This window comes from Miscanthus floridulus, chromosome 2, assembly GCF_019320115.1.
Source record: "Miscanthus floridulus cultivar M001 chromosome 2, ASM1932011v1, whole genome shotgun sequence".
In the NCBI taxonomy this organism is placed as follows: Eukaryota; Viridiplantae; Streptophyta; class Magnoliopsida; order Poales; family Poaceae; genus Miscanthus; species Miscanthus floridulus.
Window position 1 is genome coordinate 56,211,696 of NC_089581.1, and position 72,089 is coordinate 56,283,784.

At 45.1% G+C, this 72,089-nt stretch overlaps 4 protein-coding genes and 2 pseudogenes across 4 annotated transcripts; 2 read left to right on the top strand and 4 right to left on the bottom strand.

The window, feature by feature from the left end:
• Positions 1–4,956: 4,956 nt before the first annotated feature.
• On the bottom strand, positions 4,957–7,795 carry LOC136538868 (probable inactive receptor kinase At3g02880; annotated as a pseudogene).
• A 17,024-nt stretch (positions 7,796–24,819) lies between these two features.
• On the top strand, positions 24,820–36,775 carry LOC136524402 (protein TIC110, chloroplastic-like). Its single transcript, XM_066517798.1, is given in 16 exon segments — positions 24,820–25,608; positions 26,156–26,215; positions 27,518–27,641; positions 27,778–27,846; positions 27,929–28,027; positions 29,749–29,815; positions 29,977–30,041; positions 30,302–30,390; positions 31,570–31,694; positions 31,779–31,879; positions 32,368–32,581; positions 34,516–34,670; positions 34,802–34,924; positions 35,061–35,175; positions 35,178–36,037; positions 36,170–36,775. Coding segments are annotated over 16 exon segments (3,048 nt in total). The 5' UTR covers positions 24,820–25,078; the 3' UTR covers positions 36,422–36,775.
• A 145-nt stretch (positions 36,776–36,920) lies between these two features.
• On the bottom strand, positions 36,921–37,620 carry LOC136524409 (ubiquitin-ribosomal protein eS31 fusion protein-like). Its single transcript, XM_066517804.1, has one exon. The coding sequence runs from the start codon at positions 37,505–37,507 to the stop codon at positions 37,028–37,030; it is 480 nt and encodes a 159-aa protein (XP_066373901.1). The 5' UTR covers positions 37,508–37,620; the 3' UTR covers positions 36,921–37,027.
• Positions 37,621–37,802: 182 nt separating this feature from the next.
• On the top strand, positions 37,803–39,639 carry LOC136524421 (uncharacterized; annotated as a pseudogene).
• Positions 39,640–40,506: 867 nt separating this feature from the next.
• Positions 40,507–41,273, bottom strand: LOC136536575 (uncharacterized). The gene is made up of 2 exons (XM_066528821.1): positions 40,932–41,273; positions 40,507–40,851 (listed from the first exon to the last, which is right to left on the bottom strand). The coding sequence occupies exons 1-2, from the start codon at positions 41,271–41,273 to the stop codon at positions 40,507–40,509; spliced, it is 687 nt and encodes a 228-aa protein (XP_066384918.1).
• Positions 41,274–45,888: 4,615 nt separating this feature from the next.
• On the bottom strand, positions 45,889–46,704 carry LOC136536576 (uncharacterized). Its single transcript, XM_066528822.1, has 2 exons — positions 46,440–46,704; positions 45,889–46,286 (listed from the first exon to the last, which is right to left on the bottom strand). Exons 1-2 carry the CDS (start codon positions 46,702–46,704, stop codon positions 45,889–45,891), a joined length of 663 nt encoding a protein of 220 aa, XP_066384919.1.
• Between the last annotated feature and the right edge of the window lie 25,385 nt (positions 46,705–72,089).

The window sequence follows — 72,089 nt, forward strand, 5'->3', positions numbered from 1 at the left end:
CACTATGAAAACAAGATCCGAACTTTCCTTATTTTTAATCTAGAATTCAAATTCTATATCCATTGTCTAGTCAAAAATTTCATTATGAGAATGAGATCTAAACAGAACATTAAAGTAAATTAGTCAAAAAGATGACACTCGATTTCGATCCCTACAACTTCGTTGGAAATGAAAGTGCCCTATTTTTTAATGAAAACAATAGAGAAAGAATCTTTCCCTAGGAAGGATATTTGAGCCCTAGGAAAACATGTTCAGCTGGCAAAGCTATCCTACTTATAGAATGTTTATTTCCCTAGAAATCTCGTTCCTATCATCCTATGACAGTCTGCAGAATTTATTACTATTGCGTAATTTTATTTTGGTCTACATTTTACTTTTCGGTAGTGTGCCAGTGCGTTGCTACGGGACAACTAAACTTTTATACTAAAAACGCAGAGATCGCACGATAAGATAACAATACTGTGAAATTAAATACCAACGTTGAAGTGATTTTTAATCCAAAAAGCAGAGTTTGTAAAATTAACACAGTCACGGAGAGCGTGGCGTTGCGGGTTCACCAACTCTACTATATAGATCTTTCTAAATAATGCACTAATAATTTAAACATGAACATGTTGTATTGTTAAAAAACGATACTGCGAGCGTGATGTTCAGAATGTCAATATTACGAATTGAATTTTGTGCATGGCTAAAATTCTCATTGATGATTTGCAATCATCAAGATATGTATTTATAGTATTGTTGGTATATTCCTAATAAAAGCAAATAGAAAGAATGGACACTAAAGAAGGAAGCCAACACCCAAGATTAGTTATATGGTCTTACTGATTAAAAGTACAATTAACTTAAAAAACTAACATAATATATTAAGCATGTTTGACATACTTGAAGAGTGATGTTTTATGAGTGATGTGTCCAAATATTTTTAATACAATAGATATTTTTCTCTGTTAAATGAACTTAGCAGTTCTATGCCAGTTAATATAGCTCCAAACAATCCAATGACAAGTTTTTGTGATGGGACTGCAAAGTATATTTTATATAAATAATTAAAAGAAAAAATATCCATAGATCCTTATTCTTTGGTATTCAGTAGCTAATTAGACATATATTGCAAAGTAAGATGTGTTGAACTGACAATAACAAGTTGTCCTTCGACCAACTTGTCCAAAGTCAAGTGCCCAAAGTAACACAAATTACAACAATGCAAACGGAAAATACAAAGAGCTTGAGCACCGAAGAATGTGCATGGAAGTTCTCTAAAAAGGGTACCTCTTTGATTTCTCTCTTTGCATAGATGAACATGCTAATATTTTTCATGAATAGTAACATCATATTTGCAAAAATAGTATCTGTCAATGGCGTGACAAAGAGATCAGTCATTGATTTTTTTCAGTGAATAAAGACCTACCAGTCAAAATCTTTGCAAAAATGCAACCACCGCTCCATATATAAAATTATAGCAAGCAACGATACCCAGCTCAAATTGCATATATTATATTGTTTAAAACTAAAAATTAGATATATTAGAGAATAGAGAATGTATGAACACTACAAAACTCAGATTGCACATTATACATTGTTTTAAACTAAAAACTGGATAAAAGATTTAAAACTGAAACTTGGAAATTCAGACTGCGAGAAGACCAGGAGATAAACATCACAACACTAAGAAAATAATGACGGTATAAAGTTTAATGGACACAGATAAGAAAAACACAAAATGTTCAATTTTGTACATTAACATTGTAACTGATTTTTTTAACTCAAACATTATAACTGAATTGAAGCCACATACTTAGTAATACTGCATTGCTTCATACGTATTCAGTTTTGAAACAAAATTAACATGTGCTATATTGAAAACTGACTTCAAGCCTATAATCTATAGCTTCTAGCTAAGAAGGAAATCAAGAAAATTAGCACACAACTGGACCAGCAGAACTTGAATCATATGTATACTTTGCTTGAGTAGCCCTTAATAAATTTCACATGGTTACCAATAATAACTCAGTAGACTAGATATTTCATAATCCTAAAGTTTCATGTTGGTAAAAAAACAAGAAACCAAATAAAGTTCAGATTCAGTTATTTATCCACTCGTGACTATTGCACAGCTCCGGTCAGCCTCTGGTTGGCCTGGAACAGAGATCATAACTTTCCATGCCTAGCTATGGAATGCAAGAACACTAACCCTGACGAAGACGTGTATTTTCCATGTCACAGAGAGACACGTTAATGCTATTGACCTTTCTCCTACACATGATACAATATGTTTCTCTTCACAAACTCATTTATACACGTCTTTTCTATCCACTTTCCCTTGCCACATGGCAAATGTGAAAACATAAAGTGCATGTCAGCCTGTGTAATATTGACACATTGTCATGAGCTTTGTGTCCAATCTGTGATTCATGAAGTAGCATGTGGTCTATCTAGATGTCCAGGTTGTCTGCACTTCTGAGCTAATTGTTTGTTTAGGTGAGTTCTCTTGGTCTTTTATCAGGATGCAATTGTGTGCTTAAGCATTTAGCCTAGACTTGCAAAGTTGCAACTATGTCACCTTGATTAATTTATTTCATATAAAAATATCTGAGAGCTGATAGTAGATTCTGCTAAAAACATGTATAATCACCTAGCCTCATCCTAATAGCTATAACTTAATAACCTATTCTCTTTATCTTTTTTCAGGATGCAACTGTGTCTATGCATTTAGTTGAGATTTACTTTGGATAGCAGGTCCATCTCGAAATACTCTTGTTCCTTTTTGATAGAAGAGTATGTATGATGCTCCGATTGCTAAACTTATCAGTTGTAAATAACCTTTTAAATTGTCAAAGGCACTAGATAAGGAATAATAGTTTTTCCTTTTAGTTTCCACGTACTTTCCTGTCATTTAAACACCAGCATTAGGCTTCTGCTTCGTGATTGTTGAGGCCAACTATTGCAAAGAAATGATAGCGTAGGGTCTTTCCTGTCAAGTCCGTTGCATGGTAGTTGTGCTATACTGCTATTTCTTATACGTCAAGAGTACTTGGTGAAAGCATCCTTGGTGGACACAACAATATTTTTAGCTGTATAATTTGTCAATTACTTATGCCTAATGTTTCATATCATTAAGGCAATTTTGCTTGTGCAGAGTGTAAAAACTATAAGCAATGTTATTGAAGGAGACAAATAACAAAATAAATGGTAGGAAGAAGGAGTTGGCACGCCTGGTGGCAGCAGTGAGCGATGATGTAGGAGGCGTTGAAGAAGCTAGGGTCCACCAGTGACGGAGTCCTCAGAGCAGTTGCAGATCGTGAGGGCGTGCAGGATGTGCGTGGCCTCCTTCGCTTGCTTCCTCTAGTTCTTGTTGTTTCCTCTTCCGCGAGCAGGATGTGCTTCCTCTAGTTTCACTCGACGGGATGCGGCGTCGCGGCCAACTGCAGGGCGTCGCGGCCAGAAAAAATAATCACAAACTCCGGGGTAACAGATAAGATCATAAATACCCGAGCAAAGCTTGAGGAACAACTTCTACCCTCATCAGGTGCTTTATTCAGTCCAAGCACGAGTCATATATTTGAAAAAGTCATAGGATGTTTCAATTGCACAGTATACAAAAATTCCACATTTCAGATAGAAATGCCTGACACTTTTTAAGGAGCAGTATTTGGATGAGCTTCTCATTCATTAAACAACACCTTTGACAAAGCAGTATGCTGCTACTTTGCTAGTCATATCACGAGCGTTGCAAGCTGGTTACAAGGTATATAGAATATAGACGAAATCAGAAATCTGCAGCCCTGGTTTCCTATGGTTGACCCTCAGGTTCAGTCGCAAAATATCCAGGGAAGATGGAGATGGAGACATAGGAGGGAGGACAGAGCGGCTGAGGGGATTCAGGTATCTGGTGGTGACGCTCCAGCCGACCTAGATCTGAGAGAAGCTTGACCTCGCGCCGCAGATCCGTGGTCGCCGGCTTCCGACGAGGTGGACGGGGCAGAAGCGGATGGGGCGCACCACGGGGATGAAGGATGCTACGCCACTGCTGGTAGGGAGGAGCCGCACCGCGGGGCGCGCTGCAGGGAGAGAGTAGCCGGACAACGACCAGACGACCTCCTGTGGTGGGTCGGTGCAGCCGCGCAGGGAGGGATGGAGTGCGGGATGCCTGGGGGGCGGAGCTCTTCGTAGAGGCGAACCTGAGAGGGCGGGCGTGGCCATCTGCGGGCGGGCGCGGGCGCAGGGTGGGGCGTGTGGCGGTGACGTGGCCACTTGTGGGCGGGCGCGGGCGTTGGCGCAGCCAGCTCCGGGAGGGCAGGGGGGGGGGGGGGGGGGCGTCGGCGCGGCTAGCTGCGTGAGGGCGACGACTGGGGCGCTCCGATGCGGAGGCGGGCAGATGAATCGCGGGATCAAGGCTGAATCACGGGAGCACTTTTCTTTTAGCTATTTCCTTTTCAATGTTGTCGCAAGGGACAAGCGTCGAAGCGAGGCTGCGGGAACGCAACAGATAGGACAATGGACCTCGCGTGAGAATGTTGTATCAAAACGGTGTCCACTTTTTAGTTTTTTTTAGTTGTGAGAGATTACGATGTTTATCATCTACGAGTTGCAACCAGGAAAAGGCCGAAAATACATATTACCATTCAGGATTGCGAACAACAATTATTGTTTGGAAATCAATAATACATGTTCAGCATATAAATCGGCAAAACAAATTAACAAAATGTACATCACAAATAAGATGTTGCGTAAAACTTTCAGCGCAAAATACCCTCTATATGAAACCAATCTGCTGCAAGCATAACAAATGGATGAGCACAGTTAAATCACATCAGCCTAATCCTGTAGCTTGAATGTGGATGGCCATGATTCAGGCACGATATATTGATCTGATGGTTGATGCACCAGTGTACCTCATGCTGGTTTCATCATCACGCAAATAACGTTCTCCTTCATTCTAGACCTACATACAAAAATGACTGGAATTAAAATGCGCACCGGAGCTCATTCATCCCCAGCTAAGCACGAAAATTGTGAGCATCCAACCAAATTAAAGATGCAACGCTAAGGGTCTCAAATCACCTGAGGTACAAGTTTCAGTGCTAACAGATACGAACTTGGACGAGTTCACGTCCTTTTCTGTGATTGCACCAGAGCAATCGATCAGGGAGCATCGACGTACTACTTCCTGCTCGATTGCAATGTTACAATTGAAAAGGGAAGAAAAACTGAAAGGGGATCGATTTTGAGTTTTTGACATACAAATCAAATGAATTCGGAATCAAGAAGATCATGTCGACCAGCCCACACCCTGCATCGTCGTAGAGCTAGCTCAACGACGATCTAGCTCTGATCCGTCGCCGGCGGCGATCTCGTCGATCATCCCGACGACGTCCTGCACCTTGGGCCGCCTGTCGGGCTCGATGGCGGCGCAGAGGAGAGCGACCTCGGTGAGTCGGAGCATGTCCCCGTGGCGTCCCCTGGTCGCCCACGATCTCCACGTCGAGGATGTCCGTGGACCACTCGTGGCTGAGCGCCAGCCGCGCCCACTCCGCCAGGTCGCCGTCTTCCTCCACGGGCACCTTCCCCGTCACCAGCTCCAGCAGCACCAACCCGAGGCAGTACACGTCGGCGCGGGACGACAGCCGCCTGCCGCCGCGGCGCACGAACTCGGGACACTTGGCCGCCGCCAGCCGGTGCGCGTGGTGCGGAAGCAGCGGGTGGAAGCCGTGGTCCGTCAGCTTCGGCACCGCCTGCTTCTGCTGTCCGCCATTGGCAGCCGAGAAGAAGACGAGCACGTTGGACGACTTGAGGTTGCCGTGCGGCGGCCGGTGGAAGTACGGCAGCGACTTGTGCAGGTACGCCAGCCCGCGCGCCATGCCCTGCGCTATCGACAGCCGCGCCGGCCACGGCAGCGGCGTCCTCCCCTCGCCTCTGTTTCCTGCGAAACACGCGCAAACAAAGCAAAGGCTTCCATGGTGATCATCTCGCTCAGCCGACACGACGACACGGACGCGACGCACGCACGCGTCCGGACGACGTACCATGCAGGAGCTGGAAGAGGCTGCACCCGGGAACGTGCTCGTACACGACCAACTTCTCCTCCTTGGAGTAGAAGCACGCGACGAGGTCGACGACGTTCTCGTGCCGGAGCTTGCCCAGGAGCTGAATGGTGTGCGTGAAGTCCCTACGCGGCACGTGCGACATGTTGCGCAGCCGCTTCACGACGACGACGGGGCCGGCCTGGAGGGTCACCCGGTACGTGATCCCCAGTCGCCCCTTGCCGAGCATCTCCGCCGTGGACTGGAAGAGCTCGTCGAGGTCGAAGCTGGCGCCGTTGGCGCGGAAGAACTGCAGTTCGGCCCCCTTGCCAGGATTCCGTGCTCCGGCTGCCGCTCCCTCGGCCTTGCTCCACCTCCACCTTGTCCTTGATGTCCTCCGCCGCCGTCACTTTCGCATTGTACAGAGAACAAGTCCCCGTCAGAAACAAGAAGGCCGTTGCAGAGGAAAGAGGAGTCGGTCAGGAAGTGATCCGAATTGTCACCTGCGGCACTGGCACGGCCACCGAGACGGACCTCATGGCTCTTCTTCTTGTGGTGCAAGAAGATGAACACAGCCGCGAACGGCACTAGCGCCGCGATGAGGGTGATCGCCACGACGCTCCACGCCGCCAGCCTGAACCGCAAGTGCTTCCGTGCCGCCCGACGACCGCCATCGCCAGCCGGCCTCACGATTGGACTGCTGCTTCCATATGCTGGCGGAGCACCGGACGACGTCGGCCCCTCCCGGCACTCGGCGTTCACAACCTCGCCACAGAGCCTGAGGTTGTGGTCGAACGCGCTGACGGGGAACCGGCGCAGCGCGGGGGTGCCAGGAACCTCGCCCTGGAGGAAGTTGTAGGACACGTTGAAGACGACGAGCCCGTGCTGCTCGAACGCCGGGAGGGTGCCGCTGAGCAGGTTGTCCTGGAGCTCGAGCCGCGCGAGCTCCCGCAGCGACGTGGCGTACCCGCGCGGGATGGGCCCCGAGAACCGGTTGCTGGACAGGTCGACGGCGCGGAGCCGCGACAGCCCGTCGAGCCCCGGGAGCGCGCCGTGGAGCGCGTTCCCGCGCAGGGACAGCGCCTCGAGCCGCGACACGGCCCGGAGCGCGCCCCGCGGGAGCGTGCCCGTGAGCTGCGCGCCGTCGAGCGCCACGCCGACCACGCGCCCGTCGCCGTCGCACGACACGCCGTGCCAACGGCTCCGCTCGCCGTGGCACGGAGGCCCCGTCCAGTTGGAGTGCAGGTCCAGCGCCGACCGCAGCGTGTCGCGCAGCACCAGCAGGTCGCGCCGCTCGTCCCGGTGCTCCTCCAGATCCAACTCCGTCACCTCCGCGCCGCCCCGCTCCAGAATCACCGCTAGAACCCACGAAGCGACGAGCCACCGCCATGGCCTCCACTTGCGCCTGTCACACTTGCTCCCGTTCATGGCGCCCTCGATAAACTCGCGTCAAGCAGGCAACATGCATGAAAAGAAGTCGATTTTTTTTTTCGCCGATGAGGGTGATAAACAGATCGATCCTTGCTGGAGGAGGATGCTTGCCGAGATGTGCAAGGCAAGGGAGGCAGTGGGCAGGAGAGAGAACCATGATAAGATACGTGGAGACGGAGGGACGCCGGTGGTAGTAGGCGGCAGTGGTGCGTGCTGGTAGCAGGAGGGCGCTGGATTTTTGGTGGATTCGACGTGAACGTCTGGGCAGTTCGGTCGCGGCTGCAGCGACGGGCCAACCGATCCGGATGGACGCAGCTGGAGTGTGGGAGAAGAGCTGAGAGCTGGTAAACCCAAGTGGCCGAGTGCTGAATTGGTTGAGACCAGAGAAACTGACGCGGTCTACGTACTCTTTACTCTTAAATCAGTATATACGGTGGTGTTTGATTGCTAGTCACATTTTTATCTTAGGCGTGTTTAATGATTTAATCAAATGTAGCATTATTTATTGGCAAATATATTTGATTAATAATTTTTTAGTGTCACGTGTCATAGTGTATAAAAAATATGGTAAGATTTCTTTTGGCATTGATAAATAAATTAGCTTGCTAGACTTATCTAATGTTAGTTATCGTAGACGATAGCTATGTTGTGAACTTGTGATGTTTGCTCGCAATATGACGTGTATGTATGATATTTTTTTTTCTACTACTTTGTAAACATGTCGTGTGTTGCAACAGGACTCGGTACGTTTTGAAATCGGATTTCGTACTATCACTGGATGTGAGTCATTCTAACATATATGAGTTCAGGATAGTAAGTCCTGATCACGATGGGACATGGAGTGTGTAGAAGTAATTTGGGAATAAAAAACATATTGGAAGAAACCCTTCGCTCTTTAATATTATTATATTATAGATATAGATATAGATCATTAATGCTTGTTCTTACCATTAGTGTGTTTTTTAGGCATTCGATTTTTATTATGTGTGTCAACTATATGCACGTTTCTTTTAGATAATGAAAATAAACATTCAGCTTTGTATTCTAAAAGGAGAAAGACCACCCTAATACAAAAATCATACGCCAACAACCCAATCGAGTTTACATACAAATTCATCTCATTTCATAAGTCAATTCATGAAATAAAAGGCCATTCAAAGGACATGCAGAAGCCCATAGCCGACTGCAAAGTGGACCTAGAACCGAAGCCAATATGTTTCATTGAATAAAGCCTTCATATGAGTTGTTTTGTCAAAAGACAATTTGGTTCCTTGTTAGCTATCTGTCTATGCCTAAGAATCCAACAAGTCAGGGTTAAGGGTTGGTTTTGGTAGATAGGGTCATATAAGAGTGGTGCACTGAGGCTTCATCACGATTTAGGGTACGCTTGGCTTGTTGAAACGTTTTTGTTTCTCATTTGAATCACTAGAATCGGCTCCAAATAGGTTTCTCGGACTGAGAATCAGAACTGAAACGATTCACGTTTCCTCCTTCTAGGCTCGAAACACCATGTCCTGGTTTCGCACTGTTTCGCTCCTCCAGCCCTTGGACCTCTCCTCTCTTTTGACGAAAATTATAGGCCGTCGCCACCGTCTTATTTGCTCACGGTTGTAAATACTTTAGTTTGGCCTATAGTAACTCAAGAAAAACCCATCACATATCAAGAGCATTTTGGTCTATTTCACCACATTCTTCTCTCTTTCAGAATCTGAATCCAACACCAGCCAAATGGTTTGAGGAAGTGATTCTGTTTCTCAAACAAACATTTCTTCAGAGTCTGAAACGTTTTTTTGGATCTCTACCAAACGATCCTTAGTGGTGTGACAGTTGCAAGAAAAAAAGTTCATGAGGGTTGAGTGAAGAAGACAGGAGTTGCTGCTATGTCTACTGATGTGCTGCTAGAGACGGAAGAAGGAACCGCAGTATATGCATCGGAGGCCTAAAATATTTGAGCGTTGTGCCTTCTAGTTCTAGACAACTTTCTAGAGGTCTAGAGTCGAGAATTTTTTCCCTATGTGAAAACGAAAAACAATCTCTGGTTGGCCATTCCACTCTTAGGCATAGACGGGGGAATATGGTTGCTGCAGTACCCTCATGTAGATATTTACTAAAGATTTCAAGTATTAGTTCCAAAGTGGTTAAAAAGGACAACGATAAAAAAAGAGGAAATAGGCTTTTGCACTAGTATGATACGTCGCAGTCATAACAAGGGTTTGGCTTTGATACATTTATTTATTTGTTTTTTTATATGGAGGGACCTATATCGAAGTACTTCCTCAGTTCTTCTAAATTATAAGACGCTCTTTCTTTCTAGATACATAGCTTTTGTTATGCATTTAAATATACATTTAGTCTAGATACATTAGTAAAACCTATGTATCTAAAAAAATCAGAACATCTTATAATTTGGAACAAAGGGAGTAGACTAAGGGCTCATTCTAGGTCCAAGAACCATTATTCTAGGTTTACTTGCTTATACAAATTAAGATAACCATTCTAGCTGGATTCTTTCCAGGGAGCCATTCCCTAATAACTGAAAGGGGCCTAAGTAATATTGCGTTGTTTCATGTTAGATTCAATATAATTAATTTGATAGTGTAGATTTTAGTGTATTGTTCCATAAATCTAGTCAAAATCAAGTAAAACCTAAGACAAAACTAAAACGGTTTATATTTTGGAAGGGAGGAAATCCTTACGACCACCAAAAAATCATGAGAAGCAGTGGTCATGGTTGTACCTTGTGCCCATCTAAGATGAAGTCTTAGAATTGACACCCTATGGACCTGTTTGGTTCGTGCATCCCTATTTCGACGCCTGTAGTGGTGATGGTTTCCTGACCGACGATGCCATGCAGTAGAGCAACCAAACATGCTCTATATGTTTTATTAATACAACTATTTCATTATATATGTCAGACACCATGCTTGTGAATATCGATGTGCCTATATTAATCTTTTTCGGAGGAATGTATGTGTTTATAGAGTTAATTCATAAGGGCTTGTCTATGTGCACACGCATTCACATCTCTATTTTGTTTTAAAGAAAAACTTATTGCTTTGATTAATAATACTTAGTCAACTTTGACCGCTCCGAGAGTATTGGAATGTTAGTTTGGCAATATAAATGCTATGTGTAAAATTATCTAGTCTCGTACATTTATTTAAATGGTGTTTACAAGTTACAGATGGAAAATCGTAAATACTCAACAGCGCTTTTTTTTTGGATAATACGCAGGTTCTCTGGTTGATATATCCCCGGAGAAGATTTAGAGATTAGAGTGAAGCTGCTCACTCGATTGAGCAGTTGCACCAACCGATAGATGGTGGGCCGAAGAAATTGGACGGCTGCGATCTGGTATGACCAGGAGTGCTCGACTGACGAGACGCACCGGGACGCCGACCTTTACTCTTTCTGTACAAGCCATCAGCGTGTAAAGAAATGCCAGCCTTCACACTTCTTTGGTTGTTGGCTGGTGACCAAAGAGGCAAAGAGTGCAAGGAATCAGAAACCGTCTTGCCTTTATTTTTTCCTTTCTTTTTTCTTTTCCTCTTTGCAGTCTTGTCATCACTTCTTTAACTGGAGCTTCAAAGAAGCAAACAGGCTCTGTGATTGCGTGGGTCTTGAGCTTAAAGGCTTAAACCCCTCACTCAGAAGATTATTAGGGCGTAACTCAACTGTTTGATCTTTGAGAAATGGGGCAGGAAAAAGAAGATACTGAAACTGACACTGACACTGACACTGACACTGACACTGATACTTACACGTAGCTGCGCGTCCTTGGTTACCTTTGAAGATCGCGAGATCCATGCTGAAAAGAAAATCGGAGATTGCAGGATAAAAAATATGCAGGTCCCACTGAGTGAGAGTCCCCGTCTGAACTTATCTTATGGGGTGTTTCAGCTTGGAGCTCCAAAATCTATTTAGGAGGGACTAAATTTAGCAGCTGCAATTCAAACAGGACATTAATGCAATGTTTTTTTAAATTAAGGAATAACAGTACTCGCAAAAAATAAAGGAAACAACATTTCAGCCTCCAGCACGTTGTATCAAACGATAGCACACGAAGATATATGCAACTCTAGAAAATCATTCAACCCTGAATTCTAAACCAATTTCGCCAACTAAGTATCAAAGACTTAAAATACCCTCCCTCCATCATACGACAACCTTCCTTCAATGATAAACTACTAGTTCATCACGCGTGTCCTCGCGCGCGCCGGCAAGGTAGGAAAAGAGATAAAGAGAATTTTTTGGCACCTAATTCACTGCATAGATTGAATGTGGAGCGGAGAAATGCAACCATACAGCCGACAGATCCGGCCATCCGTCACCGGAGCCGGCAAGGGAAGGGGAGGGAAGCAAGAGAGAGAGCGTACCTTTACGTGTACAGCGGCCGGGCAGTAGTCTTTCCGCGACCACCTCTCCCGCGGCCCGCGCCCACGGCGTGCAGCGACGGCGGCGGGCAGTGGGCCTGCTCGCAACGGCGCGCTCGCACCCACCCCCGGCCAGGGGCATGGCCGCTGAGCACAGGCAACTAGGGTTTGGTCGAGCACACGCGGAGCGGCGGGAAGGGGTAGCGCGGGGGAAGCAGCGGAGGCACAGGTAGCTAGGGTTTGGTGGAGCACACGCGGAGCGACGGGAAGGGACCGCGCGGGGGAAGCAGCGACGGCGGCTACCAGCATGGGCCTGTTGTGCCGCTCCGTGGCCGAGGACGTCCACCGCCGTCGGGGCCCACGCGCGGCGCTGCACAGCATGCCGGGTGCGCCGTCGCCCCGCCAGCGCAGCGCGCGAGGAGAGGCGAACCTGCGGGACGAAGCCGCGTCAGGGTGGCAGCCACAACGGCGTCCACCTGCGGGGGGCAGCGGGGGCCAGCTCGCGGACGCGTGCCACCGTCCAGCCGGCGCACCGGCTATCGGTGGAGCCCATGCAACTAGATCTAGTGGAGATGGGGAGGCCTCGCGCTGGATCCACCTGCTCGCCGCAGATCAACCGCCTCCGTTGCCGACACGAGCTCCACGCCGTGCTCCAGCCTCAGATCCGCCGCCGGGAGGGGCCCCGCGTGCGGCCGCTTCAGATCCACCGTCGAGGTTGCCGACGTGACCTCCCTGTCGTCATCCACGCCCACCACAGAGGTCACTCCGCGCCAGAGCCCTCGGCCGCGTCAAGGCATCCGCTGGCTGGCCGTGCGGCCGTGGGGACGACCGGCGACGGAGGGGCCAAACCCTAGGACGCGCGACCCGCTGGCTTGCGTCGCGAGGAGGAAGCGGCGTGGTGGAGGGCCAGGAGGAGGAGGAGGAGGAGGGTGGCCGCCACCGTGCGGAGGGCCGGCCACCGCCGAGGTCGCCCCACGGCGTCGCCTCGGTCACGTCGCGACTGGGGAGCGAGGGAGGGAGCGTACAGGAGAGAGAGAGAGAGAGAGAGAGAGAGAGAGAGAGAGAGAGAGAGAGAGAGAGAGGAGGGGGTGAGAAGTTTCCTAAAGGAGAATCTAGAGCTCGAGTATATATTTGCTCCACCGGATTCGCACGAGAAGCCGCTGAAGCTAGCAAAATCAGCCTAGAGCGACGAGGAGCCGGCAAAAGCTGATTCCAGCAAAAGCGGCTACAAGAAATCTGGGCCACACGAGGGACGATCGGATGGCCAGGGGAATTCGGGGCGACGTGGCCACCCTGAGCGGCGGCCAAACTCTCCTGCTTTGATATATAGAAATGTTCCTCTTCAGACAACTATGATGAGTGTCTGATCCAATATCCTGAAAATACGTGCAAGAATAAATGAGTTATAGTCCTTTGAAATACAACACCATCTGTTGAATCACACAACCTAGCAAATAGCCTCCCCTCCAACAAAAAAATTGATTTCTAAACTTTGAAGAGAAACTTGTCTACTAAGAACCAAATAACTATTGTACAGTAACAGGTGGTTGAATATTAAACATGATAATTCTAAAAAAAGATATCCACAATAAGTAAGAGAATAAAAAACATAGATAATGGTTTCATCCGAATTGCAAAAACAAAATTTAGTGCACCCAGTCTAACGTCTTTTAACCAAGTTATCTTTGGTCAAACTGACAGCCTCTCCTTAAATTCCAAAGAAAAAATTGATTTTCAACGTAACATTGCCTTCCAAAATCTAAACTTCCTTGGCGCCCTATCTCTTTGTAAAGGCAAAATTAGCTAGCGGACACCGAAAGTGGAGCTCGTTTGTTAGCAAACGTCCAAAGTAGAGCCATTTACTGGAAGACACTCTCGTTGCTAACAATTCTGCTACTGGACACCACGCCCCTTATTTTATTCATTTCCAGTGGTTGAGGAGAGAGAAGAGTGGTGAAATGATATCTTGCCCTTGCCGCTTTCTTCTTCCTCTATCCCATACTCTTTTTTCGGTTTCCAGCGTGCACGCTCCAAGTGGGATTGCGGCCAGCGTGCGTGGCCGGCGCGACAGGCACGCGGCCAACATGATGAGCACGCGGTCGGGGCGAAGCGAGTGCTCGTGGCCGACGCAGAGAGCGACACAACGAGCATGCGGTGGGCGGCGAGGCGAGCTCATGGCCAGCACGAAGACTAAAGCTACGAGAATCAGCGTGGACCAGGAGCGTAGCGAGCATGTGCAGCCACCGTGGAGGGTGGGGCGGCTGGTGCGGAGGGTGGGGCGGCTGGTGCGGAGCAGAGCCGTGAACGCGCGGTCCATGCTCCGAGTGGGCGCCGCCGGTACGGAGAGCCCACGCTCTGAGTGGGCATGGCCGGTGTGGAGGGCAGAACGACGAGTGCGCGGCCCGCGCTCCGAGCAGGGCACGACCGGTGCGGGAAGGCGGCGTGGCTGGGGCAGGCTCTGAGTTTTCACCATGCTGGAGCGTTCCAGGTAGAGCATGCGAGATCTCAAAGTAAAAGACATGTTATACAACAAGTAAAAGAAAATATAATGGCCAAGATCTCAAAGTAACAACTTGAAACAACACATGCCCATCCAAAATAACATCCACCATTCACATGTAGAGACAAATAGATATGTAGATAAACATTGCTTGTCCTATAATCATTTATCACACAAATATAGTTGTCCATCACATACTGCCACCACACGACATAGTTCATACAAGCTAAAAGTTTTAAAGTCTCACAAGCTCTAAGCGACCACCTAACTTATTACAATAAGATCAAAGCCTAACACTCCCCCTTTGTCAACAAGTGCCAAAAGAGGCAGGCCACGTGAAAGAAATGACTACTCTCATCGTAGTCCTCATCATCATCTTGGTCACCACCACCACCATCATCATCGTCATCGTCGTTGTCGTCATCATCTTCCTCTCGGTACTCCTCTTCATCGACATCCATTTGTGACTTGCCATGGGGACGGGGTTGATTGGACGACTCTCTATAGTATTCCTTGCAAGCCTCATCATAAAGCTCGAAAGGATCACGAAGTGGCTCCAAGGCACGAGATGGAGCGGAGGGAATGTCGAGCTTCTGCTCAATATGATGCATCCTCACTAACATCTCTTGCTCATGCTCAGCACTAGCACAACAAGCTCCAAACATATACTTCATGAAGAACTGGAACTTGCTGGGGGCTTACCACCTAGAGGATGAGGATGACTTGAGGCTCCTCACTATGAGCACGACGAGAGCATGAAGCACGTGGTGGAGAAACTCATGAGGAGGAGCCCAAGACACCTTTTCCTTTGCCCTTAGCGAGGTCCGCTAATTCTCGCTTTGCCTGAAGTGACGTCTTGTTGGATAGCTTGAGGACTTTGTGAGGGACATCGGAAGGGAAGTGAATGCCGGACACATGCTCAATGATATGCATGATGAATGGAGCATAGGGGTAGTGCTTCACCACATCCTCACTAGCGACTGAAGATCTTATCCCAAATATAATAGCTGATAGGAGAACTTGGTGAACTCATCTCCTAAAGCAATCAAGGACAACATGTGAATCCTCACTGAGATTGGTAGTCACCTATCTTGGGGTACAAGATCTAATGGAGGATGTTGTTTAGCACATAGTAGTAGGGCTTCAACCAAACTGGTCTTCCCATCAGCATAATGACCATCCAAATACATATACTGATACTCATCCATGGCAAGAGCGAAAATGTCAGTAGTGGCAGTGGAGGTGCGATCCCTATGGTCCAAGCCAAGAAGGCAAGAGAAGGTATGAAATCAACCTTGTAGTGCTTGCCTTCAGTGGTCCAATGAATGAAATGAGTCTCCACCTGGGTGTCCAAGTGATAGGAGGCGTAGAACTGATAGATAATCTCATTGTTTCATGGCTTGCGGAACTCCATCAATGGTTGTAACCCCATCATCCTCAAGTCATGGAGCAGCTATTGTATATTTTGTCCAGGCAGCTTGCTAAGCTTAAAGGTGTCAATAGCCTTCATCTGAATCACCGGAGCCTCTTGCTTGTTGATGAAGCGAAGAAACATGAAGTCATGATAGAAATCAAAGTGAAACGACTCCTAGAACCGATACTCGATCCTTATATCCTTGGGCTCATCATATAGGTGCTGTGCATAATGGTGATGAATCTCGGCCACATGTCGACGATAATCAACCGGCAGATGAGGGGTATAATCGCCAGCTGGATTGGGAGTGTGCTATGGTTCCTAGATAGTAGGAGTGGGACCATCGAACCGAATCAAGCGACTGATCCCAAAGTAACCTAGAGCTAAAGGTGTCATGATGCACACATCATCAACAATAGTCCAACCTTCTTGATCAAGGGCTTCTTCAGTAGGATCGACTGTGGGAACATCACCATGACCGGGAACGAACTCCTGTGCAGCAGCACCAACGGGCGGAGCTTAGGCTTGAGCATGAGCAGCATGAGAACAAGCCCCACGACCACCGGCGGTATCATGAGAGAGTGATGCCTTGGTGCATCTAGTTGGTCAAGAGGATGCGGCGGGATCTTGGGTCCACTTGGAACGCTTCTCGCTACGATAAGGAGGAGAGGCATCACCACTAGAGGCCATCGCTGCGGAGAAAAGTGAAAGGAGGCTAAGAAACAAGGTAAAAGAATGGCGAACGAGGACCTAGAGATGGAGAAACATGGATGGAGTAGCAACCAAAAGGTCGGAAGTTTCGGCTAGCGTCGGGACTTCCGAGGGTCAGAAGTTCCAGCCCGGGAGTCGGAACTTCCGGCGACCGGGAGTTCCGACTATAGCCGGGACATCCGACATACTTTGGTAGCCAATCCATACATGTGGCTCCAAATCCACGCAAACATTCTCACAACAAAGGTAGAGGAGGAGAGAGGAAATAAGAGAAGAAGCAAGTCACAAGGTACATTGGAGGTTAGGGTTAGCCATGGAGGTTGTACCTTGGGAAGGAGAGGAAGAATAGGAGAAACACCAAATCCGCAGCACCAATGAGGAAATCCACGACAGGAAGCACCTCTTGCAATGAGTGGACGGCCTCTCCACCACCAGGGGCGACGACTAGCATAGAGAGGCAGAGAAGACGGCGGCGGTAGGTGACTTGGGGGCGTGGTGGCGGGCGCGGGGCGGCAGCGCGCGGGCAGCGCAGGGGCGGGCATGGGACGACATTGTGCGGGTAGAGCAGGGGTAAAAAAAATGAACCCTAGGTCAATAGGCGCGGTTAAAAAGAAATTGTCTACATAGATCTACTTCAGAAGTTTCGACATGAGCCAAAACTTCTAGCAGTCGGGAGTTTTGCCCCTGTTGCCGGGACTTCCGGCTGTCGGAACTTTCGACCTAAGCTGGGACTTCTGACCTAGAAAATTTCAAAAACATCCTACCTCGAGCTCACCATGTCATATGGGGCAAAAATATGATGGACACATTATTTTCACATGTGACTAGGTTTCAAACATTGCACAAAGCAATAGTCACATATGAAAACTATAAATTAGATTTTGAAAGTGTCACATAGTATTTTCACAATTCTTTTCTCCTAGCTAGTTCAAACAAAGCATGTGCAACACATCAAGTCACGTTACAAGAATCAATGATATTCAGCTCACTCCTCAAAGCACAAAATCTTGACTCATCTAGGGGCTTTGTGAAGATATCGGCTAGTTACTTTTTGGTGCTCACATGATGAATTACGATATCTCCTTTGGCTTTGTGGTCTCTCAAAAAGTGATGCTAGATATCTATGTGCTTTATTCGAGAGTGGTTTGCGGGGTTGTTTACCAACTTAATGGCACCCTCGTTGTCACACAAAAGGGGAATCTTGGTTAGCTCACAACCAAAGTAGTTGGCTCATCCAAAATAGTTGGGCATAGCATGCACCGGCCGCCACATACTCAGCTTCAGCGGTGGACAAAGCAACAAAATTTTGCTTCTTAGAGCTCCAAGACACCAAGGACCTACCAATGAATTGACAAGTTCCCGGTGATACTTTTTCAGGGTTACTTTGCAACTGGCATAATCTGAATCAGAATAGCCTAAGTAACTCGAATGTGGAACCTTTAGGATACCACAAGCCAAGATTAGGAGTGTGTATTAAATATCAAAAAATTCTCTTAACGGCCATCAAATGACATTCTTTCAGATTAGCTTGAAATCTTGCACACATGCACACGCTAAGCATGATATCGGGCCTAGATGCACAAAGGTAAAGGAGGGCATCCAATCATGGAGCGATATACCTTTTGATCGATGTCCTTTCCTCCTTGATCAAGGTCAAGATGTCCATTGGTTGGCATAGGTGTCTTGATGGGCTTGATGTTGTCCATGTCAAACTTCTTCAACATGTCATTGGTGTACTTGGTTTGACTTATGAACGTGCCATCCTTGAGTTGCTTGATTTGAAATCCAAGAAAGAACTTCAACTCTCCCATCATGGACATCTTGAACCTATTCATCATAATCCTACTAAATTCCTCACAAAAAGTCACATTAGTACTACCAAATATTATGTCATCGACCTATATTTGGTAGACAAAGATATCATTATTGACTTTGTGAGTAAATAAAGTAGCATCAACCTTTCCTATCTCAAACCCTTGTTTGAGTAGAAAATCCTTCAAACAATCATACCAAGCTCTAGGGGCTTGTTTGAGCCCATTGAGCGCCTTGTCGAGCTTGTAGACGTGGTTTGGATACTTAGGGTCTTCAAAGCCCAGTGGTTGCTCTACATACACCAACTCAGATAGGGGGTCGTTGAGAAATGCACTCTTCACGTCCATTTGATATAGCTTGAAATCATGATGAGCGGCATAAGCAAGTAGAATACGGATCGATTCTAGCCTAGCCACCGGTGCATAGGTCTCCCCAAAATCCAAGCCTTCAATTTGAGTGAATCCTTGAGCCACCAACCTTGCCTTGTTCCTCGTCACCATGCCATGTTCATCTTACTTGTTGCGGAAGATCCACTTAGTTCTAATCATATTTTGCTTTGGCCTTTCTACTAAGGACCAAAATTTATTCCGAGTGAAGTTGTTCAACTCCTCTTGCATGGCTATCATCCAATCCGAATCATTAAGTTCCTCTTCCACCTTATGAGGTTCCAAAGGAGAAACAAACAAGTAATGTTCACAAAAACTTGCTAAACAAAAATGTGTCGTTACCCCTCGTCGGATGCTCCCCAATATGTTATCAACACGATGATCCCGTTGAATTGATTGATGCACTCTAGGATGTGGCACTTGAGTTGATCTTTGAATGGGGTCATCATCTTCATCATCATGGTCATGATCGATTGGAGGGTTGTCTTCACTTCTTTCTTCATTGTTGAGTTGAGGTTGAGCCTACTTATTGTTGACACCCTCTTTATGAGGATGACCTTGTGTTTCATTTGATCTCCTATCTTGATCATTTCTTGTTGTGGAAACTTCACCATATTCATTGGATGAAACATGATGAGTGGCTGGATCAAGATCAACATGCACAATATTGTCATCATCTTCATCTTTGATGGGCTTTACTTCACCAATTGCAAGCTTCTTGATGGCCTTATGTGGAGCTTCTTCATTACCTACAATCTTAACATTAACTTACTCCTTTTGAGAGCTATCGGTTTCATCGAAAGTCACGTCTACCGCAATTTCAATCAGACCGATGGTTTTATTGAAAACACGATATCCATGTTCATTAGTGCCATAACCAAGCATAAAACCTTCATCAACCTTTGGTGTAAACTTTGAGCTTTTGGATTTCTTGTTAAGTGTGAAACACTTGGATCCAAAAACTCTAAAGTAGCGCACCTTAGACTTTTTACCGGTTAGAAGTTCGTAAGCGGTCTTGTCCATTTTCTTATGAAGATATAAGCGGTTGATAGCATGGCATGCCATGCTAACCGCTTTCGCCCAATAGTTGGTTGGAGTCTTGTATTCATCCAACATTGCTCTTGCGGCTTCAATGAGCGTTCGATTCTTCATCTCCACAACACCATTTTGTTGTGGAGTGTATGGAACCGAAAACTCATGCTTGATTCCTTCTTCATCAAGGAACTCCTCAATATTGGTGTTCTTGAACTCTATCCCATTGTCACTTCTAACTCTCTTAATCTTGACATCAAACTCATTTTGGACTCTTTTTGCAAACCTCTTGAAGATGCCATGTACTTCACTCTTGTCACGCAAAAAGAATACCCAAGTGAAACGAGAATAATCATCAATAATTCCGAAACCATATTTGTTACCACCAAGGCTTATATAAGCGATGGGTCCAAATATGTCCATGTGAAGTAATTCCAATGGCATTTCGGTTGTCACGATATTCTTGACGGGATGTTTAGCTCCAACTTGCTTTCCCGCTTAGCATATGCTACAAATTATATCTTTCTCAAAAGAAACATTTGTTAGTCCAAGGATGTGTTCGTCTTTTTCAAGTTTGGCCAAGTTCCTCATCCAAACATGGGCAAGTCAGCGATGCCATAACCAACCCATGCTAGATTTTGCCATTAAACAAGTCTCGGGATTTACTCTATTTGATGTGAAATCAACTAGATAGAGTTTTCCTTTTAAATGACCTGTAAGTGCAATAGAGGGATCCTCCTTTCTATAGACTTCCACACCCTTATCCATAAAGAGACAATTGTAGCCAATCTCATAAAGTTGCGAAACGGATAATAAATTGTATCTCAACGAATTTACAAGTAAAATATTAGAAATGGAATTATAATTTGAGATAGCAATTTTGCCCAAACCGAGAACTTCTCCTTTTTAATTGTCACCAAACACAATGTTCCCACTTTGGTCATGACTAGGTTGGAATGATGTGAACATGTCTTTCTCTCTAGTCATATGATTGGTGCAACCACTATTCACCACCCAATTTGTTCCACCGAAGAAATATTTCTACAAAGACAAATCAAGATTTTGTTTTAGGTACCCAAACGGATTTGGGTCATAGGGGGGTAGTCACATAAAACTTGGATATCCAAACACTCCTCATAATCTCCTTCCTCTTTTGGGTACCAACATACTTGACTACAATCTTGCCATCCTTTTTCCAACAACACATATAATCACTAGCATAGCACCATGGAAGTGGTGCTTGTGGCTTGGAGGCCTTGGATTGCTTTGTCTTGATTGTCTTGTCACTTATAGGTTGGATCTTTGGAATGTAGACCTTGTTGTTGGCCTTGCATATAAGCTCATCAAGAGCAATGCCCTTGTTGAACTTTACATAAGGCACACCATTGATCATGTTCCTTTCATTGGTCTTTCTATCATACCTATTGTAGCCAATGCCTTACTTAATTGATGGGTGCCTTGATGACTTGTATATAGTCTTGTTGGATTGCTCTTGACACTTGCACCTATTTTTTAAGATCATCTTCCACCTATGAACCTCCTTGTCTTTCTTCTCTAGCTCAATAAGGTTAGTTGTATATGCATTTACATCAACTTTATAATAGCTTTTACAACCATTACTAGTGGAGACATTAGAGTCTTTGGTTGTCTTAGGAGAAGTTGAAGTGCTAGCCCAAAGAGTACTATAGTTTAGCTCAAGATTTTGGTATTTTTCTTCTAAGCTTGTGAGGCTTTCTTGAGCTATACTCTTCTCACTCTTAAGGCTAGCCACTACATCATTAACCGAGGAATGATCCTTAGTCAATTTCCCAATTGAGTCATTGGCTAAAGACAATTCAACGGTTAACTTTTCAACCTTTATCTTTTCCTCGGCGATAGATGCTTCAAGTGCAAGGTTCTTGTCTCTCTTGAGTGATTATGTCTCCTTACATCTCAAAGCTTCTATTCCTCTTCTCTAATTTCTTCATTAACATTTTTATTTTGGTGTAGGCCTTTTTACCAAATTTCTTTATCATGGTTGCTTTAAGTTCTTCTATATTCTCATTACAACTACCATACTCATCACTAGAGGGATCGAATAAGACATGTACCTTCTCCCCTTTAGCCATGAGGCAAGTTAGAGTGTAGTAGTCGTTGTTGATGAGGTTGGAAAAGAGCCTTGGTGATGAAGATAAGTTAGGGAAGAATTTTGGTGGTGAGGTCGATTCGGGGAAGATCATGTGTGGCAGAACCGCCTGAATTAACACGCTTACGGAGGTGTTCATCTTTCGCCAGACACTAAGCACCCCAAAAGCAAGCTACAATGGGCGGTATCCGTCGGGCACACCCCAAGGGAGAACCCAAAAAATCCACATTTTTTCCAAGGATTCAATAATGAGAACGAGTTACAATACTAGTCCATTTCATACATCAAAGTTTCATAAAAAGTACATTATTACATTACCAAGTGTCATAGTGCGGAATAATAAATAGCGAAATTTAAAATAACATCTAGCGATAAGAATAAGGATCCATCTAAGCCCACCAGAAGAATCCTCCACACAACGGTACTTCTCATGCATCACCTGCAACAGGGTAAATAAACCCTGAGTACACAATGTACTCGCAAGACTTATCCGACTAGTGGGAATAATTTCTCGACTCCAAGGAATATGATGAGCTTTATGGTTTGCTGGTTTTCTTTTAGCAGAAAGCAATACTAACAGTGAGTCCTGATTTATGTTATTATTATCAGCCGTATTAAGTTATTATCTAGTCAGTCTATACAAGCACCTGTTCTACTTTTAAGCAAGAGTTGAGTAATCAGTTCCATTTCTTCTTCTTTCAACTTTTAGTTCTTACTACGATGCTAAAGTTAAGACAAGTCATACCGACTTGGCGGTGATTCGTGAACCAATGTGCCTAGCTAGGTGCCCCAAAAACACACTCATCGCTTGCACCCTAGGCACAAGTAGGACTAACCCATCACCCTACTGTCCTGGATGTCCAGGTCCTCGTCCAAACTTGGACTCCAAGCCCCCGCTCCTGAGTCCCTAACTCAGTGCGGTGCAAGGACCTCCACCATCCCCGCCTTCAATTAGTTAGTTCGGAAAGAGCCAGATCCATGACAAGAGAGCAACAAGTCTTCCCTACGCCTATACCCAAGTATGTGCTCGGAACAATAGATCTGTGACTTGCCTAGCGTCCATTACAATGACTGGTCCTTAATTGACACAGACAGGGAAAAAGTATAACCGAGCTATGCCCTGTTGGCCGTAGGACACAACCCTTTACATCCACCAGTACCCAAACCATATCCCTACCTGGTCATCATTTTCCTTTCCACCATTTTATCATGAATGATCATATTTTATCACCTATTTACGAGTAACGGCAAGTTACTCACGCTACCGATATCCTGAGCATAGCAGCTACTCGACATGTACTAGTAGGACTCATGTGTAGATATATTTATGCATGTAGTTTTCATAAAATACCTGTAACTTAAATGCACATCACATATATATATATATATTCAGTGATCATTAAAATAGGGGTTATGCACCGGAGCTTGCCTTGGGCAGGCGACGGGTCAGTAAGGTCAGCACCAAACGGCTCCAGGGCTCTCTCCTACACGAGGATCTCCTCCTCGTACTCCTCAATCACCTCACCGTACTCCTGTTCATCGACGGGTATGAATTCTACCAGCTCGTGATCTACATGCATAAAATGATGATACAATGCTTAGTAATATAGCAACAACAGCTCTTAAAATAAAAGTACATTTGTTTAACTACTAAGCTAGAGCTACCGACCACGGTACTAAGCTATCTATTGTTACCAATAACAGTGTGAAGTATGGCATACGTTATTATAGCAACTACATGTATTCTTACTCCAATTGTTGATTTACGCTAGGATAATAGCTACTCTACTTATAACTTACCCTAGGGCTATAAAATTTACAGCAAGTACCTACTAACCTAGTGAGCCTACTGTAAAATTTTTATAGCTATGGCTAACACCAACTTACCACAAAAATTCCTACAAAGATTAATCTACATAATACTAAGCTCTTTAGTTTGAATTTATGACCCTACCATCGTCACAGCTAACTGTAATCTAACTATACTAACAAGTAGATGGTAATTTTGTAAATCTAACAAAATTGGTTTTACTATTTTTGGACAACTACACAATTTACTACAATTTATCCAAGTTTAGCTAAAAACTTTATTGAATAAACTCTTCCTATTTTACTGGAAATTCGAAAACAAAATTCAACCGCGCGGCCCACGCGCCTCGGCTCGACCCACAACGGCGTGACGCGCGCGGACGCGCAGCGTGGCGCGTTCGATGCGGGACTAAAGTTCAAGAGGTGTCTTATCGGATGTCATATGAAGTGTTGTATGAGGTGTTCGGATACTAATAAAAAAATAAATTATAGAATCCGTCAATAATTCATGAGACGAATTTATTAAGCCTAATTAATCCGTCGTTAGCATATGTTTACTTTAGCATTACATTATCAAATCATGAACTAATTAGGTTTAAAAAATTCGTCTCGTAAATTAATCTTAATCTGTATATTTAATTTTATAATTAGTCTATATTTAATACTCTATGCATGTGTTAAACATTCGATACGACGTTTAGGACGTGGAACTTAGGGGGTGTTTGGATCCGGCTACTAAAATTTAGGAGGTGTGTTGGGAGGATGTTGCATAGGGTGTTCGGATACTAATAAAAAAACAAATTACATAATCCGTCAGTACTCCACGAGACGAATTTTTTAAGCCTAATTAATCCGTCATTAACACATATTTACTGTAGCAAACATTGTCAAATCATAGACTAATTAGGCTCAAAAGATCCGTCTCACAAATTAGTCGTAAACTATATAATTAATTTCGTAATTAGTTAATATTTAATACTTCATACATATGTCAAATATCCGATAGAACCGCGACTAAAATGGAGGTACAACCAAACAACCCCTAGACGCCGGCTATGAAAGGAATGTCACAAGCCAGAGAGCCCAACCGTGGCGCGCGACCGCAGCCAGGAACCAGCAAAGCGAGCAGACGACCGTGTACCACGGAACGACAGGAGGAACTCCTGAAATAGGCGAGGGATCACGGCGGGGCCCGTCCGCGCCCGCGCAACCGGCAAGCGGCCCGGCAAACCCTTGTTGGTCCAGCCGCCCTCGCCCGGTCGCCCCGCCGCACCAATCCCACTCCCACCCCATCCCAACGCTATCCGCTGCTCCTCAGGCTCGCCCGCGCCGCGGCCCCCTCCTCCTCTCTTCCACCTCATCCGCCACCCTCTCCCCCCAATCCACCCCACCGGCCCCGCCGCCGCCGAGGAGAAGGCGTCCCCACCCCCGTCCGCAGAGGCAGCAGGTACCTATCTCGGGCATGGAGCTGGCACTCGCCACCGTGAAGCCCTCGCCTCTGGCGGCGGCGGGGGCCAGCCCGCCGCCACTTCTCTTCTCGCCGCTTAAACCCTTCCCGCTCCTCCGCTTCCCGCCGCGGCCGCGGAGGCCCGCCGCCGCGCGTCTACGTCTCCGTCTCCGCGCGGCCGCCGAGTCTGGTGCGGGCGGCGAGACCTCCTCCCCTGGCGAGGCGGTCTTCGGCGCGCGGAGGGAGCTAACGGGCATCCAGCCGCTGGTGGAGGCGCTGCCGCCCGCGGCGCGGACGGCGGCGGAGCTGGCCGTCGCCGCGGCTGCCGTGGCGGCGGGGTACGGCATCGGGCTCCGCGCGGGCGGCGGGTCGCGCGCCGTGGCCGTTGCTGGGGCGGCCGTGCTCGGCGCGGCCAGCGTGGCGGGAGCGGCCGCGGTGAACGCCGTGGTCCCGGAGGTCGCCGCCGTGGGGCTGCACAACTACGTCGCGGGCCACGACGACCCCACCAACCTGGACAACGGCGAGGTGGAGGCAATCGCGAACAAGTGAGTTGCTCTCGCGTCTTGTTGCGGCATTGGGTTTATATTGGTGAAATGGTTCGAGCTACTGCTGTGCGGCTCAAATTATAGGGCTAGTCCTGGTAAGCATGTCACCTCATGGTCTGAATGAATGGTCGTTATTCTTATATTTGGTAGTGACCTACCTGGATCCAATGAAGTGCCCCTTAGTTGAGCTTTTTTGTTTTGTTCGTGAACTAACTATTAGTGCTCTCAGATAGATAACAGTATTTTGATTAGCGCAGGCTTTTATTGTGATATCCACTTTGCCCCCACAGTCTTGCACGCTTGTTTATTTGGTTACTTAGTTTTGAAGCCCCCATAGTCCCATTTATTGTTGGAATGCAAGTAAATTTTGGTTTACCTAGTTATGTGCTATGCTAAAAGAAACTATATATAATTTCCATATTTGTTTTTTTTTGTCTCTTGGGAATGTAAACTGCATAATCAGTTCCTGTTGTCTCCTTTGGAGGCTAATTATTGATGCTGCTGTTGCTCCTCTCCATATTCTTATGATGTGCAATTTAAATTTTAGATATGGAGTTAGCACACAGGATGAAGCCTTCAAAGCAGAGCTCTGTGACTTGTATGCCAGGTGAGCTTCTTGGTGCCTTTTTTTTTTCCCAGCTGACGCATCTGCTTGTATGCATTAAGTTTTCTTAAATTCTTAAGGCATCATCTCACCTCACGCTTTAGTCGCTTAAGCGTAAGGTGGTAGTCAGTCACCACACCTCGCCTTACCGCCTTGATAACCGTGGGCATAACTGGTGTTTTGCTACTCACTATTCACTACCTGTTGCCCCCTGCATACTACACCAGTTGGAGGCACGGAAGTTTCTGCAAACAATTGCAAGAAAAAGGAATAGCCACAATCTTCTAGCTGCAATCATACTATTCCTTATATATTAAGGAGCAATTGGTCTCTGTATGTTTCTAATCTGTATTAAGGAACTAAGGCAAGCAAATCAACTATTTCTATTAGGTGTGGCCACTCAGTTTATTCTGTGTTTTGGGTTCAGTATATTTGGTGAGCACAAATTTCAGTTTTCAGAATAGAAAAACTGGAGTTTCTGCCTCAAACCAAAACACCACACACTTCGTTGTTCGGTGCCATCTTGTGTTTACCGAAGAAACAACATGGTAGCAAATGCTAAACAAAGGGGAAAATGACGAGATGATGCCTACCTCAGATATGAGGCAAGTTTGATAGACACAACTGAGCAAGCAAAGCATTCAGAAAGCTTGGCATGGGGGCCTGGCCATACGCCTCTGTCTGCTTGTGTGTGAGCCGGCCATAGTGACCATGGTCGTATACTTGTCATTGTCAGTGCACTCGCTGAGGCTAGCATGCTGGTGGGTGACTGTTGTCAACTCATGCGCTCGTCACGGCCACCTGCATGTCCATGGAGGCTCGTACCCTCGTGCCCTCGATGTGGAGTGGATTGTGACGCAATGTGGGGTCAGCTGGTCCGGTTAGGGAACGAATTGTTGTTTTCTGGACAGTGCCAATTCGCATGCCTACCGAGCTGCTTACTAAAGAACAATTAATCACACATATTCCTCATAAATTCCCTTCTTTGACCGGAGCTAATGTGCACAACACAAGCAGATACCAAGCTTGTTTGGTGGTGTTGGTTGTGAAATTTGTATTTGTGCATTTGGGTGGTGTGTCCAACTTTTAATTACAGCCTTTCGGTTTCGTGGATGGATGTCAACAATCTTGCCTGGATAAACCTGAGCTCATGCTTTATTGTTAAAAAAAATCAAGTAAACTATATAATACTCATGTAGTCACGTATCAGCATTTAGGTCAGAAGAGTATATTATTCCCCAAAGGTCCCACCCTTCTAAATTTCAGTTATTTGCTCATCCTTGTCCTGACCATGCTTTTGTGCAGGTATGTTTACTCAGTACTTCCTCCAGGAGATGAAGATCTCAAAGGTACAGAGGTTCAGGCAATTATAAAATTTAAAAGAGCTCTTGGGCTTGACGATGTAGATGCTGCTAACATGCACATGGAGGTATTGCCTCCTGATCCAAACCCTTTTATATTTTGTCATCTATCTCCTATGCTCTTATTGTTTTCGTCTCTGTTTTCCACATTCGCTGTGTTTTATGCCAATAAGTATACCTTTTCCTCTTTCCTTGTTGTACTAGATTGGTAGACGCATATACAGAGAGAGGCTGGAAACAAGTGATCGTGATGCTGACATGGAACAAAGGCGGGCAAGTGTCTATGCTTCGATATATGAATGAGATACTTAGAACTTTCTGTTGGCTCATATTATAGCCATGTCATTCTTTGCAGGCATTTCAGAAGTTAATTTATGTGTCCAATCTTGTCTTTGGAGATGCATCTGCATTCCTACTTCCTTGGAAACGTCTTTTTGGAGTGACTGATTCTCAGGTAATTATTTATAAAAATACTTGTTAATTTTCTGCATACTTTCTCTCAGTTTTATGCTTTGATCTCACGGAGAAAGTAGTTTGTTCGGAATTTGAAGTTTAGTTTCATCGTTTTCTGGCAATATTGCCTCAATGGATGCAAGAATTATTTTAAAGTATGATGAAATTGCCCTTTGCATAGTTGTCATGCTGCTCTTGATGCAGTTGATATTTCAAGTAGTTTGGACAAATGGTCGTAAAGTGTTAAAGTTTACTACCTGTGTTTTTAAGGCGATAAGTCGAGCCGCGGCGACCCGCCCATTTGAGTCAACTAGGCGTTTAAGGCGCGCAGCGAGGCGATGCCATATGATCATCTTAATATATAATGCTACTAAAATTCAGAAGCAAAGCATACCTTAATATGTCAAGTCTTAGCATATAATACCATAATAAATAGTGCTACCAGAGTGCTAGTGCACAACTTAAAGTAGCAAAATAGCTCTCATCACCCAATAGCAACAAATTAGTCTCTAATGACATGATATAACTTAATGACTAGTGCTGCTAAGGCAAAACAAATATAAATAGCATAAGTGCAGATCTGAAATCTAACGTCAGCATCATCTAGGGATGATCATTCAAGCAGTTTTCCATCTCCACTCTAATTGCAGTGGTAGTTTTCTTGCACATCATTGTATCTCCAAAGCCACCCGCTAGATGCTTCTTCAGTCTTCTTATCCTTCCAAAAAGTGAGCCACCACATAGAGTGCGGGCCACTACATCTTTGTTTTGAAGGTTTGGCCAGTAGCCATACTTCCATCCTGGATCCACAGAGTTTCCCTTCTGAGCTAAATCAGTCCTGGGATCATAAATGCTGATGATGGAAGATGGACTTGCCATTGTGCTATCAGCTGTAAAAACAAAGAACTCGAGCACTACCAGTCAGCATCTGTATAAAAAAGCCACAAGCAGAGGAAAGACATGGAAAGAAACAGAGGAAGAGGAGGGAAGCAGAGCTGCAGAGGAGATGCGAAGTGCAGAGCATATCCAAGTCGAGCAGAGGCAGTGCACATCCAAGTCAAGAGCAGGAGCAGTGCACATCCAAGAGGAGGGAAGCCAAAGGGAGAGGAAGAGATGCTTACGTACCTATCCTGTGACCTTACGAAGAGAAGGGGAAGGAGCCGTGCATCAATCAGTAGAGATGAGGGAGGACCAGAGGAGGGCAGGAGGCGCAAATCAGGGTCGCAAATCAGTGGAAAATAGGAAGGGAGGCTCGAATCGAGGAAAGAAGCGTGTGAGAGATGGGTTTTGACCTTGCGGGATATGTAGGTGCCCGATTTCCCGACGGTGCTCGACTCCCGCCGGTCTCATTGGCGCGCAAATCCCCTGCGTCCTTTCCCTCTCCCACGCACAGCTCCTTTCCCGCTCCCGCGGCTGCGCACCACAGCTCACTTCCCGCGCCCGCGCGCGCACGCGCAAGCTCGTGCGGCGTCCGCCTTGGGCCGTTCAGGCCTTAAACAGCGCCAAATTGCACCTAGCCGACAACTTCTACTGCAAGGCGGACGCCATACCGCGATTGGTCGTGGCGAGGCCGACGCCCAGCCTAGAAACTCGACTGGACGCCTAGGCGACGACTTAAAAAACATGATCACTACTCCACAGTCCAAATAAGAACGTCTTTTTTTACTTACCATGGTCTTAAGTATCATTATTAGATCAATTTGACATTATGTTTGTTTCTAGATTGACATTGCTATGAGGGAAAATGCCAAGAGTTTATACTCGGTGCAGCTCAAGTCTATTGGAAGAGGTACTGCTAGAACACATAGTTTCGTTTAGGTGTTAGTTCAATTCTGAAGTCATACTATTCTTAAGATTTGCTTTATCAAGTAGATCATGTAGTTATATTCATTGTCAATATCTCTTATTACATCTCAAGAACATTCTGAACTCAAAATGCTCTCGTTTTAGGTCTTGACATAGACACGCTCATTGATGTAAGGAGAGCGCAACTTGCATATAAACTTTCTGATGAGGTAACTCTTTTCTTCTAAAACTCAGTTTCTGTTGCTGCTTATTTGCTTTTTCTTCGAAATCTACATCAGTACTTATAGAACAATGTCATTTTATATGCATGCTATGATGCATATAAACTAGTCAAGACTCAAGAGTTTAGACAAAAATAAAAAGGTCACTGTATTTATCATTTGTGTCGATTAAGTTTGCTTGGAAAAGATAAGTAGAGTAAATCTAAGCATGTTTTGTTGTTATAAGTGACATTCTAAATTTCTTGCAGATTGCTGCTGAGATGTTCCGTGAGCACGTGAAGAAGCTAGTTCAAGAAAACATTTCATCAGCACTAGACATCTTGAAGTCACGTATTCCGTATGGAACCTACTTACCCTTTGAGAAGCGTGTTACCAGATTTCATTATTAGATGTGCATAGAAACCTGAGTGATGTTCTAAGCTAGATAGCCCGTTATTCCAAGGAAAGAGCATAGCCAGTTTTCTGAATCCGTATATATTGGTTTGCAATTTGGTAGATATTTTGGTCATATAATGGAGAAAATATACCTTATAGTAAGTAGCAATGGGTAATAATCTGTCTTTCACCCCATGTTTAAAACACGAGATGATCCATCATGTATTTATGTGCCAACCTTTCTCACACATGGCCCTGCCATGTTAGACTGTTTCCAACAAGGAACCCATATGGGCACCCAAACCTAAAATGGGTAGCAAGAGACCCAAAATCAGCCTCCAACAGAGTACCTATACGGGAGACCTATTTTGGGTTGCCTGAGAGGCACAACCCAAATATGGGCATCCTCTCTCCTGGAAACCTATTTGCAGAAATGATTCTCTTTTGGGTCTTGTTGTTGGAGAAGATGCCGAATAGGTACTGAACCTTTTGCCTGTAACGCTATCCAAAGGACGAATGGGTCTTATATTTTGGGTGGTGTTGTTGGAGATAGCCTTATGGTTGCAGCATTGTCTTGTCTATCATAAGCAACGCCATAACATTGTCAAATCCCTTTTTAAAATGTGAACTTTAACTCCGCTCATATAAACTATCAGGTAGGTGTGCCGTCAATAAATTTCATGAGTATTTTTGGTATATACATATGCTTTTACTACTAGAGGGAGTATTTAACTTCCATTAGTAGCAGCCAAGGCACCTGTGCATATCTGATGGAGCATGAAAAGACCATGATGATGCAAATAAAATTGCTTGACTTCTGACCAGTAATAATTAGCAAAAGCACGAATCCAGAATGGCGGAGCTTGGCAGCAAGTTCAGCAGAGGCCAGACAGGGAAATCAGCTAGATTAATTAAGTAGGAAAGAGCTTGCTATTTTTAAGCTGATAAGTAGACACCTAATGGACATCACAAATGAGCAGGAGTGGCCATGGCCCATGTTTTTCTCAATGAAGCTCTGCCCCTGCACGAATCCTTGTGCAGGAGTGGTCTATCCTCTGAATGTTGGCATGCTTATAGATTCAGACTGTACCATTTCAGAGCATTGGTGGATTTACCTTACTGCTGAACCATGTGATTGCAGGGATAGTCTAACTCAGGCTGTGGAAGAAGTGAACATTGTTATTAAATTTAATAGTTTGCTTACAACATTAAGCAAACACCCTCAAGCTGATCGTTTTGCTCGTGGACTTGGCCCTATTTCATTAGGTAAAACGGTTAAAATTTTTGCAATCATACTTTTAGTGAGCTCAACCTTGTTTAATATTTTTTTTGGGTGCGTGTCATGCATAGCTGGAGAGCATGATCATGATAGGAGAGCTGATGATCTCAAGATACTCTATAAGGCCTATGCTACAGAAGTACTTTCAGATGGAATTGTGGACGATGAGAAGGTGATTTAATTTCTAGTTTACTGATGGTGCTTGTTTGTGTGATGACAAGTTAATACAACCCCTTTCTAGTTCTTTTTCTTTGAGGGGAAATACAGTAGTGGAGGCCCCCCCCTACTGTGCATTTTATTTAAAAAAAGAATGAAGAGGAGTTACAGAACATGAAGACAAACCTGCATAGGTGAAAGGTAGAAAAGGCGGCATGCAACAGGCAGCCAAGAGAGAAAAAGAACACACAAGCTAGTCAATCGAGCTTAGCCATAAATAAATTGAAGATCTGGCAAATTGGAATAGGCCCCATCAGAAAATTTAGCTTGATTTTAGTCGATCAGTTCAATTTTGCAATGCTGCATTGCTCTTCATCAAAATAATAGATCACCGTCAGCTTGTACTGGCATCTTGTATTGTCTGTCACATGCCTTCTGACCATAAAGATGCTATTTATTCTGTAGTATCTCAACAGAAGTTTTTCTGTGCTTAAAAAAATGCAGCTTTCCCCTCTTAATGAACTGAGAAACATATTTGGACTGGGGAAGCGGGAAACAGAAGGAATCTTGTCTGACGTCAAAGCTCATATATACAGAAAGACACTTGCTAAATCATTTAACACTGAATTGGCTTCAGTACCTAGCAAAGCAGCATTCCTCCAAATTCTTTGCGAGAAGTTACAGTTTGATCCTGAACTGGCTAGCAAGATGCATGAAGGTACCATCTCGACATTTTCTTCTTCTTGCAACATTTAATTCCACAGCACAGCTGTCTGCTGTGGTAAATAAGGGGTTTTGCTCAATGGCAATCCGTTATACAAGGCATCTTTACACTGTAATCTCTGTGCTGTCATGCTGATACTGCTGCATTGTTATTTTAGACTGCTATATTGTCAAAGCTATACCTTGACTGCAGGAAGTATATTATTTATATATATATATATATATATATATATATATATATATATATATATATATATATATATATATATGGGAATTTTTGCCACAGGACATCACGAAAACGCATATTTTGCTGCAACACACCGCCAACGCCATCGTTTGCTGAGTACCATTATGAATTCGATTATGTTTGCCACAGCACACCGCGACCATTAATTTAATGATTTCCAGAGTTTGGGAGAGAGAAACCTTCTAAAATGACATCAGATGGACCGGCATTGGTCGACCAGACCTGACTTGGTGGAGCCAGACCAGGTTTGAGCCGGACCCGACTAGGTCGAGCCAAACCCTAGCCAAACCAGGTCAACGCCGTCGCAGCTCGTCTTCTCCACTCTCCCTTCCGCCGTCACCACTCTCCCTCGCAGACACTCTCCCTCGCCGCCGTCACCTCCCTCACGGCCTCACCGCCACTCTCCGTCGCCAACCGCAGCTGCTACCCTCGCCGCCACCCCCGACTCCACCCTCGCCGTCGTAGCCGCCGTGCCATTACATGGATGCGTGAAGATGGCTTCGCCGGTGCAAACAGAAGCGGCTCCGCCCGAGCATCGATTCACCGTCGAAGGGGGTGAATCTGTCATGGGTTCCTGACGGGTATGCACTTTCCCCTCTTCCACCAATTGTTTGTTGTTCTTGTCTTGCAATGAAATCGAGGACGATTTAGTTAGGGTTTTCACTTGTTTTAGGATGGACATTAGTTCTGCAATACGGATAGCGGTGCGTGTCCCAGCTTACTATGAGGTTTGCGATGACGGTAGGCACGTTGGTCACAGTGCAACAGATTTTCAGCTAATTCGGGATAGGGACACTCTTAATCTCAAGGATTTAACTGCGGATGTATCTAAAAGAGTGTGTCCTGGGAAGAATCAGGGGTTCAATTTGTGTTTTTTTAACAAGCACAAGCAAAGTTATACCAGTCTAACCTCTGATTCAACTTTGATGAATGCTACTGAGAACTATTGGGAGCTAAGGAGGCTACCTTTGTTTGTGAGTTTCTATGATACAGTTCCTGTTTCATTTAGTCAGAGTGTGTCTTTGGATAATGAGGCATGTGCTACTGTTGATCCCCCATTGCTTGGTAATGATGGTGGGCAGAACAATCAGTCTGTTGATGCAGCCATGTCTGGGAACGGGACGGCGCCAGCAGAGGAAGAAAAAGGGAGGCGGCGGTAGGAGGGAGACGACCGGGCCGACTTTACCTGGTCCAACCAGACCAGCAACGCGCAGGGGCAAAATTGTCTCCTCACTGCGGTTTCTCTCTCCCAAACTCTGGAAATCATTAAAATAATGGTCGCGGTGTGCTGTGGCAAACATAATCGAATTCATAATGGTACTCAGCAAACGATGGCGTTGGCGGTGTGTTGCAGCAAAATATGCGTTTTCGTGATGTCCTGTGGCAAAAATTTATATGTTTTGGGAAGGTAACTTGAGTTTGGTTCATATTGAGTGTATTGCTTATGATCACGGATGAAATTCACCAACAAAAAAGTATGCTACAAATGTTTTGACCAAAAGAAGCCTCACATCTATTTCCATAATACTAATAATACTAATACTCTAAATTGTATGTATAAGTATATTAGTACCATGCAAACTAGGCCATTCTGAATTATGATTTTAGATTTTAATTCAAAAAATTTCTGGCCTTTCCAGTATTCAGAATATCATGCTTATTAATTCCTCTTCAAACTTCAGAAATTTACAGACAGAAGCTTCAGCAGTTTGTAGCTGATGGAGAGCTGAGCAAGGAGGAAGTGGAAGCTCTGATGGCATTCCAAGTGCGTCTCTGCATCCCTCAAGAAACTGTGGACGCTGCTCATACTGAGATCTGTGGACAACTGTTCGAAAAGGTGACTAAAAATCTTTTTGATTGAACTCCTTTGTAGTTGTTTAGATTTTGTTCCATATCTTGTTCAGGCAAAGCTGATGGCGTGTTCTACTGTTCTGTATAAGTTCTCTTACATTTGTAAGGACATTTCAGGTTGTCAAGGAAGCCATTGCATCTGTTGATGGATATAATGCTGATAGACGAGAGGCTGTCAGGAAGGCAGCACAAAGTCTAAACCTGAAACCGGAGGCTGCCATGGCGATCTTTAGTAAAGCAGTATGTATCTTTCCTTTGAAAAATGATACCACCTTATTTTCTCCTGATCTCTGATATATGCTATGTGTATTCTTTTATATATATTCCTTCAGCAAAGCTAGTTCACTATTCTAAGTTGTCACATTCAAATGATCAGGTACGGAAGTTATTCTTGAGCTACATTCAGAGAGCAAAAGAAGCTGGGAACCGCATTGAAACTGCAAAAGAGCTGAAGAAGTTAATTTCCTTCAACATAGTTGTTGTTAGCGAGCTTTAGCTGACATTAAAGGAGAGATATCTCCAGTTGCTGAAACTGAAGCATCAAGTGCAGCATCAGAATCTGAGGGAGAGGATGATGAACATGAATGGGAATCATTGGACACACTGAGAAAGACTAGACCTGATAAAGAGCTCAAAGAAAAGCTGAGGAAGTCAAGCCAGAAAGAGATAACTCTCAAGGATGACATTCCATTGAGGGATAGGGCTGAGCTGTATGAAACATACTTGATGTTCTGCATCACTGGGGAGACGACTAACGTATCATTTGGAACAGCTATCTCTACAAAGAAAGACGATTCAGAGTTTTTAATGCTAAGGCAATTGGGTGACATACTTGGTTTAACTCGCAAAGAAGCTCAAGATGTTCACATTAAGTTTGCAGAGAAAGCTTTTGTGCAACAGGCGGAAGTAATTCTTGCTGATGGGAAATTAACAGAGGCTAAGGCTGACCAGCTCGCTAAGATTCAAAAGCAGGTCGGATTGCCTACTGAAAATGCACAGAAAATCATTAAGGGTATTACAACTACAAAGTTATCTTCTGCTATTGAAGCCTCTGTTGCTCGGGGTCAGATCGGTATACAGCAGGTCCGAGGATTGAGAGAAGCAAACTTCCAACTGGATAGCTTGATTGCGGAGCCACAGCGAGAAAGCATTTATAGGAAAACTGTTGAAGAGATCTTTTCTTCAGGTACAGGGGATTTCGATGAAGAGGAAATGTATGGAAAGATTCCAGCTGATCTCATAATAAGTTCTGAGAAGGCCAAGTCAATTGTTCAGGATATTGCAAAGGTTAGGTTGGAGAACTCCCTTGTTCAGGCTATTGCCTTGCTTCGGCAGAAGAAGAGAGATGATGTGGTATGGTACTAAGTTCCCCTTTATTTGCTCCTTGAAAATTCAGTTCTGGAAAACTAATGTAATTTCGAAAGTCAGTTCTGGAAAACTAATGTAATTTTGGTATGTGCACTAACTATAAATTTCCTTTTGCAGGTTTCATCTCTGAATGACATGCTCGCATGTGACGCTGCGGTCCCTGCATCGCAACCCTTGTCATGGCCCACACCAGGAGAGCTAGATGATCTATATGCCATCTACCTAAAGAGCATTCCGAGGCCTGAGAAGCTATCAAGGTTGCAGTACCTGCTGGGCATAAGCAACGAGAAGGCTAACAAGATCCGGGACGCGGCCTCAGAGGGATCTCTGCCAATTGCAGCTGAAGAGAAAGAGGAGTTGGCCTTCTAGGAAGGGGCACAGTTTTGTTAGGGTAGACACCAGAGTTGAGGTCCCTTGCCAATGAACGATCGAACTTGGTGCTGTGGCCGACAGCTGCTATTGTAGCTAGGCGCATACATGTTTTTGGAATAGGAAAGCGACGTGTGATCCTGACATATTGCATAGCTATCTGTATAGACAAGTCAATGACACCAAAATTTGGTGACTCTTCATTTGCTGTTGCATTCCACCAGACTACACTGAAAACCTTTTGTTTTCTGGTTTATTGTTTCTCTTTTCGTTCAACAATGTATCACAGCTATGACTGCAACCCTTGCTTATAACCTGGATTTGTGGTTAACCTACCTGGGGTACTTAAGATCAGCCTTCTGTTTTGCCATCAGCACCCTGTTTGCAAAATGTGAAATGTGCATGGTGTTTCAGCTATGTAGTGTACGCACCTATGTAGTGCAGAATGCAGACGCAGTAGATAAAGCCACCCGAACACTACAATCACACTCAAACGACCTGATTTATCAACAGCGGGTTACCGGATCGAATGATAGACAAAAAAAAAAAAAATTCCAGTACGATTGCTTGATCTAATTATCCGACTCCTAAAACATATGAAGCAACCTAGCTATCGGCCACGCTCTGGTTCTCGACGACGTAGGTGAGGCCGCACCTGCCGCAGGCGTGCCGGTCGCCGTGCGCCGCCATGAACACGCCGGGGCCGCACTCCGTGTTGGGGCATTCCTTGCGCAGCCTCTCCACCTTCCCCGTGGCCTCATCGACCCTGTACCGCCCAAGCACGGCGTCGAGCCCGGCGTTCTTGTGCTCGTGCTTGCCCTTCTTGGGGGTGGTGAACGTCTTCTTCTTGCGCTTCTTGCCGCCGCCGAGGAGGCGGAGGCACAGGTTCAGCGTATCCTCCATGTGGATGTTGTAGTCTGCCAGCGTGGGGCCGTCCTTCAGCTGCTTCCCCGCGAAGATGAGGCGCTGCTCGTCCGGCGGGATGCCCTCTATGCCCTGCACCTTGGCCTTCACGGGCGCCACCGTGTCCGACGGCTCAACCTCCAGCGTGATCGTCCTCGTCAGCGACCGCACGAAGAGCTGCATCTTGACCCGCGGTCCCTGGCTTCTTTCCGCTTTCCGCGGCAGCCGGAGTCGATCGAGATCCCGGCGTGCGGCGGCGGGTTGTGAACCTGTTTTTTGGTCTGTGGCCAACAGCCGTGCCGTGTGACCCGTGCGGTGGATATATGGAGGCAGGGCTCGTTCTCCTGTGCCGGTGTGTGACGTCCGATCGGAAACGGACGGCCGTGATTGAGTCTGGGGACTCGTGACCCACAGGTCGGCGCACGAGTCTGAGCCGCGCACGGCACGGCAAGGGCCCGAGCCCGGCCCGGGACGAGGAGACCGACCTCACCCAAACAGGCGCATCGCGGTTGAGAGTTGAGACGCCTGACGGCCTGAGAGGCTGAGACCAAGGAGAGAGAGAGAGAGGAGCGCGGCGGCCCCGGCGCCGGAGCCCGGAGGGGAGGTGAAGAGACGAGAAGAGGCGATGGCTGCAATCGGGTCCTCCAACATCGGATTCCAGGTGCGTGCGTCGCCCCATGTCCCGCATGATGGCTGGTAGTTTCCTGATTGGGCACCCTGCTGCTTAGGTTTGATTCGTTTCCTCAATTTGCTTCAGCTGCTGAAGAAGTCTGGATGGAAGGAGGGCACTGGCCTTGGAGCGCAGGAGCAGGTCTGTGTCTGGATCTTTGCTTACTCCCGCGTCACAATTTCATATTTCCATTTTCCCCAAAATTTAATGCCGACCGATTTTAGTGGTATTTGTTGTAGTTATGGTATTGTCATCTGCATGTTGATGCTTCACTCCGTGCGGTTTCAGCGTTATTGGCTTTCTGCACACTAATCGCGAAATAGGCCTGTCTCAATTGTATAAGCTTTTGACAGATCAGTTCAAAGGGCAAAGGGCATGGAGAAATAAATGTTGTTTGTGGGTCGCTGATCACATGGATTTTTGTAATTTAATTATTCATATCCATAGCTGGTAACGCCAAATGTTTAGAAGGGTCCTGTCATCCTGTGTTAGCTAAAGTAGTGCAGTGTACACTGATTCAGTTATCTTTCTCATCAATGGACTTTGATCTAGAGTTGCTGTTTGGCGATCTTAGTTACGAAATTGTGGTTATGTGACACTTGATCAAGCCAGTGTACAGTGTAGATTTGCACAGTTGCTCTGTACTTTGGTTTGTTATTGATTACTCACTGGCCTCAATCGTTTGTGGAACAGGGAAGGTTGGAGCCTGTAGAGACTCGTGTTAAGAATAACAAGCGTGGTTTAGGTTCTAAAGAACCAAACCAAATCCTAAGGTTGAGGATGATGCTGAAACAAATCCCCAAAAGCCCAAGGTGAGCTAATGACACGATTGTTTCAATACATTTGTTTTTACTGTAGCAGAGTTGTTGTTCCCCATTTCTTGTTAATCTTGACTTGTTTTTTAGTCTACAATACTGCTGACTTCTTTGACTTACTGAATTCTATTGTGTAACTTAGAATGGCTACTTTTTTTAATAGACACCTAAACCCTCCTTGCATTGCCTTGTTTAATATTTGCTTGATTTAGTAAATAATAGACAGTAATGTTTCTTTCTTTATTAAGCCTTCAGATACCTTAAACTGTCTAATTTTAGTCATCACGTTGCCTGATGGGGGTTCTAACTTACTATTTCATACATGTCACTGTTGCAGCAGGACATGCCATCAAAGAAAAGGGCAAAATTAGCTGCAAAGAGGATAAGAAAAATGCAAGAAGAGGAGAAGCGCTTGAAAGAGAAGGAATTCGAGATGGCTTTTTTCAGGGAATTTTGGCCTGATAATGTGTAAGGCAGAAACTTCAACATTTGACAATGTAGCTGCTGACCTTGCCTCTTGCCTGATATAGCGAATGTATAGGCTTGCCAATGCTTGGCAAGTTTTGCAACCGCTCTGTCATACGGTCATCCCAATTGTGCTGGCCAACAAAATGTTACCCATCCGGTCTGTGGATGATTTCGCACATGATTTGTGGCTAGGGTTGGGCACATAGCTATTCATCCAATCTAATGGACAAATCCAGTGTAGAATTGTTCATGCCATATGATCTTCTAATTTTTGTACATGATAAATGCTGTTTTTTTATTCATAACTGTGCACAATATTTTGCCTTGCCAATACAAAGATTTATATGGCTCAGAAATGTTCACTATTCGTTATGGGTTTTTCTTTTGTGTACTCCATTATCCATTGCAGAAGGGAGGCGATCCATTTCAATTTTGTTTTCTTTTATGAAAATGTAAGCATTATATTTTTAATACTAGCGTTTCCAGGATTGGCCATTAACTCTCTTTTTCCTTCACATTATAATTCCTTGTGTTCTTTCCTTTGTCTTGCATTCTAAGCCTGATGACTTTTGTAGCTACAAAGTCTTCGTGTTGGTGCTTAGCACATGCAGCTCCATTTTGTTGTTGTTGAAGCTGACATGTTTCGGCCACTATTATGTCGATGTATCCATGGAACTAATTTGCAATATCACGTCAACACATGGACGCAACTTTTGAGAAGTTGTTAATCCCATTATTCTGTCCCAAAATAAATAGACTTCTAGAGCTGTTTTAAGTCAAAGCGTTAAAAGTTTGACTGAATTAGTCATAGATGTTGGTACTCTTCTCAATGTAAAAAACAGCATCAATACTTATAATACCGAATTAGTATCACTAGCAATACAAGGTTAATGAGATTTACAAAGTTAACTGTTACACGAAGCTCACTTTTTTTTTATGAAGTCAAAACCAACGTCACTCAGCTCTATCTGATGATATATTCAGTCTGTCCCAAAACATATATAGGCCATTTAGGTTAATTAATGATATAAACATTGATGTATTTTTTCTATAAACTCGATAAAAAATAGAATAATTTTATTTAGGACAAACAAAAATGGCCTACATTTAGCAAAAGAGGGAGTAGCTCTCTATTATTTATCAGTCGGCCATCAAATTGTATAACAAGGTTAAACTCGTTGGGAAAGCTAAGAAGCTTCTTAGCTAGGCAATACTATCGAGTCTTTCAGTCACTGATGGCCGTATTTGGCCTTGTACTCCTGCCACAGCTCCTGCACGCACTTGCCCAGGATCTGCACGAAGTAATCGTCGCTGTACCCGTTCATCAGCTTGGCGTTGAGCACCGCGACGAAGCCCGGCCGGAGCGAGTCGCAGTAGTCCAGGAACCTCGCCGTGACGTCGTAGCCTTTGTCCCAGCTGCTCCCCTGGCCGGACCGCACCCAGTGCGCCGGCGCGTACCCGGCCCGCAGCCGGACGAAGTCGGCGATCCCCTCGTAGACCCACCAGTACACGTCGTAGTCCTGCAGCCCCCACTGCCACACGTGTACCGTCTCGTGGTACAGCACCCCGGTTACCTGCACGCACGTACGGATGTCACGGGAAAAAGAAGCCACACGTGTGCACGGGTGGACGAACAAATTGTAGGTAATTGTACCTCTGTCTTGACGTCGCCGGTGTAGTTGTTGACGTAGCCGGCGTTGAGCACGATGGTGCTGCCGGCGGTGTAGGCGATGCCGTCCACGGCATTCACCACGAGGGTGACGTGGTCGACGGGCCGGCGGTCCGCGGGGCTCGTCTGGTTGAACACCGCCCAGATGAAGCAGGAGGCGTCGGAGAGGACCTGCGCCGCGTAGCTCACGCCGTAGTCCCGGTCGAAGCGCTGCCCGCCGGGGGTCGTCGTCGCGTTGTTTACCACCTCGAACGTGACGGCGCCGGCCGTGGCGGCAGCAGCCAGGAGGAGGAGGAGAGAGGCTACGCCCACTGCGGCGAGCTTCATCTTGTGCCAAAGTACGCCTCGACGCCTCGTGGTATAGTAGGCTATAGCGTGCAGCGCACGTGCTTTGTGAGCGAACCAACGAGAGAGGTGGTCAGGCTCAAATTTATAGGCAAGTCAGATCATATTTTGATCTGCTTGCCAGAGCTTGGTATCTTGTTTGGTGATTCAAATTCTTGTATCAAGCTAGCATTGGCACGGCGCCAACACAGCTGAACGAACTGCTGTGCACCACACAAGAGTCTTGGCGCTACCGTACGCAGCCGGCCGATCGTCGTTACATCCTTCGTTTGTTTGTCAGTAGTAGATCGTCATTTGTAACATTTATTTATATATAGGAAACGCCACAGTGCATACAAATGTCACCCTGTCCTGGATTTGTTGTGTTGCTCTTGCCGGCAAATGCAGAATGCACCCGTGAATATGTAGACCAGGAGTAAATATAACTAAGATAATATAAGCGGGTTGTAGATTGCCACGATAAGTTAACATGTCCGTGGTGAGTGAGGAGGGAGACGAGATGAGAGAACGGAAGAAATGTGGATGGTCTGCCGCCAATCCACATCTTAGAATAAAAGAATAGAGGTGTGCCAGGCTGATTGGACAATCGGTTTTAACCAGCCGTGATGGTGATGATGATCTCCCACCACCACCGCATCCCACGCCAGCGGAAATGATGGCACAACTCCTCGAGACCCAACGGTCTATGGGGGAAGTATTGCGTGGGCTTGCGCAGAACACCGGTCGTGGACGGGACCAACACCAGGGGCCCGAACCGAATCAGTTCAGTGATTTTAAGGACTTTTTGACACTAAACCTCCTATCTTTAAAGAGGCGGAGAAACCATTGCAAGCCGATGAATGGCTCAATACCATTGAGCAGAAGTTTCGTCTCTTGAGAGTTACAGAGCATATGAAGGCTGAGTATGCCTCACATCAGTTGCATGGTCCAGCAGGCATTTGGTGGACTCATTACTTGTCTACCCTCCCTGTTAATGCTCAGGTTACTTGGAATGAGATTAAGGCTGCTTTCAGGGGGCAACATATTCCCCTATGTCTTATGAGCATGAAACATATAGAGTTTATGAGGCTTACCCAGGGTACCAAAAGTCTCACTGAGTACTTGCATGCCTTCAATGATCTCTCTAGGTATGCGCCTGAGTTTGTGAATACTGATGCTAAGAAGATTGCAAGTTTCAAGAGAGGACTAGGTCCAAAGTTGATGAAGACTCTAGCAAATAACAAGAGTGAGACCTGCAATGAATTTGTGAGTGACACGCTCACACAAGAGAATCATAATAATATTTATGCTGCATCCAAGAGCCGCAAGAGGGCCTTTGAAGCTGGTGCATCTCAACAGAGAGCTCTAGTGGTGGCAAGAACCCAATACCGCCCACCTGCTCCAAAATACCGACCACATCAGAAGAAGGCCCAGCCAAGCTAAGCAAATAAAGGGTATCATCAGGCATACTCTATTGCTCTACCGTCTAAGGGTGGTGCAGGACAAGGCAACTCGAAGGCACCGCCTAACAATGAACCATGTTTCAATTGCAATAAGACTGGTCATTGGGCGAGGGAGTGCTCTTACCCCAAGAAGAATAATCAGAAGCCAGCAGCTGCAAATGCACGCCCGGGGTATGTGCATTACACCACCATGGAAGAGATTCCCTCTGGCGAGGTTGTCACAGCTGGTATGTTTCTTGTGAACCATAACCCTGCAGTCGTTCTATTTGATTATGGAGCTTCACATTCATTCATGAGTCCAACATTTGCATCCAAGTATGATCAGAAAATATTTGTAGTAGATAAAAGTGGTTATTGTATAAGTGCAGCCGGGAATAACATTTCTACCAATCAGATAGTTAAAGATGTACTTATCCAAATAAGTGAACGAGAGTATACTGCAAATTTAGTGATATTACCGGGATTGGGTATAGATGTGATCTTGGGTATGAATTGGATAAAGAACCATGGTGTCTGTCAGTGCAAAAAGTGACCAACAAGTAAATATTTATAGTTTTGCCGTGCATTGTGATCGAATGTGCCTAGCACTCAATGACATAGGATTTATACTGGTTTAGGCAACGTGCCCTACGTCCAGTTTTGGTCGGTCGGTGACTTTATTCCTGAGCCCAGGTGCTTGAAGTTTGCTGTGGGGTTACAAACGAGTAGGAATAAGAAGGGGGAGTGCTAAAGGCCTGGTTGGACTCTGAGCCGAAGGGCCAAGAGTGATGGGGGCTCTAGCATGCGCTAAGTATTGGAGCGTATGCTCTGTGTAGCTTTAGAGTTCTAGAGCTATTGATGTCCGAATAGTGCAATCCCTTTTTAGGAGAGAGCTCATCCCCTTTTATAGTCGAAGGGGATGGGCTCTTACAAGAGAGAGAGAGTGTGTGTATAAGTGTGCTACCTAATCTTGTTTTCCACGCTGTCGGGTATGAGACGGTCATCGGCGCCCACAACACTGTTGATGTTTAGATGTGGCAGGCTTTACCGTGTTCGCCTGGTATGGCGAATGTCAGCGCCTACAACACTGTTAGGTAAATGTCGGCGTCCACAACACTGTTTGGGTCCTGACACGCTTGGAAGGTTGCTTTGTGCCTATCAGGCATTGCATGGTGGCACCATCCTGCAGGTGCGTAGGGTATGGCAGGGTATGGTCATCGGTATTGTGGTTTGACTTTGAGCGCTTTACCATACCTGCTCTGCCTAATCCCCGGGCCCTTACCGAGCGGGCGTCCCCTGTTGGTCGTTCCTGGTCGGCCCCAACCGTGTCGGTCGGGGAAGAGCTGCAAGTAGAGGTTCGGTGTATTCCTGGTCAGAAAAGGAGGTTAGAGTCGGACTATGTCCCCTTCTTGGCCAGGCCTTCCGGTCAGGGACTGGATCGTTCTCTCGGCCTATCGTTAGGTATCTGGGCTGGTCTAGGAGGTGCGCGTTGTCGCTACACTGTCTGCTGGGCCGAGCCTTTTGCTGTGAAGCGGGCCCATTTAGGACCCTGGGTTTATAAACCCGATAGGAGCCGCCAAACCCATTTGGGACTTTTGAGAAGTCGTGAAGGGGTTGTTTACACTTGTTTTACGAGCGCATCCGGTGGGTATAAGATCGTGGGTCGCTGTCGGGCGAGGCGGAGCGCCAACCCAGGCGTCGGGCGTGGTCGAGGGGTCGGGCGAGGCGGAGCACCAACCCAAGCGTTGAGCGCGGCCGAGGGGTCGAGCGAGGCAGAGTCGCCAACCTAAGTGTCGAGGCACGATGGAGCGCGGCCGAGGGGTCGAGCGAGGCAGAGCACCAACCCAAGTGTCGGGGTGCGACGGAGCACGGCCGAGGGGTCGGGCGAGGCATAGCGCCAACCCGAAGCGTCGGGCGCCGACCCAAGCATCGGGCACGGCCGAGGGGTCGAGCGAGGCGGAGTTGCCAACCCAAGTGTCGGGGCATGGCAGAGCGCGGCCAAGGGGTTGGTCTAGTTTCGTGCGTTACCCCATCCACGGTTTCCGCAACCGGAGGGGTTGAGCTAACGTCGCTTGCCTCGATGGCTCGAGCGACACACTCGGTGAGCTTAATAGCGGGTACGTTCGAGTGGAATCCAGGTCCGTCATTCGTAACAGGGTCAGCATGGCCCTCATGTGGCATTCCACTACTCCTTAACCTGCCTCCCGGCAGATGCCCGAGTTGTTCTAGAGACAGAATAAGGTGGCCCGCTGGCCTTCCCTCGATGGAGATTCTATGGGCATGGCTCAAGGTTAGGATCGAACGAGAAGGTTGAGATGACCCTATCCGCTTTGGAGCAGATCGGGCAAGGGCCGCTGGGGTTCATCTATGCTTTTCTCCCCTGGCTTTATTTGACGTGAGGTGGCCTCGAGCCCTTTGTGGGCTGACCTTTGAACCCTGGTCGGTCGTCGCTCATAACGAATGAGGTGACTACCGCTTCGTGACGCAATACGAAGCGTTGTGATGCAACAATTGTATATGCAAATGCTTGGATGTATGGGATGAATGTATGGATGAATGAATGATCATGCACCAGAAAACAAAAAGGGGTTTTGGTAAAGTTACCTCAATGGCTCGAGTGATGGGTTCGGAGAGCTCTTTATCAGATATGTCCAAATGGAACTCAGGCCCGTTGTTCATGACGGAGTCGACATAGCCCACATGGGGCATCCCACTGCTCCTTACCTGTCTCTCGGCAGCTGCTCGAGCCATCTGATCGACTCAGGTGACTCGTTTGTCTCTCCTCGATGGAGATCCCATTGGTGGGCCCTTCTGAACCCTGCCTAGGAAGGCGGAGGGTCATTTGCATATGGTTGTGCCTTATTTCCTATGCCCTAGTTGCAGTAGTGGTGGGCCCTACCCAGGCCATGTCTCATTAACCAGGCAATGTCTCATCGAACAGGGCACGTCCCATCAGCCAGGGCGTGTCCCACCGTATGCCTCTCCTCATTAAATAGGGGGAAGGGGAGGGTTTGGTGCCATATGCATAGGTGGTCGCCGAGCAGGTCACCACGCAGTGGGTGATGGAGGCTTGCCATTCAAGCATGGCTGAAGTAGTACGCCGGGAAGATGTCATCCAACCTGTGAAGGGAGTGGAGACTGGGTCGGAGGCGAGCGTCATCCCGATCGGGAGCGAGCTACTGTTCAATGTTCCATGTGTTGGTGAGAACATTGCCGTTGTCATCCTTTAGCCAGTAGGTGCCTGGTTGGATCATCTTAGTCACCGTGTAGGGTCCTTCCCATGGTGGAGAGAGCTTATGTTTGTCCTTGGTGGACTGGGTCCTCCTGAGTATAAGATCACCGACCTCGAGGATCCTCCCCCTAATTTTTCTTTCATGGTACCTGCGAAGAATTTGCTGGTAGAGAGCAAAGCGGATGACGGTCGTCTCACGAGTCTCCTCGAGTAGGTCAACCACGTCCTGTTGAGCCTCCGTGGCTTGGTCTAGGTCGAAGGCCTTCACTCTTGGGGCGCCATGATCGAGGTTGGAGGGCAACACTGCTTTAGCTCCATAGGCCAGAAAGAAAGGGGTGAACCCTGTGGATCGGTTCGGGGTTGTTCTCAAGCTCCAGAGGATCGCTGGAACCTCTTCGACCCATCGCTCGACATATTTATTGAGTCAGTCGAAGATGCAGGGCTTGAGTCCTTGGAGGACCATGCCATTGGCCTGCTCGACCTGACCATTGGTACATGGGTGTTCAACCGAGGCCCAATCGATCCTGATGCCATATTCGTCATAGAAGTCCAGGAACTTCTTCCTGGTGAAGTTTGTCCCATGGTCGGTGATGATGCAGTTTGAAACACCAAACCAATAGATGATGTCGAGGAAGAACTTGACTGTCTCTTCTAAGCAGATGTTGGTGATGGGCTTCGCCTCTATCCACTTGGGGAGTTTGTCCACTGGTATGAGTAGGTGAGTGAAGCCGCCCGAGGCCTTTTTGAGGAGTCCGACCATGTCGAGGCCCCAGACCACAAATGGCCAGGTGATGGGGATGGTCTAAAGCTCCTATGTCGGCACATGAGTTTGCCGAGCATAGAACTAGCATCCTTCACACCTGCGGACAACCTCCTCTGTATCTCGCAATGCTGTGGGCTAGTAAAAACCTTAGCGAAAGGCTTTCTCGACCAGCGACCTCGGGCCGCGTGATGTCCACAGATTCCGGCGTGGACTTCGAGGAGAAGCTATTTTCCTTGGTCGGTCGGGATGCACTTCATGAGTATTCCCGATGAGCTTTGCTTGTAAAGTTCATCACCAATGGCGACGAACATTTTGGCGCGTCGAGCGATTCATCGCGCTTCAGTCCTTTCTAGTGGGAGAACCTCCTTGAGGAGGTAGGCGAGCTATGGTGCTCTCCAGTCGAATGGATCAAACGCCATTATGGCAATGTCGGCATGCAATGTTGTCATAGAGGCACCAAGGTCGGAGCCCCCGAGAGCACTTGGTCAGGGTTGGGGCACGTCGAGAGGTCAGAGCCCCCTCATGCTAGATTAGTGTTGGAGTGCGTTTGGATCGGATCCTCTAGGACGTGGGCAGATGGCTTGTGGAGATCATTGATGAAGACACCGTATGGAGACGACACCCACCTGGCAGCCAATTTTGTGAGGAAATCGGCGGCATTGTTGTCCTTTTGGGGGACATGATGCATTTCAATCCCTTGGAACTTGTCCTTGAGCTTGTGCACCTCCTGGTAGTATGCTGCCATGAGAGGGCTCTTGCAAGAGGACTCCTTCATGACTTGGTTGACGACCAACTCCAAGTTGTCGTGGACGTACAATCGTGTAGCGCCGAGCTCAATGTCAATGCGCAGTCCATTGATGAGGGCCTCATATTCCACAGCGTTGTTCGAGGCTAAAAAATGGAGACAGATCGCATAGCGGAGCTTGCTCCCATTTGGGGAGATCAGGACCACTCTAGCCCTCAAGCCGGGGTGCCATGACCGACCCATCGAAGTATATCATCCAGTACTCATGGGTGATGTCTTGGGTCAGGAGCTGGGCTTCCGTCCTTTTGACGATGAAGTTGGTGAGAGCCTAAGACTTAATAACAGTACAGGGGATATGCCTGATGTCGTGGCCCATGAGCTTGAGAGCCCACTTGGAGATCCATCCCATGGCATTGTGGTTGTGGACAATGTCTCCTAGCGGGTATGAAGTGACGACCATAACTTCGTGGTCGATGAAGTAGTGCAGGAGCTTTCAGGTCACCATCAGCATGGCATATAGAAGCTTCTGAACCTGGGGGTATAGAACCTTGGCATCGGTGAGTACCTCACCGATGAAGTATACTGGTCGTTGGATCTTTAGGGAGTGTCCTAGCTCCTCATTTTCGATGACCAGGGCAGCGCTCACAACATGGTTGTTTGTCACGAAGTAGAGAAGGAGGGGTTCTCCCTATTCGGGAGCGACGAGGATTGGGGGCCGACATCAGTGATGCTTTGAGGCTTGAAAGCATCTAGGCCCCTAGTTGGGTTTCGGTGATTAATGACAATACGTGATTACTATGACTAACGTGTGTTTTGTAGAGGCATTTAAGTTAGGTCACGGTAATGGAGATCGATTGGGCTATCGTGATGGTCATGCCCCTATGATGGAAATCATTTTGGTTTTCAAAGGATGGACGACAAGGTTAAGGATGGACTAGCTCTAAGTGTCGATTGGAGTTGGAGTGACACTTAGAGTAGTTTAGGACTTTGTTTTTTTTTCCTTTGGCCGTACTATTAAGGGGGGTACGGACGTGTAGCTTAACCTAGGTGAGTCTAGTGGGTTAGGTGTGGTGCACACTTGATGAAACTAGCGCTAGGCAGCTCCAAAATAGTCCTTAGATCCAATGGAGCAAACTTCATTCACATATGATCGAAAGTTGGAAGTGAATGGAGGGTCAAATACTGACCGGGCGCTGGCTCAGAGTCCGGTTATTTCATTTGATCAAGGTAAAGTCATTTGAAAGTGACCGGACGCTGAGAAGTGAAGTGACCGAACGCTGAGGTCCAGCGTCCGGTCGACTCTAGTAAGGTCCTAGAGAGGGAGAATCCTGATTAGACGTGTCCGGTCAGTGCTGACCGGACGCTGGTCAGGTGCTGGCTACTGACCGGACGCTGCTCAGCAAGTGACCGGACGCTGGAGGTCCAGCGTTCGGTCGACATCAGTAAGGTTCCAGTGAGGGTAAATAGCGACCGGATGCGTCTGGTCAGTGCTGACCGAACGCTGGCCAGCATCCGGTCACACTATGAACACTAGAGTTTAGGGTAAACTGATCGGCGCATCCGGTCAACATGATCGGAGCGTCCGGTCACCCCGTAGAGGCACATAACGGTTCATTTTTCAGCCCATGTTATAAATACCACCTACATTCGTGTGTGGGGGCACTTTTGCTTATTCCAACAGCTAAGAAACACGTTTGAGAGTGCCAAGAAGAGTAAGGTCCTAGTGAGGTGATTGAGATTTGAGAATCCCAAAGAGAGCCCTCATTAGTGAAGCAAGAGTAGCAAAGTGTGCATCCACCCTTCTCATTTGGCTTGTCGTGGTCAAGTGAGAGTTCGTGCTTGTTACTCTTGGCAATTGCCATCACCTAGATGGCTTGGTGGTGATTGGGAGTTTGGTGATCATCCGACGGAGCTTGTGGGTGACCCAACTCAAGTTGTGAGTGGTTGTGGGTAATTCACCGCGATGGAGTGTCAAAGAATCAACCCATAGAGAGCACTTGATCCTTGCGTGGATCAAGGGGGAGCTACACCCTTGCGCGGGTGCTCCAACAAGGACTAGTGGGGAGTGATGACTCTCCGATACCTCGGCAAAACATCGCCGCGTTCCTTCTCCTCTCTTTACTTTAAGCATTTACTTTGAGCAATTCATTATTTGTCTTTTACATTCCTAGAATTGCCATGCTAGAGTAGGATTGGAACTTAGGGTGCTAAACTTTTGTGCATTAGATCAATAGAAACACTTTCTAGGCACAAGGGGTTAATTTGGCTAACCATAGGATTTGATTATTGCAAAGAAATTTGTAATTAGCCTAAGTCACCCCCCTCTTGGGCATCTTGATCCTTTCAATTGGTATCAAAGCCTCGTGCTCACGTATTTAGGCTTAACCGCCTAGAACAAGATGTCACACAGGGATGGACCTCCTCCTATCTTTGAGGGAGATGATTTTCCTTATTAGAAAATTTGCATGGAGGCGTATCTAGAAGCTCTAGATGTTGGTATTCTTAGAGCCGCCTCACAAGGCTTCCCAAAACCTCAGGATGCTACTCACCTACAAGGCGATGAGGTGAATTATGAGAAGTGGAATGCAAAGGCTCAAAACACCATCTTTAGAGGCCTTTGCAAAGATGTGTTCAATCGGGTGAGGAACCACAAAGACACCTATGCACTATGGTCGGACGTTTGTGCGCTCCATGAGGGAACTAAGAGTGAGCGTGAGGAACACTATCATCTTGTCATGAAAAAGCTCAACTCTTTTGAAATGCTTTCTAAAGAATGTGCTAATGAGATGTATTCACGTTTGAATGTTCTTGTAGAGGAAGTCAATGGGCTTGGACTCACTCAAATGCAACCATCCGATGTTGTAAGAAAGATCTTGAGTGTCCTCCCTATTGATAAATATGGGCATATTGTGATGTGCTTCATCAAGGTGATCTTTCCTCCGCTACACCGACACAAATCTTGGGAAAGATCAATGCTCATGAGATATACATGCACATCACGCCACAAGATGGCTCATCCTCTACCAAGAAGAAAGATAAGGACTTAGCATTCAAAGCTAGCCAAGAGAAGGGTAAAGCAAGACTTGAGTATGAGAGCTCAAGTGATGATGAAAGTCTTGCTCTCATGGTGAAAAAGACCGCCAAGATGCTAAAGAAGCTAAACAAGAGTGGCATCAAGTTTGATGGTAAGAAGAAGAAGTTCTTCACTAGCTCTAGAAGGAAGCCAATCTCCGAGATGGATTGCTTCAATTGTGGAGAACTTGGTCATCTAGCACACCAATGCACTAAGCCCAAGAAAGATAAGTTCAAGAACAAATACAAGGGCAAGAAAGATGACTCAAGTAATGATGAAGAAGAAGAGAAGAAGAAGAACAAGCCATACAAGAAGAGAGATGGCTAGAAGAAGGACTTCCACAAGAAGAAGAAGAGTGGAAAGGCATACATTGTTGGTGATTGGCTCACGGACATTAATTCATCTAGTGCCTCATCCGATGATGATAGTGACAACGAGAAGGTGGCCACAATTGTTATCGACTCTTCATCATCTTCACCTCCACCACCGCCATCATCCTCTACACACCTATGCCTTATGGCCAAGGGTGACCGCAAGGTATCTAATAATGATGATAGTAGTGATGATGAGCATGTTAGTGATGATGATAGCGATAGTGATGATGATGAATATGAATCACCTTCTTATGATGATCTTGCTAGATTGCTAAAATAATACACTAAGATCATTATAAAAACTAGAGCTAAAATGAAAAGCTAGAAGCTAAAAATGATTCTCTTTTAGCCAAATGTGATATAGCGGAAAAGGCTAGTGTTGAGCTTAAAGAATCAAATGATACTATGTCATCCAAACTTAAGAAGCTCAAATCTTCTAAGAAAGAGCTTAAAGAAAAACATGATAAACTTGAGAGGACACATAATAAGCTCATCACTAGCCACAACAAACTAAGAGAAGAATATACTACTCTTAAGGTTAATCATGATAATCTTGTTATTGCTCAAGAATTCTTATCCAATGAGCCACATGATGCTACTAACGATGTTGTTAAGATTGATATAGCTACATCATGTGATGACTTGATTATTGAGAGCATTGAACAAAGTTCTAGTAGCAAGGGCAAGCAAGTGGTTGAAGCCGATGATTATGATGAGTTTGTCAAGCTCAAGAATGACAATGAAAAGCTCAAGAAAGATCTTGAAGAACTCAAAACCACCAAGTCTATTGTGCTAGAAACTATTGTTCATGATGATGGTTTGATCCTTGAGAATGAGAAGCTCAAAGATGAGAACAAGAAGCTCAAGGAAGAGAAAAACAATGATGCTCTCAAGGAAGAAAACAAGAAGCTCAAGTTGGAGAAAGAGCATCTTAAGATTAGATTGAGCAAGTTCACTAGAGGCAAGCATCTTCAAAGTGAGCTACTAATGAACACCATCATGAAGATGGATAGTAGTGGCATTAGGTACTTGGCAAACCAAGAAAAGAAGGCTCAAGCTCAACAACAACATAAGTCCAAGCCAAAGCCAAAGCGATGTTTTGAGTGTGGACAAAAAGGCCACTTTGCTCATGAGTGCCAAACTCCACCACCACAACCCTTGCCCAAGCATGCTAGACCTTTTGCCTTCAATGCTCACTACATGCTTAGAAAGGATTCTAGTGGAAAGATAAAAGTGATGTTCTTAGGACCTCCCAACAAAAATAGGCCTAAGAAAATTTGGGTTGCAAAGTCACTTGTTGAGAAGGTGAAGGGCCCTCAATAAATTTGGGTTCATAAAGCTTGATCTCTTGTTGAGAAGGTAAAGGGCCCTCAACAAGTTATTGATAGTGGTTGCACACAACATATGACCAGTGATCCTCATATATTCACCTCACTAGATGAAGAAGTAGATGAACAAGAAAGAATCACATTTGGAGATAATTCAAAGGGCAAGGTCAAAGGATTGGGCAAAGTGGCTATATCAAATGATCATTCAATCTCCAATGTGCTATATGTTGCTTCATTGAGTTTCGACTTGCTATCCGTTGGACAATTGTGTGATCTTGGCTTCCAATGCTTGTTTACCGAAAAGGTGGTTGTTGTATCCAAGAAGGATGATGATCATGTGATATTCAAAGGATTTAGATACAACAACCTATATCTAGTGGATTTCACCTCCGAAGATGCAAACTTGAAGACATGCCTATTCACCAAAACAACACTTGGGTGGCTATGGCATAGAAGACTTGCTCATGTTGGGATGAGCTCACTCAAGAAGCTAATGAAGAATGATTTGGTGAGAGGGTTGAAGGATGTGAAGTTTGAGAAGGATAAGCTTTGTAGTGCATATCAAGCCGGCAAGCAAGTTGCAAATACCCATCCAACAAAAACTTTCAAGTCAACCACAAGAGTGCTAGAACTCCTTCATATGGATTTATTTGGACCAACAACATACAAGAGTTTGGGAGGAAATCTTTATTGTCTTATGATTGTTGATGACTATTCAAGGTATACATGGGTATTCTTCCTTCATGACAAATCCAAAGTTACATCTTGTTTCAAGAAGTTTACCAAGAGAGCTCAAAATGAATTTGAAGTGAAGCTTAAGAAGATAAGAAGTGATAATGGGAAGGAATTTGACAACACAAACATAGAAGCCTATTGTGATGAAGTTGGGATCAGGCATGAGGTCTCCACAACATATACTCCTCAACAAAATGGTGTAGTTGAGAGAAAGAACCAGACATTGATCACTCTTGCAAGAACAATGCTTGATGAGTACAACACCCCCGAAGCTCTATGGGCGAAAGCTATCAACACCGCATGCTATGCATCAAACCGCTTATTCCTTTAAAAGTTCCTTGGTAAGACACCTTATGAGTTGCTTAATGGGAAGAAGTCGGACGTCTCTTTCTTTAGGGTGTTTGGTTGCAAATGCTACATCTATAAGAAGCGCCAACACCTAGGGAAGTTTCAAAGACGTTGTGATATTGGTTTTCTTGTTGGTTACTCATCAAAGTCCAAAGCATATAGAGTATTTAATCATGCCACCGACTTGGTTGAAGAAACATATGATGTGGAATTTGATGAATCTAACGGCTCCCAAGGAGCACATGAGAATCTTGATGATGTAGGTGATGAACCATTGAGGGAGGCTATGAAGAACATTCCGGTTGGAGACATCAAGCCTAAAGATGATGAAGATGATGTACAAGTGATTGATCCACCTTCTTCATTAAGTGTGCCACAAGATGGTGATAAAGATGGGAGAGTAGAAAATGAAGACACTCATGTCTCTCATGATCAAACGGTGGTACAAGCACAAGATGTTGATGCTCCACAACCTCCTCCTCAAGTGGTCAATAGAAGAAATACACCTCTACTACAAGATCATCCACAAGATCTCATCATAGGGAGTCCATCAAAGGGTGTAATGACTCGCTCACAAAAACTTGCTTCATTTATTGCTCATCACTCTTTTGTCTCTTGCTTTGAGCCTACTAAGGTAGAAGAAGCTCTTCAAAATCTAAATTGGATAAATGCAATGCATGAAGAGTTGAACAACTTCACTCGCAATGAAGTTTGGACTCTTGAAGAGCGGCCAAAAGGTGCAAGAGTCATTGGAACAAAGTGGGTGTTCTGAAACAAGCAAGATGATCAAGGTGTTGTTGTGAGGAACAAGGCAAGACTAGTGGCACAGAGGTTCTCTCAAGTTGAAGGTTTGGATTTTGGAGAGACCTTTGCACCGGTTGCAAGATTAGAAGCCATCCGTATCCTCCTTGCATATGCTTCACATCATAAAATAAAACTTTATCAAATAGATGTGAAAAGTGCTTTTTTAAATGGCTTTATTAATGAACTAGTCTATGTTGATCAACCTCCCGGGTTTGAAGACCCTAGATATCCTAATCATGTTTATAGGTTGTCCAAGGCGTTATATGGGCTTAAGCAAGCCCCAAGAGCTTGGTATGAGCGCCTTCAGGACTTCCTCATTGAGAAGGGCTTCACCATTGGGAAGGTCGACACTACACTATTCACCAAGAAGCTTGATGGACATATCTTCATTTGTCAAGTGTATGTTGATGATATCATCTTTGGATCATCAAATGAAGAATCTTGCAAAGAGTTTGGTGAATTGATGTCGAAGGAGTTCGAGATGTCAATGATTGGAGAGCTTACATTCTTTCTTGGTTTTCAAGTCAAGCAAATGAAAGCAGGGATTTTCATCTCTCAAGAGAAATATACAAATGATCTTCTCAAGATATTCAAGATGGATTAATGTAAGCCAATCAAGACACCAATGCCAACTAATGGACATCTCGACCTAGATGAGGGAGGTAACACGGTTGATCAAACTCTCTACCATTCTATGATTGGTAGCTTGTTATATTTGACCGCATCTAGGCCCGACATCATGTTTAGTGTGTGTATGTGTGCTAGATTTCAAGCTAATCCTAAGGAAACTTATTTAATTGCCGTAAAAAGAATCCTTAGGTATCTTAAGCACACACCAAGCATTGGACTTTGGTATCCCAAAGGAGCTATATTTGAGTTAGTTGGCTATTCTGATTCGGACTATGCCGGTTGCAAAGTTGATAGAAAAAGCACATCCGGAGGGTGCCATTTGCTTGGTAGATCACTTGTGTCTTGGTCCTCCAAGAAGCAAAATAGTATGGCTTTGTCCACCGCCGAAGCGGAATACATTGCCGCGGGTGCTTATTGTGCATAAATACTTTACATGAAACAAACTTTGCTAGACTATGGTGTAGTTCTAGATAAAGTACCTCTTTTGTGCGACAATGAAAGTGCGGTAAAACTTGCAAATAATCCGGTTCAACACTCTCGCACCAAACACATAGATATCCGTCATCACTTTCTTAGAGATCATGTTGCTAAAAACGATATTTCACTAGAAGGTGTAAGGACCGAGGATCAATTGGCGGATATCTTCACTAAACCGCTAGATGATGCAACATTTTGTAGATTGCAGAATGAGCTCAATGTCCTTGATTTTAGTAACTTCACTAAAAAATGAGCTTGTGTTGTCCTTTGCATTGCATTGTAATATACAACATGTTTAATGTTTTGTAATGCATATAGGGCTTGTCTAACATGGTTAAGATAACCGCCGAAAAGCATGTGAAGAAGCTTAACCTTGGATCAAACTTGACAAGCAACTAGATTTACTTACAAGTATTGCATTGCATATGCATGAATGTTGTTTTGTCGTTTGTCTTCAAATTGCCCTCTTATTGCCTATTTTCTTAAAAAGAATTATAGCCTAAGGCAAAATATTTTTGAAAAAAGTTGAGGTTTTGAGAGAGGTCACTCACATCAGTCCCAATTGGTGTTTATTTGGATTTTATTCAAGTTGGGACTTGATTGGGAACAGGCAGCACGAAGGACTTTGAAGATTTGCTAGAAAAAGAGTGACCGGACATTGCACCGAACTCTAGAGTCTAGCGTCTGGTCAGTTCATAGGAGGTGAACTCGCTGCGAAGGAGTGACCGGACTCTGCATTTTAGCGTCCGATCAGTTGGAGGATCAGCGTCTGGTCGAGCATGAAGGCGTTCAAGGCAAGGTGACCGGACTCTGGCTGCATTCGGTTGGTGTCCACCAGACGCGTCCAGTCATGATTCTAGGAGATTTGGACCTCTCTGGAATCGACCGAGCACTGGGTGGCAGCGTCCGGTCACTGCCACTGGAGCGTTCGGTCAATAGGAAGCGTGCGTAATCAGAACTCTCACTCCGTTTCCTTTTCCATCCCGCGGGGGACCCTTTATAATCATAGCGCCGCCTTGGCCAACTCCGCATCCACGCCGTCATCACCGTGATCCAGCCCTAGCCGCCGTTGCAGTCACATCCGCACCGTGCTCCTCTGCGCCGCTCCCACACAGCCATGCCAGCAGCGCCGCCACGCCCCACGATGCCGTCCCCGTGGGCCTACGCATCTCCTCGCACTGCCGTGCTGATTGCCCCGCACCCCAGTGTCGCCGCAGCGTCCTGCTCGTACCACAACCGCAGCGCCGCCGCCACTTGCCGTAGCGCCAACGTCATCCCGTGCTCCAGCACCACCGCCGCTTGCCCTAGCGCCGACGTCATCCCGTGCTCCAGCGCCACCGCTGCTTGCCCAAGCGCCGACGTCGTCCCATGCTCCAGTGCTGCCGCCGTGCCCTAGGATTTGCCTCTGCTCCACGCACTTGAGCCGCATTGATCACTACCCACGCCGCCAGATCCATCCAGTGCCAAGTTGCAACATTTGAACCTAACCCAAGCCTCGTGTTTCGGTGGTTCCCCGCGTGTCGTTTCTCTTCTCCTCGGATCGACAGTTCGTTAGGTAGCAAGCCCATGTTTCTATTTCATACCTAATTGCTTGCTTTCATAAGGTTTTCGTATCTCTAGATACATAATTAAAATTATTTGTATATCCTATCTATTCTATCGTGCAGCGAGTCGGTGCCATTGAGATCGTGTTTGCAGTTGTCAGTCAACTTGGGGCCAAGCTCGCAAGTATGGATCAAGGCCAAGCCTCAGAAGTGATAGTTGGCAGTTGTTCCTTTCAGATCCAACCGATGGTTCACGTAAAGAATGTTGGAGGCGGTCTAGGTGATGAGGATCTGAGGCGTCCGCTTGTCACTTCCGACGGGTGATGAGGATACAGAGCAGGTGTCCCAGTATTTTGCTTCGCCAGTGATAGCCCCACAGTTCACACCTCTTTAGACGGGCTTCACACCGGCTAAGACGCCCTCGCTGCTAGTGCCAGAGACTACAGTGTCTAGGAGCCTTGGTGCATCCTTTAGTGAGTTGACAGGGCAGCCTACTCCTCCATACTTGCATGTCCCAGGTCCTTCTATTGTTGCACCTATTACCGGGACTACAGAGACGCTCCCTTCCTCAATGGCATCATCAGAGCTAGCTGCTTCAGTCATACCAGCACAGCCTACAGCAGCTCCAGTTCCTGATCCGACCCAGACTGCTTCAGCATCACTTCTAGCTACAGAGGGTCAGACTGCTTAGAGCTTAGGGTCAGATGATGATGGCACCTAGTTTCAGCTCGCTCCTCGCACCTCAGCGCCTGGCTCATCCGCTGCCACCCCGCCGACTGACCCTTAGATTTTGGTGTTTGATGCCAATGGGGGAGAGGGTTCGAGTATGATAGTCTTAGGGGGAGCGACTATTTAGGGGGAGCTTAGCTTACTTAGTAGCTTATTATCTAGTACATTTGGAGTTTTATGTGTGATACACTTTTATGCATTCGTCGTGTGTTTACTTCTATGCATTAAACTATATCTATGTGATAGTGATATCTACGTGATCGTGATATGTGACATGTGTGCTCTCTACTTTGAATCATTTATATGTCATATCACTTGTGCTATGCTCTTTTGCTTTGCTTCCGCGTTTTACTCCGATGCAAATGAGCTTTATTACTTGTACTCATGCTTATTTCATATCTTTTGAGTACATCATGTTGGCTTGGGTCATATAAGCTTGCCTAACACTTTTGTTCTTATTGCCAAAAGCTTATATGAACCAAGCATGTTAAAAACCTCATCTCTTTCACATACTCGAGGTGGTATTGTCATCAATCACAAAAAAGGGGGAGATTGAAAGCATCTAGGCCCCTAGTTGGGTTTCGGTGATTAATGACAATACGTGATTATTGTGACTAACGTGTGTTTTGCAGAGGCAATTAAGTTAGGTCACGGTAATGGAGATCGACTGGGCTATCATGATGGTCATGCCCCTATGATGGAAATCATTTTGGTTTTCAAAGGATGGACGACAAGGTTAAGGATGGACTAGTTCTAAGTGTCGATTGGAGTTGGAGTGACACTTAGAGTAGTTTAGGACTTTGTTTTTCCTTTGGCCGTACTATTAAGGGGGGGTACGGACGGGTAGCTTGACCTAGGTGAGTCTAGTGGGTTAGGTGTGGTGCACACTTGCTAAAACTAGCGCTAGGTAGCTCCAAAATAGTCCTTAGATCCAATGGAGCAAACTTCATTCATATATGATCGAAAGTTGGAAGTGAATGGAGGGTCAAATACTGATCGGACGATGGCTTAGAGTCCGATCAGTTCATTTGATCAAGGTAAAGTCATCTGAAAGTGACTGGACGCTGAGAAGTGAAGTGACCGAACGCTGAGGTCCAGCGTCCGGTCGACATCATTAAGGTTCCAGTACGGGAAAATTGTGACCGGACGCGTCCAGTCAGTGCTGACCAGACGTGAAGTGACCGGGCGCTGAGGTCCAGCGTCCGGTCAACATCAGTAAGGTTCCAGTAAGGGAAAATTGTGACCGGACACATCCGGTCACACTGTAAACACTGGAGTTCGGGGTAAACTGACCGGCGCATCCGGTCAACATGACCGGAGCATCTGGTCACCCCGCAGAGGCACATAACAATTCATTTTCAGCCCATGTTATAAATACCACCTCCATTCGTGTGTGGGGGTACTTTTGCTCATTCCAATAGCTGAGAAACACGTTTGAGAGTGCCAAGAAGAGCAAGGTCCTAGTGAGGTGATTGAGATTTGAGAATTCCAAAGAGAGCCCTCATTAGTGAAGCAAGAATAGCAAAGTGTGCATCCACCTTTCTCATTCGGCTTGTCGTGGTCCAGTGAGAGTTCGTGCTTGTTACTCTTGGTGATCGCCATCTCCTAGACGACTTGGTGGTGATTGGGAGTTTGGTGATCATCCGGCGAAGCTTGTGGGTGACCCAACTCAAGTTGTGAGTGGTTGTGGGTGATTCACCATGACGGAGTGTCAAAGAATCAACCCATAGAGAGCACTTGATCCTTGCATGGATCAAGGGAGAGCTACACCCTTGTGCAGGTGCTCCAACGAGGACTAGTGGGGAGTGGCGACTCTCCGATACCTCGGCAAAACATCACCGCGTTCATTCTCCTCTCTTTACTTTAAGCATTTACTTTGAGCAATTCATTATTTGTCTTTTATATTCCTAAAATTGTCATGCTAGAGTAGGATTGGAACTTAGGGTGCTAAACTTTTGTGCGTTAGATCAATAGAAACACTTTCTAGGCACAAGGGGTTAATTGGGCTAACCATAGGATTTGATTATTGCAAAGAAATTTGTAATTAGCCCAATTCACCCCCCTCTTGGGCATCTTCATCCTTTCAAGACTGTCGTCGACTTCTTCTATGGCAGCTGGTGGAAGGGCAATTGCCACTTCACCAGCATCACCGATGAATGGCTCTCCTTTTCCTTTTTGCCCTTCCCCCTTAAAAAAGTCCTAGTCTTAGATTGTTGTAGCGGCCTCGTCCTTTGCTAGTGTGCTGGGTCTGATAGATTATGTCACTATGTTGTCTGCAATCCGACGACCCACAAATGGCATGTACTGCCGTGTCGCACCCGCTCTGTTGGTCAGGCTCGTTTAGGTTTTGACCCAACATCCTCGTACTTCCATGTGATTGAATTTGTTGAGGTGGAGGATGCATGCATAGGTGTGGAGATCTACTCATCTAAAACTACAGTATGGATCTTTAAGGAATCTGAATGGGGCGAGGGTAGTATTGTTCTACGTTCGAAATCGAGAAGTGTTTTTCTTAATGGTTTTATGCACATGGTTGAGTACTCTATGATAGTTGTTGTGGATATGGAGGGAGAGACATGGAGGACAATTCGTAAACCAGGTGGTGCTGAAATGTCCATCCCTCAAGCTTAGGGTCACCTATGTGTGTGTTGTGCTGATTTTCGTAATAGGTCTTGGCTTTTAGTGTGGAAACTTGAAGACTATGGTACTGATAACTGGATTTTGAAGCATGTTGTGGACACGGATGAACTGTTTGGACGCATGAATATTAAAGTTGGTTCTGAGCGTTCTAATGAGGAGTACAGAGTGATTACAGTTCACCTAGAATGGAATTTCATTTTTCTTGTTGGGAAGGATAGAACATTGATTGCATATGACATGGACCACAGAAAGGTTCATGTCATCCATGCCCATATCATCCATTTTTGTATATCAAGAGAGCATTTCCATATGAACAGGCCTTACTACCTTCCTTATGTTCCCTTGTTCATGAAGTCTTTAGTAGAGCAATAAAGGTGCATTCCTGCATTTCGTCGTCATGATAATCTTTATTCAGGTAGGGAGTTGTTTTCATTCTATGTATGTATAGGTTAATTTTGGCTTGTTAACTAAAGAATGGTATGTTCAATATTATTAATTCTGCTGCTTTGTTCAGGTTGTGGTAGCGTCCATTGTTCCATGGTGCATTGGCTACCAATCCGAAAGATGTACTAATTATATTCATTTTGCCTTGCAAGCAGGAGTGCCACATATAAGAGCACAACTATGTTGTTTTGTTATGTAAGTCTGTATAGATCAGTACCTTTAGTATGCTCTATGTACCGCTTATGTTAGGACATCAGTTAAGAAATATGTTATGGTAGCGTCCATTGTTATTGTAAAAAATACTCTTATTTGTGAACATGATTTATGGATGTAATGATTATATATCTGTATGCTTTGTGTTCATCAAGCTATTAAGGGCCCAGCTAAATTAGTAACTGTTGTGAAACAGGATAAAATTCTATCACTGTCGCTATAGGTATGACACTGTAGGGATCAAAAGTATATCACCGCTGAATCCTTTAGTAACCCGATGAAAGGTCCTAATGGCTAGAGGGGGGTGAATAGCCTAATAAAAAATTTCTATAACAACACTTAACAAAAAGTTAGACAATTATAAGGCGAAGCAAGTGTTGCACTAGCCTACTCAAAATGCAAGGCACCTACCACAATTCTAGTTTAGATAGTGTCTATTCACACAAGAGCTATGCCACTACCCTATGTTAGTGTGCTCTCAAAGGCTAACTAAAGAGCCACACCAACCAAGCAAGCAAGCTCTCACAACTATCTACACTAAAGAGCTTGTCAACTAGTTTACGGTAAAGTAAAGAGAGTGATTAAGAAGGTTATACCGCCATGTAGATGAAGACACCAATTAATCACAAGGATGAATAACAATGAAGACCAATCACCTCGGAATCAATGATAAACACAATGATTTTTTACCGAGGTTCACTTGCTTGTCGGCAAGCTACTCCTCGTTGTGGTGATTCACTCACTTGGAGGTTCACGTGCTAATTGGCTTCACACGCCAAACCCTCCATAGGGTGCCGCACAACCAACACAAGATGAGGATCACACAAGCCACGAGCAATCCACTAGAGTACCTTTTGGCTCTCCGTCGGGGAAAGGTCAAGAACCCCTCACAATCACCACAATCGGAGCCGGAGACAATCACCACCCTCCGCTCAATGATCCTCGCTGCTCCAAGCCATCTAGGTGGCGGCAACCACCAAGAGTAACAAGTGAAACCCGCAGCGAAACATGAACACCAAGTGCCTCTAGATGCAAATACTCAAGCAATGCACTTGGATTCTCTCCCAATCTCACAAAGATGATGAATCAATGATGGAGATGAGTGGGAGGGGCTTTGGATAAGCTCACAAGGTTGCTATGTCAATGAAAATGGCAAAAGGTGTGAGCTACAGCTGGCCATGGGGCTTAAATAGAAGCCCCCACGAAATAGAGTCGTTATACCCCTTCACTAGGCATAACACGGGCTGACCGGACGCTCCGGTCAGTTGACCGGATGCTGAGCCCCCAGCGTCCGGTCGCTCATAGTTAGCCACGTGTCCTGCCTTCAACGATCATCAGTCTTGACCAGACACTGCGCCCGAGTTGACCGGACACTGAACACCCAACGTCCGGTCGTTTACAGTAAGGTTCCAAAACTGACTTTTGCCGACCGAACGCGTCCGGTCATGCTTGACCGGACCCAGCAAGCATCCGGTCACACTGTGACTTCTTACTGTGCTGACTGACAACACGACCAGACGTAGCCCTTTAGCGTCCGGTCGCTAAGCGACCCAGCGTCCGGTCAGTTGACCGACGCCAGCATCATTGCGACCAACTCTATTTCACCTCTAACTTCTTCACCCTTGCTCAAATGTGCCAACCACCAAGTGTATCACCTTGTGCACATGTGTTAGCATATTTTCATGAATATTTCCAAGGGTGTTAGTTCTCCACTAGATCCTAAATGCATATGCAATGAGTTAGAGCATCTAGTGGCACTTTGATAACCGCATTCCGATACGAGTTTCACCCCTCTTAATAGTACGGCTATCAAACCTAAATGTGATCACACTCTCTAAGTGTCTTGATCACTAAAACAAAATAGCTCCTATGGTTTATACCTTTGCCTTGAGCTTTTTGTTTTTTTCTTTCTTCTTTCCAAGTCCAAGCACTTGATCATTACCATGACATCATCTTCATCATGCTATGATCTTTGTTTGCTTCACAACTTGGAGTGTGCTACCTATCTCATGATCACTTGATAAACTAGGTTAGCACTTAGGGTTTCATCAATTCTCCAAAACCAAACTAGAGCTTTCAATCTCCCCCTTTTTGGTAATTGATGACAACCCTTATACAAAGATATGAATTAAAATTCAATTGAATCCATGTTGCTTGTCCAAGCATATTTACCATGTGCAAAAGGATATGGACAAGTTTCATGAACTCCAAATGGTAGCAATTGCTCCCCCTACATATGTGCTAAGGGTTTGGATAGTAGCTTGCACATATGCTTAGATAGGAAATATAGGAGACAATGTCTACCAAATGATGCTAAGGTATAAAAGATGGACCTTTGAAGCGTGATACCAATCGGAGTGCACCAATATACCATCCTTAGCACCATGGTTAGCTCAATACTACTTAGAAATATTTGGAAATGAAAGTTATCTAGTGATTTCATTTCATCATTCAATCTAACAACTAGCATACATCACACAAGTATGGATATTTTAAATTTAGAACGTATGCCATGCAGGCAAACATATGAAATGCACATTCAAATGCACTATACAAGTTCATGAGCTTGCTCCCCCTACTTATGTGCTCAAAATTTTAGTTGATCCCTTTCCTTTGTCATATCTCTTCCCCTATGTCATATATCAAGATATCTTTATGTTTCTCTGCCTTTATGATATTTCTCCCCCCTTTTCACTATCTTTACTACTATCTTTGTTTCTCTCCCCCTTTGTCATCAATGACCACAAAGGTTCAAAATATAGATAGTATTACTTGTAGGGTCAAGATTATCAATGTCAATCAATGGGATGAGGATCAAAGTTCCAAATTTGGTTTAAACTAGAATATATGCCAAAGATATTTAACTCGGTTTGATCCAAGGACAAGCTTCTTCACACCTCCAAATAAGGGTTATCTTGTACCATGTTGAGTTAAACACTTATAGCTCATTTTCTAGATTAAACACTAGGTTTGCAAGCCCATAAACATGTCATATGCTACCACTAGATCAAGTCAAGCATAGAAGCAATAGTGATACCATATAGACATCAAAATCATTTGATTTTCATGAATGAGCCTAATAAAATAGAACCACTTGAAAGGTCCTAATAAAATTGAAAATATGACTAGATGCACTAATCATGTCCTTAGCAAGGATGTATGTCATGCCAAACAACTTTTACCTTGGATTGCTCGAAGGAGAGGCATGTCATATAAGTGGGGGTGCATCAACACATATTTGAGAAATCCAATATGTTCAACTCATTCCTTAGCTTGCAAAATCTTTTCTCATCCAATGGCTTGGTGAATATATCGGCAAGTTGGTCTTCGGTGCCTACACTCTCAATGCAAATGTCCCCATTTTGTTGGTGATCTCTTATGAAATGATGGTGGACAGCAATGTGCTTTGTTCTTGCATGTTGCACCGGATTGTTGGTTAGCTTGATTGCACTCTCATTATCACATAGCAATGGCACTTTCTTGAACTTGATTCCAAAGTCATTCAAGGTGGCCTTCATCCAAAGAATTTGTGCACAACAACTACCGGTGGATATATATTCGACTTCGGCGGTTGATAGTGCAATACTATTTTGTTTCTTTGATGACCATGAAACAAGTGATCTTCCCAACAATTGACATGTGCCTGAGGTGCTTTTTCTTTCAATCTTGCATCCCGCATAATCCGAGTCGGAGTAACCAACTAGCTCAAACTTTGCTCCTTTGGGATACCACAAACCAACATTTGGTGTATGCTTCAAGTACCTCAATATTCTCTTTGTAGCCTTCAAATGACTTTCTCTTGGTGAGGCTTGAAATCTTGCACACATGCATACACTAAACATGACATCCGGTCTTAATGCGGTCACATAGAGTAGGCTTCCAATCATAGACCGATATAATTTTTGATCCACCATATTGCCACTTGCATCACTATCCAAGTTTCCATTTGTTCCCATTGGTGTACTAATGGCTTTGCTATCATTCATGCCAAACTTCTTGATCATGTCCTTGATGTACTTGCCTTGACTTACAAATGTATCATTCTTTAATTGTTTGATTTGAAGACCAAGGAAGTAACTCAACTCTCCAATCATGGACATCTCAAACTCATTAGCCATCATCTTTCCAAACTCATCACAAAAATCTTGATTGGTTGATCCAAATATGATATCATCAACATAGATTTGCAAAACAAATAGATCTTTTCCAATCTTCTTGATGAAAAAAGTGGTGTCAACCTTGACCATTGTAAACCCTTTAGAGAGTAGGAAATCCCTCAATCTCTCATACCATGCTCTAGGTGCTTGCTTCAAGCCATACAATGCTTTCTTTAACTTGTACACATGGTTGGGCTTCTTGTCATCTTCAAAACCGAGAGGTTACTCAACATATACTTCTTCATTGATGTAGCCATTGAGAAATGCACTCTTAACATCCATTTGATAGAGCTTGATGTTGTGGGCACAAGCATAGGCTAGCATGATTCTAATTGCTTCCAATCTAGCAACCGGGGCATATGTTTCTCCAAAGTCAAGACCTTCAACTTGTGTATAGCCTTGTGCTACTAGTCTTGCTTTGTTCCTTACTACTATCCCATCTTGATCTTGCTTGTTTCTAAAGACCCATTTGGTTCTAATCACATTGTGTCCCTTTGGTCTCTCTACTAATTCCCATACTTGATTTCTTGTGAAGTTATTCGATTCTTCATGCATAGCATTTACCCAATCAACATCCTTCAATGCTTCATCTATCTTCTTTGGTTCAATGGATGACACAAATGAGAAGTGTTCACAAAATGATGCCAATCTTGATCTTGTTTGTACACCTCTTGAAATATCACCAATGATAGTGTCCAATGGATGATCTCTTGCAACATTGGTTGGTTGGAGGATTAGAACTTGATTGCTTGCACTTGCTTGATTATTGGGTTGAGATGATGTACTAGCCACTTGATGTTGTTCATTGTCATGAGATCCACTTGCACTAACTTGATTTGTATCATCTTGCACATTTGAGTTAGAGAGCATTTGCACTTGATCATCTTCATCATCATTCACTTGCCTAGGCCTCAATTCACCAATATCCATGTTCTTCATGGCATTTGAAAGTTGAATGCCTCTAACATTTTCCAAGTTCTCATTCTCTACTTGTGAACCCTTGGTTTCATCAAATTCAACATCACGAACTTCCTCAAGAGTACCACTATCCAAATTCCAAACTCTATATGCTTTGCTTGTAGTGGAATAACCAAGTAGGAATCCTTTATCACATTTCTTGTCAAACTTGCCCAATCTAGTGTCTTTCTTCAAGATATAACATTTGCAACCAAAGATCAAAAAATATGCAATGTTGGGCTTTCTACCATTCAAGAGCTCATATGGTGTCTTCTCTTTCAATCGGTGACAATAGAGGCGGTTGCTACAATAGCAAGTCATGTTGATTGCTTCGGCCCAAAAGGATTGACTCACATTGTACTCACTAAGCATAGACCTTGCCATATCAATGAGTGTCCTATTCTTCCTCTCAACAAGTCCATTTGATTGAGGTATGTACTTGTCCGAGAATTGATGTCTAATTCCAAATTCATCACACAACTCATCAATTCTAGTGTTCTTGAACTCACTACCATTGTCACTTCTAACTCTCTTGATGGTTGTTTCAAACTCATTGTGAATGCCCTTGACAAATGATTTGAATGTTGCAAATACATCACTTTTGTCCACTAGAAAGAATACCCATATGTATCTAGTGTAGTCATCCACTATCACAAAGCCATACTTGTTACCACCAATGCTAGTATATTGTGTTGGCCCAAACAAATCCATGCGCAATAATTCAAATGCTTTACTAGTGCTCATCATGCTTTTCTTAGGATGGGTGTTTCCAACTTGTTTGCCGGCTTGACAAGAGCTACAAAGCTTATCATTTTCAAACACAACATCTTTCAAGCCTCTAACCAAGTCATGCTTAACCAATCTATTCAATTGTTTCATTCCAACATGACCAAGCCTTCTATGCCATAACCAACCCATGCTAGACTTAGTGAACAAGCATGTGGACAATCTAGCTTCACTAGCATTGAAATCAATCAAGTATAGATTCTCATATCTAAAGCCTTTGAAGATCAAATTAGAACCATCTACACTTATGATTTCTACATCATCTACCCAAAAAATGCATTTGAATCCAAGATCATACAATTGAGCCATGGATAGCAAATTGAAATTCAAGCTCTCTACTAGCAACACATTGGATATGCTCATGTCATTGGATATTGCAATCTTACCAAGCCCTTCGACCTTGCCTTTGCCATTGTCACCAAATGTGATACTATCATAACCATCATTGCCATTGGTGTTGATTGAGTTGAACATCCTTGCATCACTGGTCATGTGTTGAGTGCACCCACTATCAAGAACCTGGCCTTCCTCTGGCTTTGTAATTGACCTACAAAAGAAGATCAATTCTTTTTAGGTACCCAAACTTGTTTGGGTCCTTGAAGGTTAGTTACTAAGCTCATTGGTACCCAAATGGCTTTCTTCTTTGAGCCCATCCATGGTTTATCAATGAACTTAGCCTTTACACCATTTATACCCTTAGTAAGCACATAGAAAGAATTAATCTTAATTGAGGATACATTAGCATTTTTGCTCTTGTTTTTGCATTCATGCTCTTTATGACCAACTTGCTTGCAATTAGTGCAAAACCGACCATTGTTCTTCACAAAACTAGTCTTGTGAGGAGCAAAGGCTGCCTTGCCTTTCTTGAGGGTATAGCCCAATCCCTCTTTGTAGAGAGAAGCTCTTTGGCTACCCAAGCACATAAGCAAACGGTCCTCACCACCATAGGCCTTAGCCAAGGTGTGAGTGAGCTTATCAACCTCCTTCTTGGGGTTCTCATTTTCAACCATTAGTGAGGCATCACAAGTGAGACCATCACCACTAAATGAGGTGGAAGTAGATGTACTACAAGAAGGGTTAGTGGGAGGAACAATAACAGGCATAGATAATGATTCATCAATTAAATCACAAGTTAAGCCTCTATCACAAGTATCAACATGCTTCTTTTTATTTTGCTCATCAAGCAAAGAAGAATGTGCCTTTTCAAGCTTTTTGTGAGCTTTGCCAAGTTTCTCATTGGCTTCCTCGAGCCTCTCATGAGATGCATTGAGCTCATCAAAGGCTTGCTTAAGGTCTTTTAGTTCCTTATGCAAGCTTTTGCATTCCCTTCTCTTGATGTCAAAGTGTTCTCTAGCATCCTCTAGCATGTCAAATAATTCATCTTTACTAGGTTCATCATTATCACTATCACTATCACTATCATTTTCATTTTCATGTTCATTTTCATCATCATGTTCTTCATCACTTTCATCATCACAAGATTGTACCTTAGTGGCCTTTGTCATGAAGCATGATGAAGATTCGAAGAGAGAAGGCTTCTCATTGATAGCAATGCTTGCAAGAACCTTCTTCTTGGTGGTCTTGTTATCATCACTATCATCATCATCATCACTTGAGAAAGCATCACTATCCCAAGTGACGACATATGAACCACCCTTCTTCTTATTGAATGCCATCTTGTCCTTCTTCTCTTTCTTTTCCTTCTTGTCCTTCTTCTTGTTCTTCTTATTGTCATCATTATTATCGCTATTGTATGTGCATTGAGCAACAAGATGATCTTTGCTTCCACACTTAAAGCACCTTCTTGACTCTTCTTTGTTCTTGGATGAAGACTTCTTTCTTCTAGCACGATAGCCCTTCTTCACCATGAACTTGCCAAATCTCTTGACAAAGAGAGCCATCTTCTCATCATCATCATCATCCCAAGATTCATCTTCTTCACTTGATGTTTCTTGCTTAGCTTTGCCCTTGGATGATGTGGCTTTGAATGCCATGCTCTTCTTCTTGTCATCCTTCTTGTCATCTTTCTTCTCCTTCTTTTCTTTCTTCTCATCATCATCTCTATAAGCATCATCGGTCATGATATCTCCCAAGATTTGGTTTGGTGTCATTGTGTTCAAACCGGTCCTCACTAGTAAGGTGACCAACATACCAAATCTTGCGGGCAAACATCTCAAGAACTTATTGGAGAAGTCCTTGTCCTCTATCTTCTCACCAAGTGCTTTGAGATCATTGACGATTACTTCCATCCGATGGAACATGTCCAGCACACTCTCATCTTCCTTCATCTTGAAGCTTGCAAACTTCTCTTTGAGAATATACGCCTTTGCACCCTTCACGGCTTGAGTGCCCTCAAATGATTCTTCCAATTTCTTCCAAGCTTCATGAGCCATCTCAATATTATTGATTTGCTCAAATGTTCTCACATCAATTGCATCATGAATGGCACTTAGAGTAATGTCATTATTTTGGAGAAGCACTTCTTCGGCCGCGGTGGGATTTTCCGGATCCTCTATCTCAATTTTGGTTTCTACCACCTTCCACACCTTCCTATTGATTGACTTGATATGTGTGGTCATCTTTGACTTCCAATAAGAATAATTTAAGCCATCAAATTGGGGTGGCTTCTTGGTGCTGTTGATTTGAGCCATTTTAACATCGAAGGTTGTTAAGCCTCAAATAACGGTGATCTCGGCTCTAATACCACTTGAAAGGTCCTAATGGCTAGAGGTGGGGGGTGAATAGCCTAATAAAAAATTTCTACAACAACACTTAACAAAAAGTTAGACAATTATGAGGCGAAGCAAGTGTTGCACTAGCCTACTCAAAATGCAAGGCACCTACCACAATTCTAGTTTAGATAGTGTTTATTCACACAAGAGCTATGACACTACCCTATGTTAGTGTGCTCTCAAAGGCTAACTAAAGAGCCACACCAACCAAGCAAGCAAGCTCTCACAACTATCTACACTAAAGAGCTTGTCAACTAGTTTGCGGTAAAGTAAAGAGAGTGATTAAGAAGGTTATACCACCGTGTAGATGAAGACACCAATCAATCACAAGGATGAATAACAATGAAGACCAATCACCTCGGAATCAATGATGAACACAATGATTTTTTATCGAGGTTCACTTGCTTGCCGGCAAGTTACTCCTCGTTGTGGCGATTCACTCACTTGGAGGTTCACGCGCTAATTGGCTTCACACGCCAAATCCTCAATAGGGTGCCGCACAACCAACACAAGATGAGGATCATACAAGCCACGAGCAATCCACTAGAGTACCTTTTGGCTCTCCGCCGGGGAAAGGTCAAGAACCCCTCACAATCGCCATGATTGGAGCCGGAGACAATCACCACCCTCTGCTCAACGATCCTCGCTGCTCCAAGCCATCTAGGTGGCGGCAACCACCAAGAGTAACAAGCAAAACCCGCAGCGAAACACGAACACCAAGTGCCTCTAGATGCAAACACTCAAGCAATGCACTTGGATTCTCTCCCAATCTCACAAAGATTATGAATCAATGATGGAGATGAGTGGGAGGGGCTTTGGATAAGCTCACAAGGTTGCTATGTCAATGAAAATGGCCAAAGGTGTGAGCTATAGCTGGTCATGGGGCTTAAATAGAAGCCCCCACGAAATAGAGCCGTTATACCCCTTCACTGGGCATAACGCGGGCTGATCGGACGCTTCGGTCAGTTGACCGGACGCTGAGCCCCCAGCGTCCGGTCGTTCATAGTTAGCCACGTGTCTTGCCTTCAACGGTCATCAGTCTTGACCAGACACTGCGCCTGAGTTGACCGGACGCTAAACACCCAGCGTCCGGTCGTTTACAGTAAGGTTCCAAAACTGACTTTTGCCGACCGGACGCGTCCGGTCATGCTTGACCGGACCCAGCAAGCGTCCGGTCACACTGTGACTTCTTACTGTGCTGACCGACAACACGACCGGACGCAGCCCTTCAGCGTCCGGTCGCTAAGCGACCCAGCATCCGGTCAGTTGACCGACGCCAGCATCATTGCGACCAACTCCATTTCACCTCTAACTTCTTCACCCTTGCTCAAATATGCCAACCACCAAGTGTATCACCTTGTGCACATGTGTTAGCATATTTTCACAAATATTTTTAAGGGTGTTAGTTCTCCACTAGATCCTAAATGCATATGCAATGAGTTAGAGCATCTAGTGGCACTTTGATAACCGCATTCCGATACGAGTTTCACCCCTCTTAATAGTACGGCTATCAAACCTAAATGTGATCATACTCTCTAAGCGTCTTGATCACTAAAACAAAATAGCTCCTATGGTTTATACCTTTGCCTTGAGCTTTTTGTTTTTCTCTTTCTTCTTTCCAAGTCCAAGCACTTGATCATTATCATGGCATCATCTTCACATGCTATGATCTTTGTTTGCTTCACAACTTGGAGTGTGCTACCTATCTCATGATCACTTGATAAACTAGGTTAGCACTTAGGGTTTCATCAATTCTCCAAAACCAAACTAGAGCTTTTACCCGACACCGACTAAACGATCATCAAAGGCGGATCGTGGTGCAAGGCGACGGTGACCATGACCTTTGTACTGGCGGATCATATGCTGAAGCGACGGTGGTGTTAACCTCTACACAGGCGTCTCGACCGTCGAACCGACAGTGAACCCGCACCGCTGACAGTCGGATCGAAGTATAAGACGACAGTGCTGGTAACCACTACACAGGCGGTTGATGTGCCCACACGACGGCTTTGATAGCCTCGACACAGTCGGATCATTTACCAATACGACGGTGTTAGTGTACATCCATAGCCGGGTCGTGCTCCAATGCGACTGAAGTAAGAACCTAATCACGGTCAGATCATAAGTCAATCTGCGGTGTTAGTGTACACCACAGTTGGTCCCAGATGGCGACGATAAAGGCTATGACCATCACTATCGACGGCTTACTGCCGAGACCGAAATTGGACTGCGACGTGGGTTACGACGCGGCTGTGAAAGGTGCGAGTGTAGTAGTGATAGATAGATAGATAGATAGATAGATAGATAGATAGATAGATAGATAGATGTGATGTTCATATAATATATATATGTGATGTTCTATGATTTATTTTGTGTCACATGCTATACAAATGATGTTCTAAGAAATCAGACAAATTTAGTACCGAAAAATTTATCAACAGATAAATAGCACGTAATATACATGTGATGTTCATATAGTATACATGTGATGTTCTACGATGTTTTTGTGGTGTTTACATGGTATACAAGTGATGTCCTATGATGATTACTAAATTCGGGTATCGGCTCCTCCGGTAATGTCCGTGTGTCGAATATTAAATGTGATGTTCATATATTATACATGTGATGTTTTATGATATATTTTATGATGTTCATATTATATATAC

Bases quoted from the DNA above. Each gene is read 5' to 3' on its own strand.
- LOC136536576 (XM_066528822.1), bottom strand. From the start codon at position 46,704: ATGGTCGGACTCCTCAAAAAGGCCTCGGGCGGCTTCACTCACCTACTC. The intron at 46,287-46,439 runs GTACCAATGGTC...ACCGATCCACAG, and splicing joins GGCCTCGGTTGAACACCCAT to GGTTCACCCCTTTCTTTCTG.
- LOC136524409 (XM_066517804.1), bottom strand. From the start codon at position 37,507: ATGCAGCTCTTCGTGCGGTCGCTGACGAGGACGATCACGCTGGAGGTT.
- LOC136536575 (XM_066528821.1), bottom strand. From the start codon at position 41,273: ATGAAGCTCGCCGCAGTGGGCGTAGCCTCTCTCCTCCTCCTCCTGGCT. The intron at 40,852-40,931 runs GTACAATTACCT...ACGTGCGTGCAG, and splicing joins CCGGCGACGTCAAGACAGAG to GTAACCGGGGTGCTGTACCA.